The sequence below is a fragment of the Lissotriton helveticus genome (genome assembly GCF_964261635.1).
Source record: "Lissotriton helveticus chromosome 1_1 unlocalized genomic scaffold, aLisHel1.1 SUPER_1_unloc_30, whole genome shotgun sequence".
Taxonomy (NCBI): Eukaryota; Metazoa; Chordata; class Amphibia; order Caudata; family Salamandridae; genus Lissotriton; species Lissotriton helveticus.
Window position 1 is genome coordinate 428062 of NW_027611671.1, and position 72089 is coordinate 500150.

Consider the following 72089-nt stretch of genomic DNA (forward strand, 5'->3'; position numbering starts at 1 on the left):
TTCTCACAGGGATCAACTGCAGGGGGGTTCCCTCCAGTTCCTGTATCTAGGGAAGCTGCTTTTGCCCTCTCTAAGTGTAGGAAGGTGGCTACCTGACTATGGTTACCCCAGATTTTTTGCCTGTGTTTAGCTGGTTTTTTGACTTAGTTGACCTGGTTCCCTGCTAATCAGGGCCCCAGGCCATCTGCTCTCTCTGTAAAATGGATTCCATGTACCCTAGGTACATACCAATTGGAAATGGACTCCTTGTCAGCCCCTGTAGAATGCACTATAGGTGCACAGGGCACAGGAGCCACTAAGGCCTACCAGGGGCTGCAGCATATCTTTTGCCACCCCTGGCTGGTTCTTAAATTGACACAACTGGCTGATCACTCAGCTGGGGTAAGGTGGTGTACACACCCCTTGCTTAGATATAGTATACCTATGTCTAAACCTATATCTGGACACATGTAAACCTGTGAGCCACTCCTATAGACAGGCCTCACCAATCCTGGAGGCTGGGTGCATGGTTTTTATGTGAGATGGAGCTCTAGCATGAGCTGAGCCTGTCTGCAGCCGTCGGGAACAAATCCCTAAGCTGTTTCAGGATAATGCCATACCATATACTATTAAGTGCCTTATAATCCTCGCGGTTATTTAGCAACTCTGGTTTGGCTTTATCAAAACATGTCGTGTAAGGTGTCATACGCTTTGGAATACCATCCCCTCGCCAGTTCTGGCGACGGGGATGGCATTCCACCCCTCTAGAGGGGTAAGACATGTTACTTCACTTTAATGCGGTTGATTTCTCCAAAGGCCTTAAGATCCACAAAATGGATGCCTCTGCCACAGACAAATGTCTGGACCCCTGGAGCTGACCGAAACCCAGTCAAGGGGGTCCTGGACAAAGGGTTTCCTGTCACAGGAGGGTGTCACCGCCCTCCAGACAGGAGATAGTGTATTGTAGCAGGGAGGTTTGAAAGAAACCAGACACTGCCTGGGGCGCACAAGGCTGCCCCTTGCATAATCCGGCCAAACCGGTTCTGGGGCACTCCAGCCCTCGTGCCAGGGCGGCCTGGATCAAAGGAAGGGGGTGTATCCACCCACTTCCTGGGTCCCACCCATAGGAGGGGACCTAGCAGGTAATCACGCCCACCAGATTCGAATAAGAGTGGGAGCAGTGCCAATGCACATCAGATTTCCTGGAAGAAACATTTGAAACGATATTCTGGACCCTTCGCCCTCCATCTCAACGTGGAAGCCCGAAGAATCTCCCTTGTGGTCAAGGAGTGACCACCCTGCAGCAGCAGGCACCATCCAGCCCTCGACGTCTACTTAGTTGCAGTTCCCGCCGGAACTCGAGCGACTGAGATCGACGAGATCAAGCCTGCCCAGCTTCTAACAGCCCGATCCACAGTCCCTGCAAAGCTGAGACCCGTGGAGGCGACCGGAAGCGTGGGGCACGCCATCTTGAAGTGACCACGAGACGCTGACCGTGCAGCCCACGAGTGACCCTCGAAGCTGTACACCGGGGTTTGAGAAGCCCCCACCCTGAGCTACTCCTGAGCCGAAGTTCAGCCCTCCACACTCGACGAGTGCTGCGTGGGGCCCTTTGGCACGATTTGGCTCAACGCGTTGGCCCGGTCACTTGCCAGCTGGCTTGTGGTCCCTGTGCCGACGAACTACAAAAGAAGACTCGTGATTCTGGTTGCTCCAGATCCACACCAGCTCCCCTGAAAGGGAGCCCCGACTCTGACCTTCCTGGTCCGAGTGAGACGCCATCTTCCAATCCCGCGTGGATTGCTCTTACCAAGGCTTGTTTGCTCCAAACCGGAAGCCGACTGCACCGACGGTGAGAGCCTGCGTGGGACAGATCGTGACCTGCTCCTGGACGTCGCAGATGCCCCAGAGCCCACGTGACAGCGAAGAGAAGCGCCTCGACGACCACCTGATTGCGCCCGACATTGCCTGGTTCCATCCTGGTTCCACCCTGGTCACTGCTGAGTGACCCAGACTCTGTCCCCTCTGCTTTCAGGTACTCTACAACTTGAGTCCACCCTTGGACTCCACCGGACACTTCGTCTTCACCCTGCCTGCAGCCCTTTCAGCTTCAAGCACCAAGAGCCTGCGTGTCAAAACCCGACGCCACTTCGACCCTGTGCACCCACTTCCTGTGGGTGAGGTAACTTTGCTCCGCCGGTGTTCCCACACTGGTGCACACCTCTAGGGTCTGTGTGTTAAGTTTTGTTCCTCTAGGTTCAGCGGAAGTGTCCTTAAACTTTAACTATTTGACTTTTACGCACCATTGGTTAACATTGGTGCATGCGTGCGCTTTCCGCACATCTCCCGAATCCCGAGGGCCTTTCCCGACTTCAGCATTGCTTGTCCTGACTGCTCCCAGCGATTCCCTAGGCCCTAGGCCTAACCACTGTTCGAGTGGCCTCTCTTATACCACTTGTTTAGTATATGGTTTGAGTGGCCCCCTGCCCTCATCCATAATTGTGCAACTTTGTATGTTTAAACAGTGCTTTTGATTTAACGCTTGTGCCCCTTTATTCATAAAGAATACTGGGGATTGTTTTTAGTAATAAACACATATATTTTTATAATATATACTTGTGTGGTGTCCTTTCATTTGGTATTACAGGATTGTATGTGGTAAAACAGCTCGCTTAACACGACCTCTTAAGTTAAGCCTTTAGGCTGCTTAGTCCATGCTACCCCTAGGATAGCTTGTCTAATAAGGTTGACTTACAACCAGACACCATAAGGGGATTGTTTGGTCAGGTAGTAGGTGGTTCCAGAATTGGAAACATCCCCTACCAGGCCAACTTCTCACATTGGTGAGCAGCGGTGCGGATTTGAGCTTGCTGTTGTTTTACCATTGCAATCTTTATATCAAATTGAAAGATCACATCAAGTACCTCTAGGTACATATAAAATCAAAAGCTTAGCATATTAAGTTCTACTGAACTTAGTAGTTGTAGGTTGAAGGGAGTAGCACACCCCTGACTACAACTCACTAGCAAGGTCCAGTAGGAAAACACTTAGTGTAGGTAAGTGCACCACTTACACCTCACTAGTAACCATGTCCGACACAGGAAAGGCCTCAGGGTCTAGTCCTGTGACAGTTGACCCTACCCAGGCAACTTCTGGATATGACAAACTAACCCGCAGAGACTTGATTGTCTTGTGCAAAGCAAGAGGGTTAAAAAGGGGCAGAAGCCCCACCTGCCTAATCCTGATAGGACTCCTAGAACAGGATGACTTAGAGAGGGCAAAAGCAGCTTCCCTAGATACAGGAACTGGAGGGAACCCCCCTGCAGTTGATCCCCCTGAAGAGGAGGATGATGATGACTTGGATGAGGACTCAGAAGTTGAGGACTTAGAAGTACAGGATCAGGGTAGCCAGGTTCCAGTTGGTAGGCTTAGCCAGGCCAACTTGGACCTACTGGGGAATGGAGAGGGCCAGCACCTCCCCAGAACCCAACATATGATTCTCCCAGGCAACAGAAGAGTGAGATCTCCCTCAGGGGACTCTCATATTTCTAGTGCCTCCAGAGAATCACAGAGAAGCATGGGTGCTTCTCAAAAGCTAGAACATAGGGCCAGAATGAGGGCTGTCAAACTCCAGATAGAGAGGGAGGAGGTAGCCTTGGCTCAAGCTAAACTTGCCTTGGCAAGAGAGCAAAAATTGTGTGGCTTAGATGCCACTGGTGGCAGCAATATTCCTAAAGAGAAACCCAGGTCCTATGATAGTAGAAACCTGACAAAGATTGTGCCCCCCTTCAAGGAAGGGGATGACATCCACAAATGGATGACTGCTCTTGAGAGAGCCTGCATGGTACAGCAGGTTCCTGAGGAACAGTGGGCAGCAATCTTATGGTACTCCTTTTCAGAGAAAGGGAGAGATAAGCTCCTCACTGTTAGACATGAGGATGCAAACAATTACAAAGTCCTGAAGAGTGTTCTGATAGATGGGTTTGGCTTAACCACTGAACAGTACAGGTTGAAGTTCAGAGACACCCAGAAGACACAGACTCAGGACTGGACTGATTTTGTTGATTGTGCAACTAAGGCTCTGGAGGGTTGGCTACATGGCAGCAAAGTACATGACTTTACAGGATTGTATAATTTGATTATGAGGGAGCAGATCCTAAGTAATTGTCAGAACCAGCTCTTACACCAGCACCTGGTAGACTCTGATCTGACCTCTCCCCAAGAATTGGGAAAGAAGGCAGACAAATGGGTCAGAACCAGGATTAGGCCTAAGAATCAGGACAGTAACCAGAAGAAGGAGTCTACCAAGCCTCAAGATAAGGGTGGGGATAAAAGTAAAGAAAAGACTTCCCCAGGGCCCCAAAACTCCAAGGATGGGGGTGGGTCCCAAGACACTTCTTCAACTGAGAAAAAACCCTATTGTTATCCCTGTAAACAGGTGGGGCATTACAAAACAGACAGCTGTTGTCCCAAGAATAACAATAAAGAAAATATACCTCCAAAGCCAGCTTCAACACCTCCTGTTACTGTCAGCAGTAATCCCCCAGGAAGTGGAAGCACACCCAGGAATCTGGGTGGGTTTACTTTTGGAAATCAGGTGGACCCTGGCCTATCCAGGTCCCCATCACCCAATGATCTTGTTTATGAGGCTGGCATGGGGTTTGCCAACTTCTCTGCTTGCCCAAATACTTTGAGCAAGTATAGACAAGAACCCATCATCAATGGTTTAAGAGTTGAAGCTTTTAGAGACACAGGGGCTAGCATCACCATGGTGGCTGATGGCATAGTCCCCTCTAAGCAACTTTTACCTGGTGCCACATACCAGGTAATAAACATTGATGGCATCCAAACAAATCATCCCATGGCAGTAGTAAGTCTCAGCTGGGGAGGTGTCACTGGCCCAAAGAGAGTGGCAGTGTCCCCAAACTTGCCTGTAGACTGTCTACTGGGTAATGATTTAGAAATCTCAGCCTGGGCTGGGGTTGAACAGGAAATCCATTCTAGAATGGTAAATTCCAATGGAAAGGTTAGTGGGGCTGTAATGGCTACAGCCCCAATTCAAGATGTCCTTCCTGAAAAGGTTGGTAGGGCGGAGATACTCCCTGCCCCATCTTTAGCAAAAGCTCTTCCTGAACAGAATAGCAAAGCTGTTATGATAACAGCAGAAACCCAAACTGAGTCTCCTCCTGAAAAGGTTGGTGGGGCTGTGATGGCCACAGCCCAAACTCAAACTGACACGTGTGTTGTGAAACCTGAAATGATGGATAACTCCACACAAACTGAGAGCATGGAGGAGGAAGAGAAATCTCCCCCTCGCCAGACTTTAGAACAGGATCAGCCTCCTCAGGGAACTGATCTTACCCCTGATGAAGGAACTGCCCCAGAGGTTGTTAGGCCTGGCCTGACAGAGCCTCTGATGGCGGTGGACCCTTCTCAGGTGGGACCCAGTCTGGAGCAGGTAACCTGCCCCTCTCTACCTTGCCTTAGCCAGCCCAGGGCTGCAGAGGACAAGAAGGACAGTGAGACCCAGAGGGCCCCCTGTCAAATAAAGCACCCCCATCAAAAGATTAGGTGCACCAAAACTAGTAGCCCTAGTAAGGTGAAAACTTTAAAAACTCCTAAGGGAGCCCCCTTAAAAACAGTTAGGGACCTCCCACAGATGGATTCTGTTGGGCACAGCCAAACCTGGGACCCAAAGGGCCCAAACCTGAACTGTCCCTCCAGCAAGCCAAACAGAGGGACCCAGCCTCCAGCTTTAGGTAGCCAGAGGTTGACCCTGAGAGCACAGTGCAACTCAGTTAAAGAAAGAAAGGCACACATGGTGGAAGATAATTGGAGGAAGCTAAGCCCTAAATTAGTAGAGCCTCACTTCAATACTCCATATCCAAACCAGCCTTTAACTTTGCATAAACACACCCAAGGTAGTGATTCCCTATGGTGGAGACCCTCTAATACCCAAAGGGTGAGGGACTGCTTAGTGGACCATGAGACAGGGGGTACCCATGCTAGTGCAGGTACTTCCTTATATGGCCACTCAGGCAATATAGGCTTACCTGGCCAAGGATAGCCTTATCTCCTTTCGTTTGGGGGGGGGTTATGTAGGAAGGTGGCTACCTGACTATGGTTACCCCAGATTTTTTGCCTGTGTTTAGCTGGTTTTTTGACTTAGTTGACCTGGTTCCCTGCTAATCAGGGCCCCAGGCCATCTGCTCTCTCTGTAAAATGGATTCCATGTACCCTAGGTACATACCAATTGGAAATGGACTCCTTGTCAGCCCCTGTAGAATGCACTATAGGTGCACAGGGCACAGGAGCCACTAAGGCCTACCAGGGGCTGCAGCATATCTTTTGCCACCCCTGGCTGGTTCTTAAATTGACACAACTGGCTGATCACTCAGCTGGGGTAAGGTGGTGTACACACCCCTTGCTTAGATATAGTATACCTATGTCTAAACCTATATCTGGACACATGTAAACCTGTGAGCCACTCCTATAGACAGGCCTCACCAATCCTGGAGGCTGGGTGCATGGTTTTTATGTGAGATGGAGCTCTAGCATGAGCTGAGCCTGTCTGCAGCCGTCGGGAACAAATCCCTAAGCTGTTTCAGGATAATGCCATACCATATACTATTAAGTGCCTTATAATCCTCGCGGTTATTTAGCAACTCTGGTTTGGCTTTATCAAAACATGTCGTGTAAGGTGTCATACGCTTTGGAATACCATCCCCTCGCCAGTTCTGGCGACGGGGATGGCATTCCACCCCTCTAGAGGGGTAAGACATGTTACTTCACTTTAATGCGGTTGATTTCTCCAAAGGCCTTAAGATCCACAAAATGGATGCCTCTGCCACAGACAAATGTCTGGACCCCTGGAGCTGACCGAAACCCAGTCAAGGGGGTCCTGGACAAAGGGTTTCCTGTCACAGGAGGGTGTCACCGCCCTCCAGACAGGAGATAGTGTATTGTAGCAGGGAGGTTTGAAAGAAACCAGACACTGCCTGGGGCGCACAAGGCTGCCCCTTGCATAATCCGGCCAAACCGGTTCTGGGGCACTCCAGCCCTCGTGCCAGGGCGGCCTGGATCAAAGGAAGGGGGTGTATCCACCCACTTCCTGGGTCCCACCCATAGGAGGGGACCTAGCAGGTAATCACGCCCACCAGATTCGAATAAGAGTGGGAGCAGTGCCAATGCACATCAGATTTCCTGGAAGAAACATTTGAAACGATATTCTGGACCCTTCGCCCTCCATCTCAACGTGGAAGCCCGAAGAATCTCCCTTGTGGTCAAGGAGTGACCACCCTGCAGCAGCAGGCACCATCCAGCCCTCGACGTCTACTTAGTTGCAGTTCCCGCCGGAACTCGAGCGACTGAGATCGACGAGATCAAGCCTGCCCAGCTTCTAACAGCCCGATCCACAGTCCCTGCAAAGCTGAGACCCGTGGAGGCGACCGGAAGCGTGGGGCACGCCATCTTGAAGTGACCACGAGACGCTGACCGTGCAGCCCACGAGTGACCCTCGAAGCTGTACACCGGGGTTTGAGAAGCCCCCACCCTGAGCTACTCCTGAGCCGAAGTTCAGCCCTCCACACTCGACGAGTGCTGCGTGGGGCCCTTTGGCACGATTTGGCTCAACGCGTTGGCCCGGTCACTTGCCAGCTGGCTTGTGGTCCCTGTGCCGACGAACTACAAAAGAAGACTCGTGATTCTGGTTGCTCCAGATCCACACCAGCTCCCCTGAAAGGGAGCCCCGACTCTGACCTTCCTGGTCCGAGTGAGACGCCATCTTCCAATCCCGCGTGGATTGCTCTTACCAAGGCTTGTTTGCTCCAAACCTGAAGCCGACTGCACCGACGGTGAGAGCCTGCGTGGGACAGATCGTGACCTGCTCCTGGACGTCGCAGATGCCCCAGAGCCCACGTGACAGCGAAGAGAAGCGCCTCGACGACCACCTGATTGCGCCCGACATTGCCTGGTTCCATCCTGGTTCCACCCTGGTCACTGCTGAGTGACCCAGACTCTGTCCCCTCTGCTTTCAGGTACTCTACAACTTGAGTCCACCCTTGGACTCCACCGGACACTTCGTCTTCACCCTGCCTGCAGCCCTTTCAGCTTCAAGCACCAAGAGCCTGCGTGTCAAAACCCGACGCCACTTCGACCCTGTGCACCCACTTCCTGTGGGTGAGGTAACTTTGCTCCGCCGGTGTTCCCACACTGGTGCACACCTCTAGGGTCTGTGTGTTAAGTTTTGTTCCTCTAGGTTCAGCGGAAGTGTCCTTAAACTTTAACTATTTGACTTTTACGCACCATTGGTTAACATTGGTGCATGCGTGCGCTTTCCGCACATCTCCCGAATCCCGAGGGCCTTTCCCGACTTCAGCATTGCTTGTCCTGACTGCTCCCAGCGATTCCCTAGGCCCTAGGCCTAACCACTGTTCGAGTGGCCTCTCTTATACCACTTGTTTAGTATATGGTTTGAGTGGCCCCCTGCCCTCATCCATAATTGTGCAACTTTGTATGTTTAAACAGTGCTTTTGATTTAACGCTTGTGCCCCTTTATTCATAAAGAATACTGGGGATTGTTTTTAGTAATAAACACATATATTTTTATAATATATACTTGTGTGGTGTCCTTTCATTTGGTATTACAGGATTGTATGTGGTAAAACAGCTCGCTTAACACGACCTCTTAAGTTAAGCCTTTAGGCTGCTTAGTCCATGCTACCCCTAGGATAGCTTGTCTAATAAGGTTGACTTACAACCAGACACCATAAGGGGATTGTTTGGTCAGGTAGTAGGTGGTTCCAGAATTGGAAACATCCCCTACCAGGCCAACTTCTCACACTAAGTCATCCTGTTCTAGGAGTCCTATCAGGATTAGGCAGGTGGGGCTTCTGCCCCTTTTTAACCCTCTTGCTTTGCACAAGACAATCAAGTCTCTGCGGGTTAGTTTGTCATATCCAGAAGTTGCCTGGGTAGGGTCAACTGTCACAGGACTAGACCCTGAGGCCTTTCCTGTGTCGGACATGGTTACTAGTGAGGTGTAAGTGGTGCACTTACCTACACTAAGTGTTTTCCTACTGGACCTTGCTAGTGAGTTGTAGTCAGGGGTGTGCTACTCCCTTCAACCTACAACTACTAAGTTCAGTAGAACTTAATATGCTAAGCTTTTGATTTTATATGTACCTAGAGGTACTTGATGTGATCTTTCAATTTGATATAAAGATTGCAATGGTAAAACAACAGCAAGCTCAAATCCGCACCGCTGCTCACCAATGTGAGAAGTTGGCCTGGTAGGGGATGTTTCCAATTCTGGAACCACCTACTACCTGACCAAACAATCCCCTTATGGTGTCTGGTTGTAAGTCAACCTTATTAGACAAGCTATCCTAGGGGTAGCATGGACTAAGCAGCCTAAAGGCTTAACTTAAGAGGTCGTGTTAAGCGAGCTGTTTTACCACATACAATCCTGTAATACCAAATGAAAGGACACCACACAAGTATATATTATAAAAATATATGTGTTTATTACTAAAAACAATCCCCAGTATTCTTTATGAATAAAGGGGCACAAGCGTTAAATCAAAAGCACTGTTTAAACATACAAAGTTGCACAATTATGGATGAGGGCAGGGGGCCACTCAAACCATATACTAAACAAGTGGTATAAGAGAGGCCACTCGAACAGTGGTTAGGCCTAGGGCCTAGGGAATCGCTGGGAGCAGTCAGGACAAGCAATGCTGAAGTCGGGAAAGGCCCTCGGGATTCGGGAGATGTGCGGAAAGCGCACGCATGCACCAATGTTAACCAATGGTGCGTAAAAGTCAAATAGTTAAAGTTTAAGGACACTTCCGCTGAACCTAGAGGAACAAAACTTAACACACAGACCCTAGAGGTGTGCACCAGTGTGGGAACACCGGCGGAGCAAAGTTACCTCACCCACAGGAAGTGGGTGCACAGGGTCGAAGTGGCGTCGGGTTTTGACACGCAGGCTCTTGGTGCTTGAAGCTGAAAGGGCTGCAGGCAGGGTGAAGACGAAGTGTCCGGTGGAGTCCAAGGGTGGACTCAAGTTGTAGAGTACCTGAAAGCAGAGGGGACAGAGTCTGGGTCACTCAGCAGTGACCAGGGTGGAACCAGGATGGAACCAGGCAATGTCGGGCGCAATCAGGTGGTCGTCGAGGCGCTTCTCTTCGCTGTCACGTGGGCTCTGGGGCATCTGCGACGTCCAGGAGCAGGTCACGATCTGTCCCACGCAGGCTCTCACCGTCGGTGCAGTCGGCTTCCGGTTTGGAGCAAACAAGCCTTGGTAAGAGCAATCCACGCGGGATTGGAAGATGGCGTCTCACTCGGACCAGGAAGGTCAGAGTCGGGGCTCCCTTTCAGGGGAGCTGGTGTGGATCTGGAGCAACCAGAATCACGAGTCTTCTTTTGTAGTTCGTCGGCACAGGGACCACAAGCCAGCTGGCAAGTGACCGGGCCAACGCGTTGAGCCAAATCGTGCCAAAGGGCCCCACGCAGCACTCGTCGAGTGTGGAGGGCTGAACTTCGGCTCAGGAGTAGCTCAGGGTGGGGGCTTCTCAAACCCCGGTGTACAGCTTCGAGGGTCACTCGTGGGCTGCACGGTCAGCGTCTCGTGGTCACTTCAAGATGGCGTGCCCCACGCTTCCGGTCGCCTCCACGGGTCTCAGCTTTGCAGGGACTGTGGATCGGGCTGTTAGAAGCTGGGCAGGCTTGATCTCGTCGATCTCAGTCGCTCGAGTTCCGGCGGGAACTGCAACTAAGTAGACGTCGAGGGCTGGATGGTGCCTGCTGCTGCAGGGTGGTCACTCCTTGACCACAAGGGAGATTCTTCGGGCTTCCACGTTGAGATGGAGGGCGAAGGGTCCAGAATATCGTTTCAAATGTTTCTTCCAGGAAATCTGATGTGCATTGGCACTGCTCCCACTCTTATTCGAATCTGGTGGGCGTGATTACCTGCTAGGTCCCCTCCTATGGGTGGGACCCAGGAAGTGGGTGGATACACCCCCTTCCTTTGATCCAGGCCGCCCTGGCACGAGGGCTGGAGTGCCCCAGAACCGGTTTGGCCGGATTATGCAAGGGGCAGCCTTGTGCGCCCCAGGCAGTGTCTGGTTTCTTTCAAACCTCCCTGCTACAATACACTATCTCCTGTCTGGAGGGCGGTGACACCCTCCTGTGACAGGAAACCCTTTGTCCAGGACCCCCTTGACTGGGTTTCGGTCAGCTCCAGGGGTCCAGACATTTGTCTGTGGCAGAGGCATCCATTTTGGGGATCTTAAGGTCTTTGGAGAAATCAACCGCATTAAAGTAAAGTAACATGTCTTACCCCTCTAGAGGGGTGGAATGCCATCCCCGTCGCCAGAACTGGCGAGGGGATGGTATTCCAAAGCGTATGACACCTTACACGACATGTTTTGATAAAGCCAAACCAGAGTTGCTAAATAACCGCGAGGATTATAAGGCACTTAATAGTATATGGTATGGCATTATCCTGAAACAGCTTAGGGATTTGTTCCCGACGGCTGCAGACAGGCTCAGCTCATGCTAGAGCTCCATCTCACATAAAAACCAAGCACCCAGCCTCCAGGATTGGTGAGGCCTGTCTATAGGAGTGGCTCACAGGTTTACATGTGTCCAGATATAGGTTTAGACATAGGTATACTATATCTAAGCAAGGGGTGTGTACACCACCTTACCCCAGCTGAGTGATCAGCCAGTTGTGTCAATTTAAGAACCAGCCAGGGGTGGCAAAAGATATGCTGCAGCCCCTGGTAGGCCTTAGTGGCTCCTGTGCCCTGTGCACCTATAGTGCATTCTACAGGGGCTGACAAGGAGTCCATTTCCAATTGGTATGTGCCTATAGCACATGTGTCATTAATTTAGTGAGAGAACAGCAGGCTGGGGGTCTGATCAGCAGGCCCACAGCCTCAGTAGTCGAAAACCAGTGAAGCAAAAAGCAAAAATTTGGGGTGACCATAGGATAGCAGACCCTACTCTCCTACAACACTCTTCAGGACTTTGTAATTGTTTGCATCCTCATGTCTGACAGTGAGGAGCTTGTCCCTCCCTTTCTCTGAAAAGGAGTACCATAAGATTGCTGCCCACTGTTCCTCAGGAACCTGCTGTACCATGCAGGCTCTCTCAAGAGCAGTCATCCATTTGTGGATGTCATCCCCTTCTTTGAAGGGGGGCACAATCTTTGTCAGGTTTCTACTATCATAGGACCTGGGTTTCTCTTTAGGAATATTGCTGCCACCAGTGGCATCTAAGCCACACAATTTCTGCTCTCTTGCCAAGGCAAGTTTAGCTTGAGCCAAGGCTACCTCCTCCCTCTCTATCTGGAGTTTGACAGCCCTCATTCTGGCCCTATGCTCTAACTTTTGAGAAGCATTCATGCCTCTCTGTGATTCCCTGGAGGCACTAGAAAGATGAGAGTCTCCTGAGGGAGATCTCACTCTTCTGTTGCCTGGGGGAATCATATGTTGGGTTCTGGGGAGGTGCTGGCCCTCTCCATTCCCCAGTAGGTCCAAGTTGGCCTGGCTAAGCCTACCAACTGGAACCTGGCTACCCTGATCCTGTACTTCTAAGTCCTCAACTTCTGAGTCCTCATCCAAGTCATCATCATCCTCCTCTTCAGGGGGATCAACTGCAGGGGGGTTCCCTTCAGTTCCTGTATCTAGGGAAGCTGCTTTTGCCCTCTCTAAGTCATCCTGTTCTAGGAGTCCTATCAGGATTAGGCAGGTGGGGCTTCTGCCCCTTTTTAACCCTCTTGCTTTGCACAAGACAATCAAGTCTCTGCGGGTTAGTTTGTCATATCCAGAAGTTGCCTGGGTAGGGTCAACTGTCACAGGACTAGACCCTGAGGCCTTTCCTGTGTCGGACATGGTTACTAGTGAGGTGTAAGTGGTGCACTTACCTACACTAAGTGTTTTCCTACTGGACCTTGCTAGTGAGTTGTAGTCAGGGGTGTGCTACTCCCTTCAACCTACAACTACTAAGTTCAGTAGAACTTAATATGCTAAGCTTTTGATTTTATATGTACCTAGAGGTACTTGATGTGATCTTTCAATTTGATATAAAGATTGCAATGGTAAAACAACAGCAAGCTCAAATCCGCACCGCTGCTCACCAATGTGAGAAGTTGGCCTGGTAGGGGATGTTTCCAATTCTGGAACCACCTACTACCTGACCAAACAATCCCCTTATGGTGTCTGGTTGTAAGTCAACCTTATTAGACAAGCTATCCTAGTGGTAGCATGGACTAAGCAGCCTAAAGGCTTAACTTAAGAGGTCGTGTTAAGCGAGCTGTTTTACCACATACAATCCTGTAATACCAAATGAAAGGACACCACACAAGTATATATTATAAAAATATATGTGTTTATTACTAAAAACAATCCCCAGTATTCTTTATGAATAAAGGGGCACAAGCGTTAAATCAAAAGCACTGTTTAAACATACAAAGTTGCACAATTATGGATGAGGGCAGGGGGCCACTCAAACCATATACTAAACAAGTGGTATAAGAGAGGCCACTCGAACAGTGGTTAGGCCTAGGGCCTAGGGAATCGCTGGGAGCAGTCAGGACAAGCAATGCTGAAGTCGGGAATGGCCCTCGGGATTCGGGAGATGTGCGGAAAGCGCACGCATGCACCAATGTTAACCAATGGTGCGTAAAAGTCAAATAGTTAAAGTTTAAGGACACTTCCGCTGAACCTAGAGGAACAAAACTTAACACACAGACCCTAGAGGTGTGCACCAGTGTGGGAACACCGGCGGAGCAAAGTTACCTCACCCACAGGAAGTGGGTGCACAGGGTCGAAGTGGCGTCGGGTTTTGACACGCAGGCTCTTGGTGCTTGAAGCTGAAAGGGCTGCAGGCAGGGTGAAGACGAAGTGTCCGGTGGAGTCCAAGGGTGGACTCAAGTTGTAGAGTACCTGAAAGCAGAGGGGACAGAGTCTGGGTCACTCAGCAGTGACCAGGGTGGAACCAGGACGGAACCAGGCAATGTCGGGCGCAATCAGGTGGTCGTCGAGGCGCTTCTCTTCGCTGTCACGTGGGCTCTGGGGCATCTGCGACGTCCAGGAGCAGGTCACGATCTGTCCCACGCAGGCTCTCACCGTCGGTGCAGTCGGCTTCCGGTTTGGAGCAAACAAGCCTTGGTAAGAGCAATCCACGCGGGATTGGAAGATGGCGTCTCACTCGGACCAGGAAGGTCAGAGTCGGGGCTCCCTTTCAGGGGAGCTGGTGTGGATCTGGAGCAACCAGAATCACGAGTCTTCTTTTGTAGTTCGTCGGCACAGGGACCACAAGCCAGCTGGCAAGTGACCGGGCCAACGCGTTGAGCCAAATCGTGCCAAAGGGCCCCACGCAGCACTCGTCGAGTGTGGAGGGCTGAACTTCGGCTCAGGAGTAGCTCAGGGTGGGGGCTTCTCAAACCCCGGTGTACAGCTTCGAGGGTCACTCGTGGGCTGCACGGTCAGCGTCTCGTGGTCACTTCAAGATGGCGTGCCCCACGCTTCCGGTCGCCTCCACGGGTCTCAGCTTTGTAGGGACTGTGGATCGGGCTGTTAGAAGCTGGGCAGGCTTGATCTCGTCGATCTCAGTCGCTCGAGTTCCGGCGGGAACTGCAACCAAGTAGACGTCGAGGGCTGGATGGTGCCTGCTGCTGCAGGGTGGTCACTCCTTGACCACAAGGGAGATTCTTCGGGCTTCCACGTTGAGATGGAGGGCGAAGGGTCCAGAATATCGTTTCAAATGTTTCTTCCAGGAAATCTGATGTGCATTGGCACTGCTCCCACTCTTATTCGAATCTGGTGGGCGTGATTACCTGCTAGGTCCCCTCCTATGGGTGGGACCCAGGAAGTGGGTGGATACACCCCCTTCCTTTGATCCAGGCCGCCCTGGCACGAGGGCTGGAGTGCCCCAGAACCGGTTTGGCCGGATTATGCAAGGTGCAGCCTTGTGCGCCCCAGGCAGTGTCTGGTTTCTTTCAAACCTCCCTGCTACAATACACTATCTCCTGTCTGGAGGGCGGTGACACCCTCCTGTGACAGGAAACCCTTTGTCCAGGACCCCCTTGACTGGGTTTCGGTCAGCTCCAGGGGTCCAGACATTTGTCTGTGGCAGAGGCATCCATTTTGTGGATCTTAAGGCCTTTGGAGAAATCAACCGCATTAAAGTGAAGTACCATGTCTTACCCCTCTAGAGGGGTGGAATGCCATCCCCGTCGCCAGAACTGGCGAGGGGATGGTATTCCAAAGCGTATGACACCTTACACGACATGTTTTGATAAAGCCAAACCAGAGTTGCTAAATAACCGCGAGGATTATAAGGCACTTAATAGTATATGGTATGGCATTATCCTGAAACAGCTTAGGGATTTGTTCCCGACGGCTGCAGACAGGCTCAGCTCATGCTAGAGCTCCATCTCACATAAAAACCATGCACCCAGCCTCCAGGATTGGTGAGGCCTGTCTATAGGAGTGGCTCACAGGTTTACATGTGTCCAGATATAGGTTTAGACATAGGTATACTATATCTAAGCAAGGGGTGTGTACACCACCTTACCCCAGCTGAGTGATCAGCCAGTTGTGTCAATTTAAGAACCAGCCAGGGGTGGCAAAAGATATGCTGCAGCCCCTGGTAGGCCTTAGTGGCTCCTGTGCCCTGTGCACCTATAGTGCATTCTACAGGGGCTGACAAGGAGTCCATTTCCAATTGGTATGTACCTAGGGTACATGGAATCCATTTTACAGAGAGAGCAGATGGCCTGGGGCCCTGATTAGCAGGGAACCAGGTCAACTAAGTCAAAAAACCAGCTAAACACAGGCAAAAAATCTGGGGTAACCATAGTCAGGTAGCCACCTTCCTACACCGGGGGACCAAGCACAGCCTGGGGGACCAAGCACAGCCTGAGGGACCAAGAGCAACCAGGGGGACCAAGCAGAGCCTGGGGGACCAAGCAGAGCCTGGGGGACCAAGCACAGCCTGGGGTACCAAGCACAGCCTGGGGGACCAAGAGCAACCAGGGGGACCAAGCACAGCCTGGGGGACCAAGCACAGCCGGGGGTACCAAGAGCAACCAGGGGGACCAAGCACAGCCAGGGGTACCAAGCACAGCCAGGGGGACCAAGAGCAACCAGGGGGACCAAGCACAGCCTGGGGGACCAAGAGCAACCAGGGGGACCAAGCACAGCCTGGGGGACCAAGCACAGCCTGGGGGACCAAGCACAGCCTGGGGGACTGTAGGAGAGTAGGGTCTGCTATCCTATGGTCACCCCAAATTTTTGCTTTTTGCTTCACTGGTTTTCGACTACTGAGGCTGTGGGCCTGCTGATCAGACCCCCAGCCTGCTGTTCTCTCACTAAATTAATGACACATGTGCTATAGGCACATACCAATTGGAAATGGACTCCTTGTCAGCCCCTGTAGAATGCACTATAGGTGCACAGGGCACAGGAGCCACTAAGGCCTACCAGGGGCTGCAGCATATCTTTTGCCACCCCTGGCTGGTTCTTAAATTGACACAACTGGCTGATCACTCAGCTGGGGTAAGGTGGTGTACACACCCCTTGCTTAGATATAGTATACCTATGTCTAAACCTATATCTGGACACATGTAAACCTGTGAGCCACTCCTATAGACAGGCCTCACCAATCCTGGAGGCTGGGTGCATGGTTTTTATGTGAGATGGAGCTCTAGCATGAGCTGAGCCTGTCTGCAGCCGTCGGGAACAAATCCCTAAGCTGTTTCAGGATAATGCCATACCATATACTATTAAGTGCCTTATAATCCTCGCGGTTATTTAGCAACTCTGGTTTGGCTTTATCAAAACATGTCGTGTAAGGTGTCATACGCTTTGGAATACCATCCCCTCGCCAGTTCTGGCGACGGGGATGGCATTCCACCCCTCTAGAGGGGTAAGACATGTTACTTCACTTTAATGCGGTTGATTTCTCCAAAGGCCTTAAGATCCACAAAATGGATGCCTCTGCCACAGACAAATGTCTGGACCCCTGGAGCTGACCGAAACCCAGTCAAGGGGGTCCTGGACAAAGGGTTTCCTGTCACAGGAGGGTGTCACCGCCCTCCAGACAGGAGATAGTGTATTGTAGCAGGGAGGTTTGAAAGAAACCAGACACTGCCTGGGGCGCACAAGGCTGCCCCTTGCATAATCCGGCCAAACCGGTTCTGGGGCACTCCAGCCCTCGTGCCAGGGCGGCCTGGATCAAAGGAAGGGGGTGTATCCACCCACTTCCTGGGTCCCACCCATAGGAGGGGACCTAGCAGGTAATCACGCCCACCAGATTCGAATAAGAGTGGGAGCAGTGCCAATGCACATCAGATTTCCTGGAAGAAACATTTGAAACGATATTCTGGACCCTTCGCCCTCCATCTCAACGTGGAAGCCCGAAGAATCTCCCTTGTGGTCAAGGAGTGACCACCCTGCAGCAGCAGGCACCATCCAGCCCTCGACGTCTACTTAGTTGCAGTTCCCGCCGGAACTCGAGCGACTGAGATCGACGAGATCAAGCCTGCCCAGCTTCTAACAGCCCGATCCACAGTCCCTGCAAAGCTGAGACCCGTGGAGGCGACCGGAAGCGTGGGGCACGCCATCTTGGAGTGACCACGAGACGCTGACCGTGCAGCCCACGAGTGACCCTCGAAGCTGTACACCGGGGTTTGAGAAGCCCCCACCCTGAGCTACTCCTGAGCCGAAGTTCAGCCCTCCACACTCGACGAGTGCTGCGTGGGGCCCTTTGGCACGATTTGGCTCAACGCGTTGGCCCGGTCACTTGCCAGCTGGCTTGTGGTCCCTGTGCCGACGAACTACAAAAGAAGACTCGTGATTCTGGTTGCTCCAGATCCACACCAGCTCCCCTGAAAGGGAGCCCCGACTCTGACCTTCCTGGTCCGAGTGAGACGCCATCTTCCAATCCCGCGTGGATTGCTCTTACCAAGGCTTGTTTGCTCCAAACCGGAAGCCGACTGCACCGACGGTGAGAGCCTGCGTGGGACAGATCGTGACCTGCTCCTGGACGTCGCAGATGCCCCAGAGCCCACGTGACAGCGAAGAGAAGCGCCTCGACGACCACCTGATTGCGCCCGACATTGCCTGGTTCCGTCCTGGTTCCACCCTGGTCACTGCTGAGTGACCCAGACTCTGTCCCCTCTGCTTTCAGGTACTCTACAACTTGAGTCCACCCTTGGACTCCACCGGACACTTCGTCTTCACCCTGCCTGCAGCCCTTTCAGCTTCAAGCACCAAGAGCCTGCGTGTCAAAACCCGACGCCACTTCGACCCTGTGCACCCACTTCCTGTGGGTGAGGTAACTTTGCTCCGCCGGTGTTCCCACACTGGTGCACACCTCTAGGGTCTGTGTGTTAAGTTTTGTTCCTCTAGGTTCAGCGGAAGTGTCCTTAAACTTTAACTATTTGACTTTTACGCACCATTGGTTAACATTGGTGCATGCGTGCGCTTTCCGCACATCTCCCGAATCCCGAGGGCCATTCCCGACTTCAGCATTGCTTGTCCTGACTGCTCCCAGCGATTCCCTAGGCCCTAGGCCTAACCACTGTTCGAGTGGCCTCTCTTATACCACTTGTTTAGTATATGGTTTGAGTGGCCCCCTGCCCTCATCCATAATTGTGCAACTTTGTATGTTTAAACAGTGCTTTTGATTTAACGCTTGTGCCCCTTTATTCATAAAGAATACTGGGGATTGTTTTTAGTAATAAACACATATATTTTTATAATATATACTTGTGTGGTGTCCTTTCATTTGGTATTACAGGATTGTATGTGGTAAAACAGCTCGCTTAACACGACCTCTTAAGTTAAGCCTTTAGGCTGCTTAGTCCATGCTACCACTAGGATAGCTTGTCTAATAAGGTTGACTTACAACCAGACACCATAAGGGGATTGTTTGGTCAGGTAGTAGGTGGTTCCAGAATTGGAAACATCCCCTACCAGGCCAACTTCTCACATTGGTGAGCAGCGGTGCGGATTTGAGCTTGCTGTTGTTTTACCATTGCAATCTTTATATCAAATTGAAAGATCACATCAAGTACCTCTAGGTACATATAAAATCAAAAGCTTAGCATATTAAGTTCTACTGAACTTAGTAGTTGTAGGTTGAAGGGAGTAGCACACCCCTGACTACAACTCACTAGCAAGGTCCAGTAGGAAAACACTTAGTGTAGGTAAGTGCACCACTTACACCTCACTAGTAACCATGTCCGACACAGGAAAGGCCTCAGGGTCTAGTCCTGTGACAGTTGACCCTACCCAGGCAACTTCTGGATATGACAAACTAACCCGCAGAGACTTGATTGTCTTGTGCAAAGCAAGAGGGTTAAAAAGGGGCAGAAGCCCCACCTGCCTAATCCTGATAGGACTCCTAGAACAGGATGACTTAGAGAGGGCAAAAGCAGCTTCCCTAGATACAGGAACTGAAGGGAACCCCCCTGCAGTTGATCCCCCTGAAGAGGAGGATGATGATGACTTGGATGAGGACTCAGAAGCTGAGGACTTAGAAGTACAGGATCAGGGTAGCCAGGTTCCAGTTGGTAGGCTTAGCCAGGCCAACTTGGACCTACTGGGGAATGGAGAGGGCCAGCACCTCCCCAGAACCCAACATATGATTCCCCCCGGCAACAGAAGAGTGAGATCTCCCTCAGGGGACTCTCATCTTTCTAGTGCCTCCAGGGAATCACAGAGAGGCATGAATGCTTCTCAAAAGTTAGAGCATAGGGCCAGAATGAGGGCTGTCAAACTCCAGATAGAGAGGGAGGAGGTAGCCTTGGCTCAAGCTAGACTTGCCTTGGCAAGAGAGCAGAAATTAAGTGGCTTAGATGTCACTGGTGGCAGCAATTTTCCAAGAGAAAAAGACAGGGCCTATGATAATAGAAACCTGACCAAAATTGTGCCCCCCTTTAAAGAAGGGGATGACATCCACAAATGGATGACTGCTCTTGAGAGAGCCTGCATGGTACAGCAGGTTCCTGAGAATCAGTGGGCTGCAATTTTGTGGTACTCCTTTTCTGAGAAAGGGAGGGACAGGCTCCTCACAGTTAGACCTGAGGATGCCAAAAACTACTCTGTTTTGAAGAGTGCTCTCATTGAAGGGTATGGCCTAACCACTGAGCAATACAGGTTGTTGTTCAGAGACACCCAGAAAGCACAGACTCAAGACTGGACTGATTTTGTGGAGTGTGCCACTAAGGCTTTGGAGGGTTGGTTACAGGGAAGTAAAGTTTCAGACTATACAGGATTGTACAATCTTATGATGAGAGAACAGATCCTTAATAACTGTACAAACCAGCTGTTGCATCAATACCTTATTGACTCTGATCTGACCTCTCCCCAAGAATTGGGAAAGAAGGCAGACAAATGGGTCAGAACAAGGATTAAGCAGAAACCCCAGAACCAAGGTGGTGACCAGAAGAAAACAGACCAGAAGGGTGGTAATCAGAATCAGAAAGATAAAGAAAAAGACCAGAAGTCTTCAGGCCCCCAAACTAATAGTAAGGAGGGTGGTTCCCAAAATGGTAACAAGAAGAAGAAGAACAAAGGTCCAAAGACACCTTGGTGTAATACCTGCAAATCAGTTTCACACTGGGGCAGTGAGTGCACCAAGGCGAATCCAGTTCCCACCACTACAGCTCCTAAAGCAACTGCAACCCCAAGTACAGTAAGCAGTGGTGGAACACAGTCCAAGGGTGTAGCTGGGTTGACCCTGGGTATTGAAGTAGGATCTGGCCTAGTCAGAGTCCCTACACAGGCAGTTCTCCTGTATGATGTGGACATTGAGTTGCCCACTGCAGTAAGCCCCACTAACCTGGGCAAATACAGGCAGACTCCCTTAATAAATGAGAAACTGGCTCAAGCTTACAGGGACACATGTGCTAGTGTCACCATGGTGACCCCTGGCTTTGTGGACCCTGGACAGATTGTACTAGGAGAGAGCTACCTAGTAACCAATGCAAGCAACTCCACTACCTCCCATAGTGTGGCAGTTGTGAACTTCTCCTGGGGAGGGGTTGATGGCCTAAAGAAAGTTGTGGTGAGTGCAGACCTACCAGTAGACTGTCTGTTAGGCAATGACCTTGAAAGCTCAGCATGGTCAGAAGTGGAGTACAGGACTCATGCAGAAATGCTAGGGATTTCAGAGCATGTCCTTGCCATGACAAGGGCTCAGGCTAAGAAGTGCCTTCCTGAACCAGTGGTGGATCTTGAGACAATAGACCAGCCACAACCCAAGAGAAGGAGCAAGAGAGGAAAGGCCTCGCCTTCCACCTTGCCCCAGGTTGAGGATCAGGTTTCAGAGGAAACTGATTCTGCAGTCCAAGAGGAGACTGTCTCTGAGGAGCTTGAACCTGACCAGGTTGAGTTTCTGGGGACAGGGGGACCCTCAAGGGCAGACCTGAGGCAGGCTCAATTAGATTGCCCTTCCCTTGAACCCCTCAGACAGCAGGCTGCTGCTGAGGCTGCTGGGGATGCCCAAGGTACCCATACTGTGTATTGGGATGAGGGACTCCTTTACTCAGAGGCTAGAGCCCCCAAGCCTGGCATGACCAGGAGGTTGGTGATACCTCTGCAGTTTAGGGGATTCCTCCTTACCTTGGCCCATGATATTCCCCTTGCAGGACACTTAGGCCAGAACAAGACGTGGGACAGGCTTGTTCCACACTTTCACTGGCCTCACATGTCAGAGGATGTCAAGGAGTTTTGTCGCTCCTGTGTCACTTGCCAAGCCAGTGGTAAGTCAGGTGGCACAACAAAGGCCCCCCTAATACCACTACCTGTGGTGGGGGTCCCCTTTGAGAGAGTTGGAATTGATATTGTGGGTCCAATGGACCCCCAAACAGCATCTGGGAACAGATTCATACTGGTGGTAGTGGATCATGCCACCAGGTACCCAGAGGCTATTCCCCTAAGGACCACCACAGCACCTGTGGTGGCAAAAGCCCTCATTGCAGTTTTCTCAAGAGTGGGCTTTCCTAAGGAGGTACTATCAGATAGAGGGACAAATTTTATGTCCAGCTATCTAAAAGCAATGTGGAAGGAATGTGGAGTAAACTACAAGTTTACCACCCCATATCATCCACAATGCAATGGGCTTGTGGAGAGATTTAACAAGACCCTTAAAGGCATGATAAAAGGATTACCAGAGAAGCTCAGGCGGAAATGGGACATTCTTTTACCCTGCCTGCTCTTTGCTTACAGAGAGGTCCCACAGAAGGGGGTTGGCTACAGCCCTTTTGAACTTTTGTTTGGCCACCCTGTGAGAGGTCCATTGTGTTTGGTGAAGGAAGGATGGGAGTTACCTCTCAAAAAGCCCAAACTAGACATAGTGGACTATGTACTTGGTCTCCGCTCCAGGATGGCTGAGTACATGGAAAGAGCATCCAAAAACCTGGAGGCCAGCCAAGAATTGCTGTAGGAGAGTAGGGTCTGCTATCCTATGGTCACCCCAAATTTTTGCTTTTTTGCTTCACTGGTTTTCGACTACTGAGGCTGTGGGCCTGCTGATCAGACCCCCAGCCTGCTGTTCTCTCACTAAATTAATGACACATGTGCTATAGGCACATACCAATTGGAAATGGACTCCTTGTCAGCCCCTGTAGAATGCACTATAGGTGCACAGGGCACAGGAGCCACTAAGGCCTACCAGGGGCTGCAGCATATCTTTTGCCACCCCTGGCTGGTTCTTAAATTGACACAACTGGCTGATCACTCAGCTGGGGTAAGGTGGTGTACACACCCCTTGCTTAGATATAGTATACCTATGTCTAAACCTATATCTGGACACATGTAAACCTGTGAGCCACTCCTATAGACAGGCCTCACCAATCCTGGAGGCTGGGTGCATGGTTTTTATGTGAGATGGAGCTCTAGCATGAGCTGAGCCTGTCTGCAGCCGTCGGGAACAAATCCCTAAGCTGTTTCAGGATAATGCCATACCATATACTATTAAGTGCCTTATAATCCTCGCGGTTATTTAGCAACTCTGGTTTGGCTTTATCAAAACATGTCGTGTAAGGTGTCATACGCTTTGGAATACCATCCCCTCGCCAGTTCTGGCGACGGGGATGGCATTCCACCCCTCTAGAGGGGTAAGACATGTTACTTCACTTTAATGCGGTTGATTTCTCCAAAGGCCTTAAGATCCCCAAAATGGATGCCTCTGCCACAGACAAATGTCTGGACCCCTGGAGCTGACCGAAACCCAGTCAAGGGGGTCCTGGACAAAGGGTTTCCTGTCACAGGAGGGTGTCACCGCCCTCCAGACAGGAGATAGTGTATTGTAGCAGGGAGGTTTGAAAGAAACCAGACACTGCCTGGGGCGCACAAGGCTGCCCCTTGCATAATCCGGCCAAACCGGTTCTGGGGCACTCCAGCCCTCGTGCCAGGGCGGCCTGGATCAAAGGAAGGGGGTGTATCCACCCACTTCCTGGGTCCCACCCATAGGAGGGGACCTAGCAGGTAATCACGCCCACCAGATTCGAATAAGAGTGGGAGCAGTGCCAATGCACATCAGATTTCCTGGAAGAAACATTTTGAAACGATATTCTGGACCCTTCGCCCTCCATCTCAACGTGGAAGCCCGAAGAATCTCCCTTGTGGTCAAGGAGTGACCACCCTGCAGCAGCAGGCACCATCCAGCCCTCGACGTCTACTTAGTTGCAGTTCCCGCCGGAACTCGAGCGACTGAGATCGACGAGATCAAGCCTGCCCAGCTTCTAACAGCCCGATCCACAGTCCCTGCAAAGCTGAGACCCGTGGAGGCGACCGGAAGCGTGGGGCACGCCATCTTGAAGTGACCACGAGACGCTGACCGTGCAGCCCACGAGTGACCCTCGAAGCTGTACACCGGGGTTTGAGAAGCCCCCACCCTGAGCTACTCCTGAGCCGAAGTTCAGCCCTCCACACTCGACGAGTGCTGCGTGGGGCCCTTTGGCACGATTTGGCTCAACGCGTTGGCCCGGTCACTTGCCAGCTGGCTTGTGGTCCCTGTGCCGACGAACTACAAAGAAAGACTCGTGATTCTGGTTGCTCCAGATCCACACCAGCTCCCCTGAAAGGGAGCCCCGACTCTGACCTTCCTGGTCCGAGTGAGACGCCATCTTCCAATCCCGCGTGGATTGCTCTTACCAAGGCTTGTTTGCTCCAAACCGGAAGCCGACTGCACCGACGGTGAGAGCCTGCGTGGGACAGATCGTGACCTGCTCCTGGACGTCGCAGATGCCCCAGAGCCCACGTGACAGCGAAGAGAAGCGCCTCGACGACCACCTGATTGCGCCCGACATTGCCTGGTTCCGTCCTGGTTCCACCCTGGTCACTGCTGAGTGACCCAGACTCTGTCCCCTCTGCTTTCAGGTACTCTACAACTTGAGTCCACCCTTGGACTCCACCGGACACTTCGTCTTCACCCTGCCTGCAGCCCTTTCAGCTTCAAGCACCAAGAGCCTGCGTGTCAAAACCCGACGCCACTTCGACCCTGTGCACCCACTTCCTGTGGGTGAGGTAACTTTGCTCCGCCGGTGTTCCCACACTGGTGCACACCTCTAGGGTCTGTGTGTTAAGTTTTGTTCCTCTAGGTTCAGCGGAAGTGTCCTTAAACTTTAACTATTTGACTTTTACGCACCATTGGTTAACATTGGTGCATGCGTGCGCTTTCCGCACATCTCCCGAATCCCGAGGGCCATTCCCGACTTCAGCATTGCTTGTCCTGACTGCTCCCAGCGATTCCCTAGGCCCTAGGCCTAACCACTGCTCGAGTGGCCTTTCTTATACCACTTGTTTAGTATATGGTTTGAGTGGCCCCCTGCCCTCATCCATAATTGTGCAACTTTGTATGTTTAAACAGTGCTTTTGATTTAACGCTTGTGCCCCTTTATTCATAAAGAATACTGGGGATTGTTTTTAGTAATAAACACATATATTTTTATAATATATACTTGTGTGGTGTCCTTTCATTTGGTATTACAGGATTGTATGTGGTAAAACAGCTCGCTTAACACGACCTCTTAAGTTAAGCCTTTAGGCTGCTTAGTCCATGCTACCACTAGGATAGCTTGTCTAATAAGGTTGACTTACAACCAGACACCATAAGGGGATTGTTTGGTCAGGTAGTAGGTGGTTCCAGAATTGGAAACATCCCCTACCAGGCCAACTTCTCACATTGGTGAGCAGCGGTGCGGATTTGAGCTTGCTGTTGTTTTACCATTGCAATCTTTATATCAAATTGAAAGATCACATCAAGTACCTCTAGGTACATATAAAATCAAAAGCTTAGCATATTAAGTTCTACTGAACTTAGTAGTTGTAGGTTGAAGGGAGTAGCACACCCCTGACTACAACTCACTAGCAAGGTCCAGTAGGAAAACACTTAGTGTAGGTAAGTGCACCACTTACACCTCACTAGTAACCATGTCCGACACAGGAAAGGCCTCAGGGTCTAGTCCTGTGACAGTTGACCCTACCCAGGCAACTTCTGGATATGACAAACTAACCCGCAGAGACTTGATTGTCTTGTGCAAAGCAAGAGGGTTAAAAAGGGGCAGAAGCCCCACCTGCCTAATCCTGATAGGACTCCTAGAACAGGATGACTTAGAAAGGGCAAAAGCAGCTTCCCTAGATACAGGAACTGGAGGGAACCCCCCTGCAGTTGATCCCCCTGAAGAGGAGGATGATGATGACTTGGATGAGGACTCAGATGCTGGGGACTTAGAAGTACAGGATCAGGGTAGCCAGGTTCCAGTTGGTAGGCTTAGCCAGGCCAACTTGGACCTACTGGGAAATGGAGAGGGCCAGCACCTCCCCAGATCCCAACAAATGATTCTCCCAGGCAACAGAAGAGTGAGATCTCCCTCAGGAGACTCTCATCTTTCTAGTGCCTCCAGAGAATCACAGAGAGGCATGAGTGCTTCTCAAAAGTTAGAGCATAGGGCCAGAATGAGGGCTGTCAAACTCCAGATAGAGAGGGAGGAGGTAGCCTTGGCTCAAGCTAGACTTGCCTTGGCAAGAGAGCAGAAATTAAGTGGCTTAGATGTCACTGGTGGCAGCAATTTTCCAAGAGAAAAAGACAGGGCCTATGACAATAGAAACCTGACCAAGATTGTGCCCCCCTTCAAAGAAGGGGATGACATCCACAAATGGATGACTGCTCTTGAGAGAGCCTGCATGGTACAGCAGGTTCCTGAGAACCAGTGGGCTGCAATTTTGTGGTACTCCTTTTCTGAGAAAGGGAGAGACAGGCTCCTCACAGTTAGACCTGAGGATGCCAAAAACTACTCTGTTTTGAAGAGTGCTCTCATTGAAGGGTATGGCCTAACCACTGAGCAATACAGGTTGTTGTTCAGAGACACCCAGAAAGCACAGACTCAAGACTGGACTGATTTTGTGGAGTGTGCCACTAAGGCTTTGGAGGGTTGGTTACAGGGAAGTAAAGTTTCAGACTATACAGGATTGTACAATCTTATGATGAGAGAACAGATCCTTAATAACTGTACAAACCAGCTGTTGCATCAATACCTTATTGACTCTGATCTGACCTCTCCCCAAGAATTGGGAAAGAAGGCAGACAAATGGGTCAGAACAAGGATTAAGCAGAAACCCCAGAACCAAGGTGGTGACCAGAAGAAAACAGACCAGAAGGGTGGTAATCAGAATCAGAAAGATAAAGAAAAAGACCAGAAGTCTTCAGGCCCCCAAACTAATAGTAAGGAGGGTGGTTCCCAAAATGGTAACAAGAAGAAGAAGAACAAAGGTCCAAAGACACCTTGGTGTAATACCTGCAAATCAGTTTCACACTGGGGCAGTGAGTGCACCAAGGCAAATCCAGTTCCCACCACTACAGCTCCTAAAGCAACTGCAACCCCAAGTACAGTAAGCAGTGGTGGAACACAGTCCAAGGGTGTAGCTGGGTTGACCCTGGGTATTGAAGTAGGATCTGGCCTAGTCAGAGTCCCTACACAGGCAGTTCTCCTGTATGATGTGGACATTGAGTTGCCCACTGCAGTAAGCCCCACTAACCTGGGCAAATACAGGCAGACTCCCTTAATAAATGAGAAACTGGCTCAAGCCTACAGGGACACATGTGCTAGTGTCACCATGGTGACCCCTGGCTTTGTGGACCCTGGACAGATTGTACTAGGAGAGAGCTACCTAGTAACCAATGCAAGCAACTCCACTACCTCCCATAGTGTGGCAGTTGTGAACTTCTCCTGGGGAGGGGTTGATGGCCTAAAGAAAGTTGTGGTGAGTGCAGACCTACCAGTAGACTGTCTGTTAGGCAATGACCTTGAAAGCTCAGCATGGTCAGAAGTGGAGTACAGGACTCATGCAGAAATGCTAGGGATTTCAGAGCATGTCCTTGCCATGACAAGGGCTCAGGCTAAGAAGTGCCTTCCTGAACCAGTGGTGGATCTTGAGACAATAGACCAGCCACAACCCAAGAGAAGGAGCAAGAGAGGAAAGGCCTCGCCTTCCACCTTGCCCCAGGTTGAGGATCAGGTTTCAGAGGAAACTGATTCTGCAGTCCAAGAGGAGACTGTCTCTGAGGAGCTTGAACCTGACCAGGTTGAGTTTCTGGGGACAGGGGGACCCTCAAGGGCAGACCTGAGGCAGGCTCAATTAGATTGCCCTTCCCTTGAACCCCTCAGACAGCAGGCTGCTGCTGAGGCTGCTGGGGATGCCCAAGGTACCCATACTGTGTATTGGGATGAGGGACTCCTTTACTCAGAGGCTAGAGCCCCCAAGCCTGGCATGACCAGGAGGTTGGTGATACCTCTGCAGTTTAGGGGATTCCTCCTTACCTTGGCCCATGATATTCCCCTTGCAGGACACTTAGGCCAGAACAAGACGTGGGACAGGCTTGTTCCACACTTTCACTGGCCTCACATGTCAGAGGATGTCAAGGAGTTTTGTCGCTCCTGTGTCACTTGCCAAGCCAGTGGTAAGTCAGGTGGCACAACAAAGGCCCCCCTAATACCACTACCTGTGGTGGGGGTCCCCTTTGAGAGAGTTGGAATTGATATTGTGGGTCCAATGGACCCCCAAACAGCATCTGGGAACAGATTCATACTGGTGGTAGTGGATCATGCCACCAGGTACCCAGAGGCTATTCCCCTAAGGACCACCACAGCACCTGTGGTGGCAAAAGCCCTCATTGCAGTTTTCTCAAGAGTGGGCTTTCCTAAGGAGGTACTATCAGATAGAGGGACAAATTTTATGTCCAGCTATCTAAAAGCAATGTGGAAGGAATGTGGAGTAAACTACAAGTTTACCACCCCATATCATCCACAATGCAATGGGCTTGTGGAGAGATTTAACAAGACCCTTAAAGGCATGATAAAAGGATTACCAGAGAAGCTCAGGCGGAAATGGGACATTCTTTTACCCTGCCTGCTCTTTGCTTACAGAGAGGTCCCACAGAAGGGGGTTGGCTACAGCCCTTTTGAACTTTTGTTTGGCCACCCTGTGAGAGGTCCATTGTGTTTGGTGAAGGAAGGATGGGAGTTACCTCTCAAAAAGCCCAAACTAGACATAGTGGACTATGTACTTGGTCTCCGCTCCAGGATGGCTGAGTACATGGAAAGAGCATCCAAAAACCTGGAGGCCAGCCAAGAATTGCAGAAAGCTTGGCATGACCAAAAGGCTGTGCTGGTAGAGTTCCAACCAGGACAGAAGGTATGGGTACTGGAGCCAGTGGCTCCAGCAGCACTCCAAGACAAATGGAGTGGACCCTATCCTATTATTGAGAAGAAAGGGGAAGTCACCTACTTGGTAGACTTTGGAACACCCAGGAGCCCCCACAGGGTAATCCATGTGAATCGCTTGAAAGCATTTGTAGACAGGGAGGACATGAGCTTGCTCATGGCCACAGATGGGGAACAGGAGGAAGAGAGTGACCCTCTCCCAGACCTGCTTTCCCAGAACCCTGATGATGGTTCAGTTGATGGAGTAGCCTTGGCAGGCAGCCTCACTGACCAGCAACAGAGGGACTGCAGACAAGTTTTGCAGGCTCACAGGCAAATGTTTTCACTCACACCCAGCCAAACTGACTGGTGTACCCATGTTGTGGACACTGGTGACAGTCTGCCTGTCAAGAATAAGATCTACAGGCAACCTGATCATGTCAGGGATTGCATCAAGGCTGAGGTGCAAAAGATGTTGGAGCTTGGAGTGATTGAGCCATCAGAGAGCCCATGGGCCAGCCCAGTAGTCCTGGTGCCAAAACCTCATACCCAAGATGGTAAGAGAGAAATGAGGTTTTGCGTGGATTACAGGGGTCTCAATGCTGTCACTAGGACAGATGCTCACCCCATTCCAAGAGCAGATGAGCTCATTGACAGATTGGCTTCTGCCAAGTTTCTGAGCACATTTGATCTGACAGCTGGCTACTGGCAAATCAGACTAGCTGAGGAGTCAAAAGCCAAAACAGCATTCTCTACCCCTAGTGGACATTATCAGTTTGTGGTAATGCCCTTTGGTTTGAAGAATGCACCTGCCACTTTTCAAAGGTTGGTGAACCAAGTCCTTACTGGGTTGGATGACTTTTGTGCAGCTTATCTGGATGATATTGCTGTCTTTAGCTCCACCTGGGAGGATCACCTGATCCACCTGAAGAAAGTTTTGGAGGCCCTGCAAAAGGCAGGCCTAACTATCAAGGCCACAAAGTGCCAGATAGGGCAGAGTAAGGTTGTATACCTGGGCCACCTAGTAGGTGGAGGCCAGGTTCAGCCACTGGAAAGCAAAATCCAGGCCATACAGGACTGGGCTCCTCCAGTTACCCAGACACAAGTCAGAGCCTTCTTGGGCCTGACTGGGTATTACAGAAAGTTTGTGAAAAACTATGGGTCTATAGTGACACCATTAAATGACTTGACATCCAAGAAGATGCCAAAAAAGGTTCAGTGGACAGTTAGCTGTCAGAAGGCATTTGAAGACCTGAAGAAGGCCATGTGCTCTGCACCTATCCTAAAGAGTCCTGACTACTCCAAACAGTTCATTGTTCAGACAGATGCTTCTGAGTTGGGGGTGGGAGCTGTACTCTCACAACTTAATCAAGATGGTCAAGACCAGCCAATTGCTTTCATTAGCAGGAGGCTAACCCCAAGAGAAAAACGTTGGTCAGCCATTGAGAGGGAGGCCTTTGCTGTGGTTTGGGCATTAAAGAAGTTGAGGTCCTACTTGTTTGGAACTCACTTCCTGGTGCAAACAGACCATAAGCCCCTCTTATGGCTTAATCAGATGAAGGGTGAAAATCCCAAACTGCTCAGGTGGTCCATTTCCCTACAGGGGATGGACTTTACAGTGGAGCACCGCCCAGGGACTGACCATGGTAATGCAGATGGTCTCTCCAGGTACTTCCACTTAGAACATGAAGACTTATCTGGTCAAGGTTAGTTTAATGTCCCTGCGTTTGGGGGGGGGTTGTGTAGGAGAGTAGGGTCTGCTATCCTATGGTCACCCCAAATTTTTGCTTTTTTGCTTCACTGGTTTTCGACTACTGAGGCTGTGGGCCTGCTGATCAGACCCCCAGCCTGCTGTTCTCTCACTAAATTAATGACACATGTGCTATAGGCACATACCAATTGGAAATGGACTCCTTGTCAGCCCCTGTAGAATGCACTATAGGTGCACAGGGCACAGGAGCCACTAAGGCCTACCAGGGGCTGCAGCATATCTTTTGCCACCCCTGGCTGGTTCTTAAATTGACACAACTGGCTGATCACTCAGCTGGGGTAAGGTGGTGTACACACCCCTTGCTTAGATATAGTATACCTATGTCTAAACCTATATCTGGACACATGTAAACCTGTGAGCCACTCCTATAGACAGGCCTCACCAATCCTGGAGGCTGGGTGCATGGTTTTTATGTGAGATGGAGCTCTAGCATGAGCTGAGCCTGTCTGCAGCCGTCGGGAACAAATCCCTAAGCTGTTTCAGGATAATGCCATACCATATACTATTAAGTGCCTTATAATCCTCGCGGTTATTTAGCAACTCTGGTTTGGCTTTATCAAAACATGTCGTGTAAGGTGTCATACGCTTTGGAATACCATCCCCTCGCCAGTTCTGGCGACGGGGATGGCATTCCACCCCTCTAGAGGGGTAAGACATGTTACTTCACTTTAATGCGGTTGATTTCTCCAAAGGCCTTAAGATCCCCAAAATGGATGCCTCTGCCACAGACAAATGTCTGGACCCCTGGAGCTGACCGAAACCCAGTCAAGGGGGTCCTGGACAAAGGGTTTCCTGTCACAGGAGGGTGTCACCGCCCTCCAGACAGGAGATAGTGTATTGTAGCAGGGAGGTTTGAAAGAAACCAGACACTGCCTGGGGCGCACAAGGCTGCCCCTTGCATAATCCGGCCAAACCGGTTCTGGGGCACTCCAGCCCTCGTGCCAGGGCGGCCTGGATCAAAGGAAGGGGGTGTATCCACCCACTTCCTGGGTCCCACCCATAGGAGGGGACCTAGCAGGTAATCACGCCCACCAGATTCGAATAAGAGTGGGAGCAGTGCCAATGCACATCAGATTTCCTGGAAGAAACATTTTGAAACGATATTCTGGACCCTTCGCCCTCCATCTCAACGTGGAAGCCCGAAGAATCTCCCTTGTGGTCAAGGAGTGACCACCCTGCAGCAGCAGGCACCATCCAGCCCTCGACGTCTACTTAGTTGCAGTTCCCGCCGGAACTCGAGCGACTGAGATCGACGAGATCAAGCCTGCCCAGCTTCTAACAGCCCGATCCACAGTCCCTGCAAAGCTGAGACCCGTGGAGGCGACCGGAAGCGTGGGGCACGCCATCTTGAAGTGACCACGAGACGCTGACCGTGCAGCCCACGAGTGACCCTCGAAGCTGTACACCGGGGTTTGAGAAGCCCCCACCCTGAGCTACTCCTGAGCCGAAGTTCAGCCCTCCACACTCGACGAGTGCTGCGTGGGGCCCTTTGGCACGATTTGGCTCAACGCGTTGGCCCGGTCACTTGCCAGCTGGCTTGTGGTCCCTGTGCCGACGAACTACAAAGAAAGACTCGTGATTCTGGTTGCTCCAGATCCACACCAGCTCCCCTGAAAGGGAGCCCCGACTCTGACCTTCCTGGTCCGAGTGAGACGCCATCTTCCAATCCCGCGTGGATTGCTCTTACCAAGGCTTGTTTGCTCCAAACCGGAAGCCGACTGCACCGACGGTGAGAGCCTGCGTGGGACAGATCGTGACCTGCTCCTGGACGTCGCAGATGCCCCAGAGCCCACGTGACAGCGAAGAGAAGCGCCTCGACGACCACCTGATTGCGCCCGACATTGCCTGGTTCCGTCCTGGTTCCACCCTGGTCACTGCTGAGTGACCCAGACTCTGTCCCCTCTGCTTTCAGGTACTCTACAACTTGAGTCCACCCTTGGACTCCACCGGACACTTCGTCTTCACCCTGCCTGCAGCCCTTTCAGCTTCAAGCACCAAGAGCCTGCGTGTCAAAACCCGACGCCACTTCGACCCTGTGCACCCACTTCCTGTGGGTGAGGTAACTTTGCTCCGCCGGTGTTCCCACACTGGTGCACACCTCTAGGGTCTGTGTGTTAAGTTTTGTTCCTCTAGGTTCAGCGGAAGTGTCCTTAAACTTTAACTATTTGACTTTTACGCACCATTGGTTAACATTGGTGCATGCGTGCGCTTTCCGCACATCTCCCGAATCCCGAGGGCCATTCCCGACTTCAGCATTGCTTGTCCTGACTGCTCCCAGCGATTCCCTAGGCCCTAGGCCTAACCACTGCTCGAGTGGCCTTTCTTATACCACTTGTTTAGTATATGGTTTGAGTGGCCCCCTGCCCTCATCCATAATTGTGCAACTTTGTATGTTTAAACAGTGCTTTTGATTTAACGCTTGTGCCCCTTTATTCATAAAGAATACTGGGGATTGTTTTTAGTAATAAACACATATATTTTTATAATATATACTTGTGTGGTGTCCTTTCATTTGGTATTACAGGATTGTATGTGGTAAAACAGCTCGCTTAACACGACCTCTTAAGTTAAGCCTTTAGGCTGCTTAGTCCATGCTACCACTAGGATAGCTTGTCTAATAAGGTTGACTTACAACCAGACACCATAAGGGGATTGTTTGGTCAGGTAGTAGGTGGTTCCAGAATTGGAAACATCCCCTACCAGGCCAACTTCTCACAATTGCAGAAAGCTTGGCATGACCAAAAGGCTGTACTGGTAGAGTTCCAACCAGGACAGAAGGTATGGGTACTGGAGCCAGTGGCTCCAGCAGCACTCCAAGACAAATGGAGTGGACCCTATCCTATTATTGAGAAGAAAGGGGAAGTCACCTACTTGGTAGACTTTGGAACACCCAGGAGCCCTCACAGGGTAATCCATGTGAATCGCTTGAAAGCATTTGTAGACAGGGAGGACATGAGCTTGCTCATGGCCACAGATGGGGAACAGGAGGAAGAGAGTGACCCTCTCCCAGACCTGCTTTCCCAGAACCCTGATGATGGTTCAGTTGATGGAGTAGCCTTGGCAGGCAGCCTCACTGACCAGCAACAGAGGGACTGCAGACAAGTTTTGCAGGCTCACAGGCAAATGTTTTCACTCACACCCAGCCAAACTGACTGGTGTACCCATGTTGTGGACACTGGTGACAGTCTGCCTGTCAAGAATAAGATCTACAGGCAACCTGATCATGTCAGGGATTGCATCAAGGCTGAGGTGCAAAAGATGTTGGAGCTTGGAGTGATTGAGCCATCAGAGAGCCCATGGGCCAGCCCAGTAGTCCTGGTGCCAAAACCTCATACCCAAGATGGTAAGAGAGAAATGAGGTTTTGCGTGGATTACAGGGGTCTCAATGCTGTCACTAGGACAGATGCTCACCCCATTCCAAGAGCAGATGAGCTCATTGACAGATTGGCTTCTGCCAAGTTTCTGAGCACATTTGATCTGACAGCTGGCTACTGGCAAATCAGACTAGCTGAGGAGTCAAAAGCCAAAACAGCATTCTCTACCCCTAGTGGACATTATCAGTTTGTGGTAATGCCCTTTGGTTTGAAGAATGCACCTGCCACTTTTCAAAGGTTGGTGAACCAAGTCCTTACTGGGTTGGATGACTTTTGTGCAGCTTATCTGGATGATATTGCTGTCTTTAGCTCCACCTGGGAGGATCACCTGATCCACCTGAAGAAAGTTTTGGAGGCCCTGCAAAAGGCAGGCCTAACTATCAAGGCCACAAAGTGCCAGATAGGGCAGAGTAAGGTTGTATACCTGGGCCACCTAGTAGGTGGAGGCCAGGTTCAGCCACTGGAAAGCAAAATCCAGGCCATACAGGACTGGGCTCCTCCAGTTACCCAGACACAAGTCAGAGCCTTCTTGGGCCTGACTGGGTATTACAGAAAGTTTGTGAAAAACTATGGGTCTATAGTGACACCATTAAATGACTTGACATCCAAGAAGATGCCAAAAAAGGTTCAGTGGACAGTTAGCTGTCAGAAGGCATTTGAAGACCTGAAGAAGGCCATGTGCTCTGCACCTATCCTAAAGAGTCCTGACTACTCCAAACAGTTCATTGTTCAGACAGATGCTTCTGAGTTGGGGGTGGGAGCTGTACTCTCACAACTTAATCAAGATGGTCAAGACCAGCCAATTGCTTTCATTAGCAGGAGGCTAACCCCAAGAGAAAAACGTTGGTCAGCCATTGAGAGGGAGGCCTTTGCTGTGGTTTGGGCATTAAAGAAGTTGAGGTCCTACTTGTTTGGAACTCACTTCCTGGTGCAAACAGACCATAAGCCCCTCTTATGGCTTAATCAGATGAAGGGTGAAAATCCCAAACTGCTCAGGTGGTCCATTTCCCTACAGGGGATGGACTTTACAGTGGAGCACCGCCCAGGGACTGACCATGGTAATGCAGATGGTCTCTCCAGGTACTTCCACTTAGAACATGAAGACTTATCTGGTCAAGGTTAGTTTAATGTCCCTGCGTTTGGGGGGGGGTTGTGTAGGAGAGTAGGGTCTGCTATCCTATGGTCACCCCAAATTTTTGCTTTTTGCTTCACTGGTTTTCGACTACTGAGGCTGTGGGCCTGCTGATCAGACCCCCAGCCTGCTGTTCTCTCACTAAATTAATGACACATGTGCTATAGGCACATACCAATTGGAAATGGACTCCTTGTCAGCCCCTGTAGAATGCACTATAGGTGCACAGGGCACAGGAGCCACTAAGGCCTACCAGGGGCTGCAGCATATCTTTTGCCACCCCTGGCTGGTTCTTAAATTGACACAACTGGCTGATCACTCAGCTGGGGTAAGGTGGTGTACACACCCCTTGCTTAGATATAGTATACCTATGTCTAAACCTATATCTGGACACATGTAAACCTGTGAGCCACTCCTATAGACAGGCCTCACCAATCCTGGAGGCTGGGTGCATGGTTTTTATGTGAGATGGAGCTCTAGCATGAGCTGAGCCTGTCTGCAGCCGTCGGGAACAAATCCCTAAGCTGTTTCAGGATAATGCCATACCATATACTATTAAGTGCCTTATAATCCTCGCGGTTATTTAGCAACTCTGGTTTGGCTTTATCAAAACATGTCGTGTAAGGTGTCATACGCTTTGGAATACCATCCCCTCGCCAGTTCTGGCGACGGGGATGGCATTCCACCCCTCTAGAGGGGTAAGACATGTTACTTCACTTTAATGCGGTTGATTTCTCCAAAGGCCTTAAGATCCACAAAATGGATGCCTCTGCCACAGACAAATGTCTGGACCCCTGGAGCTGACCGAAACCCAGTCAAGGGGGTCCTGGACAAAGGGTTTCCTGTCACAGGAGGGTGTCACCGCCCTCCAGACAGGAGATAGTGTATTGTAGCAGGGAGGTTTGAAAGAAACCAGACACTGCCTGGGGCGCACAAGGCTGCCCCTTGCATAATCCGGCCAAACCGGTTCTGGGGCACTCCAGCCCTCGTGCCAGGGCGGCCTGGATCAAAGGAAGGGGGTGTATCCACCCACTTCCTGGGTCCCACCCATAGGAGGGGACCTAGCAGGTAATCACGCCCACCAGATTCGAATAAGAGTGGGAGCAGTGCCAATGCACATCAGATTTCCTGGAAGAAACATTTGAAACGATATTCTGGACCCTTCGCCCTCCATCTCAACGTGGAAGCCCGAAGAATCTCCCTTGTGGTCAAGGAGTGACCACCCTGCAGCAGCAGGCACCATCCAGCCCTCGACGTCTACTTAGTTGCAGTTCCCGCCGGAACTCGAGCGACTGAGATCGACGAGATCAAGCCTGCCCAGCTTCTAACAGCCCGATCCACAGTCCCTGCAAAGCTGAGACCCGTGGAGGCGACCGGAAGCGTGGGGCACGCCATCTTGGAGTGACCACGAGACGCTGACCGTGCAGCCCACGAGTGACCCTCGAAGCTGTACACCGGGGTTTGAGAAGCCCCCACCCTGAGCTACTCCTGAGCCGAAGTTCAGCCCTCCACACTCGACGAGTGCTGCGTGGGGCCCTTTGGCACGATTTGGCTCAACGCGTTGGCCCGGTCACTTGCCAGCTGGCTTGTGGTCCCTGTGCCGACGAACTACAAAAGAAGACTCGTGATTCTGGTTGCTCCAGATCCACACCAGCTCCCCTGAAAGGGAGCCCCGACTCTGACCTTCCTGGTCCGAGTGAGACGCCATCTTCCAATCCCGCGTGGATTGCTCTTACCAAGGCTTGTTTGCTCCAAACCGGAAGCCGACTGCACCGACGGTGAGAGCCTGCGTGGGACAGATCGTGACCTGCTCCTGGACGTCGCAGATGCCCCAGAGCCCACGTGACAGCGAAGAGAAGCGCCTCGACGACCACCTGATTGCGCCCGACATTGCCTGGTTCCGTCCTGGTTCCACCCTGGTCACTGCTGAGTGACCCAGACTCTGTCCCCTCTGCTTTCAGGTACTCTACAACTTGAGTCCACCCTTGGACTCCACCGGACACTTCGTCTTCACCCTGCCTGCAGCCCTTTCAGCTTCAAGCACCAAGAGCCTGCGTGTCAAAACCCGACGCCACTTCGACCCTGTGCACCCACTTCCTGTGGGTGAGGTAACTTTGCTCCGCCGGTGTTCCCACACTGGTGCACACCTCTAGGGTCTGTGTGTTAAGTTTTGTTCCTCTAGGTTCAGCGGAAGTGTCCTTAAACTTTAACTATTTGACTTTTACGCACCATTGGTTAACATTGGTGCATGCGTGCGCTTTCCGCACATCTCCCGAATCCCGAGGGCCATTCCCGACTTCAGCATTGCTTGTCCTGACTGCTCCCAGCGATTCCCTAGGCCCTAGGCCTAACCACTGTTCGAGTGGCCTCTCTTATACCACTTGTTTAGTGTAGGAAGGTGGCTACCTGACTATGGTTACCCCGGATTTTTTGCCTGTGTTTAGCTGGTTTTTGACTTAGTTGACCTGGTTCCCTGCTAATCAGGGCCCCAGGCCATCTGCTCTCTCTGTAAAATGGATTCCATGTACCCTAGGTACATACCACAAATTGGAAATGGACTCCTTGTCAGCCCCTGTATAATGCACTATAGGTGCCCAGGGCATAGGAGCCACCAAGGCCTACCAGGGGCTGAAGCATATCTTTTGCCACCCCTGGCTGGTTCTTAAATTGACACAACTGGCTGATCACTCAGCTGGGGTAAGGTGGTGTACACACCCCTTGCTTAGATATAGTATACCTATGTCTAAACCTATATCTGGACACATGTAAACCTGTGAGCCACTCCTATAGACAGGCCTCACCAATCCTGGAGGCTGGGTGCATGGTTTTTATGTGAGATGGAGCTCTAGCATGAGCTGAGCCTGTCTGCAGCCGTCGGGAACAAATCCCTAAGCTGTTTCAGGATAATGCCATACCATATACTATTAAGTGCCTTATAATCCTCGCGGTTATTTAGCAACTCTGGTTTGGCTTTATCAAAACATGTCGTGTAAGGTGTCATACGCTTTGGAATACCATCCCCTCGCCAGTTCTGGCGACGGGGATGGCATTCCACCCCTCTAGAGGGGTAAGACATGTTACTTTACTTTAATGCGGTTGATTTCTCCAAAGACCTTAAGATCCCCAAAATGGATGCCTCTGCCACAGACAAATGTCTGGACCCCTGGAGCTGACCGAAACCCAGTCAAGGGGGTCCTGGACAAAGGGTTTCCTGTCACAGGAGGGTGTCACCGCCCTCCAGACAGGAGATAGTGTATTGTAGCAGGGAGGTTTGAAAGAAACCAGACACTGCCTGGGGCGCACAAGGCTGCCCCTTGCATAATCCGGCCAAACCGGTTCTGGGGCACTCCAGCCCTCGTGCCAGGGCGGCCTGGATCAAAGGAAGGGGGTGTATCCACCCACTTCCTGGGTCCCACCCATAGGAGGGGACCTAGCAGGTAATCACGCCCACCAGATTCGAATAAGAGTGGGAGCAGTGCCAATGCACATCAGATTTTCTGGAAGAAACATTTGAAACGATATTCTGGACCCTTCGCCCTCCATCTCAACGTGGAAGCCCGAAGAATCTCCCTTGTGGTCAAGGAGTGACCACCCTGCAGCAGCAGGCACCATCCAGCCCTCGACGTCTACTTGGTTGCAGTTCCCGCCGGAACTCGAGCGACTGAGATCGACGAGATCAAGCCTGCCCAGCTTCTAACAGCCCGATCCACAGTCCCTGCAAAGCTGAGACCCGTGGAGGCGACCGGAAGCGTGGGGCACGCCATCTTGAAGTGACCACGAGACGCTGACCGTGCAGCCCACGAGTGACCCTCGAAGCTGTACACCGGGGTTTGAGAAGCCCCCACCCTGAGCTACTCCTGAGCCGAAGTTCAGCCCTCCACACTCGACGAGTGCTGCGTGGGGCCCTTTGGCACGATTTGGCTCAACGCGTTGGCCCGGTCACTTGCCAGCTGGCTTGTGGTCCCTGTGCCGACGAACTACAAAAGAAGACTCGTGATTCTGGTTGCTCCAGATCCACACCAGCTCCCCTGAAAGGGAGCCCCGACTCTGACCTTCCTGGTCCGAGTGAGACGCCATCTTCCAATCCCGCGTGGATTGCTCTTACCAAGGCTTGTTTGCTCCAAACCGGAAGCCGACTGCACCGACGGTGAGAGCCTGCGTGGGACAGATCGTGACCTGCTCCTGGACGTCGCAGATGCCCCAGAGCCCACGTGACAGCGAAGAGAAGCGCCTCGACGACCACCTGATTGCGCCCGACATTGCCTGGTTCCGTCCTGGTTCCACCCTGGTCACTGCTGAGTGACCCAGACTCTGTCCCCTCTGCTTTCAGGTACTCTACAACTTGAGTCCACCCTTGGACTCCACCGGACACTTCGTCTTCACCCTGCCTGCAGCCCTTTCAGCTTCAAGCACCAAGAGCCTGCGTGTCAAAACCCGACGCCACTTCGACCCTGTGCACCCACTTCCTGTGGGTGAGGTAACTTTGCTCCGCCGGTGTTCCCACACTGGTGCACACCTCTAGGGTCTGTGTGTTAAGTTTTGTTCCTCTAGGTTCAGCGGAAGTGTCCTTAAACTTTAACTATTTGACTTTTACGCACCATTGGTTAACATTGGTGCATGCGTGCGCTTTCCGCACATCTCCCGAATCCCGAGGGCCATTCCCGACTTCAGCATTGCTTGTCCTGACTGCTCCCAGCGATTCCCTAGGCCCTAGGCCTAACCACTGTTCGAGTGGCCTCTCTTATACCACTTGTTTAGTATATGGTTTGAGTGGCCCCCTGCCCTCATCCATAATTGTGCAACTTTGTATGTTTAAACAGTGCTTTTGATTTAACGCTTGTGCCCCTTTATTCATAAAGAATACTGGGGATTGTTTTTAGTAATAAACACATATATTTTTATAATATATACTTGTGTGGTGTCCTTTCATTTGGTATTACAGGATTGTATGTGGTAAAACAGCTCGCTTAACACGACCTCTTAAGTTAAGCCTTTAGGCTGCTTAGTCCATGCTACCACTAGGATAGCTTGTCTAATAAGGTTGACTTACAACCAGACACCATAAGGGGATTGTTTGGTCAGGTAGTAGGTGGTTCCAGAATTGGAAACATCCCCTACCAGGCCAACTTCTCACATTGGTGAGCAGCGGTGCGGATTTGAGCTTGCTGTTGTTTTACCATTGCAATCTTTATATCAAATTGAAAGATCACATCAAGTACCTCTAGGTACATATAAAATCAAAAGCTTAGCATATTAAGTTCTACTGAACTTAGTAGTTGTAGGTTGAAGGGAGTAGCACACCCCTGACTACAACTCACTAGCAAGGTCCAGTAGGAAAACACTTAGTGTAGGTAAGTGCACCACTTACACCTCACTAGTAACCATGTCCGACACAGGAAAGGCCTCAGGGTCTAGTCCTGTGACAGTTGACCCTACCCAGGCAACTTCTGGATATGACAAACTAACCCGCAGAGACTTGATTGTCTTGTGCAAAGCAAGAGGGTTAAAAAGGGGCAGAAGCCCCACCTGCCTAATCCTGATAGAACTCCTAGAACAGGATGACTTAGAGAAGGCAAAAGCAGCTTCCCTAGATACAGGAACTGGAGGGAACCCCCCTGCAGTTGATCCCCCTGAAGAGGAGGATGATGATGACTTGGATGAGGACTCAGAGGTTGAGGACTTAGAAGTACAGGATCAGGGTAGCCAGGTTCCAGTTGGTAGGCTTAGCCAGGCCAACTTGGACCTACTGGGGAATGGAGAGGGCCAGCACCTCCCCAGAACCCAACATATGATTCCCCCAGGCAACAGAAGAGTGAGATCTCCCTCAGGGGACTCTCATATTTCTAGTGCCTCCAGAGAATCACAGAGAAGCATGGGTGCTTCTCAAAAGCTAGAACATAGGGCCAGAATGAGGGCTGTCAAACTCCAGATAGAGAGGGAGGAGGTAGCCTTGGCTCAAGCTAAACTTGCCTTGGCAAGAGAGCAAAAATTGTGTGGCTTAGATGCCACTGGTGGCAGCAATATTCCTAAAGAGAAACCCAGGTCCTATGATAGTAGAAACCTGACAAAGATTGTGCCCCCCTACAAGGAAGGGGATGATATCCACAAATGGATAACTGCTCTTGAGAGAGCCTGCATGGTACAGCAGGTTCCTGAGGAACAGTGGGCAGCAATCTTATGGTACTCCTTTTCAGAGAAAGGGAGAGATAAGCTCCTCACTGTTAGACATGAGGATGCAAACAATTACAAAGTCCTGAAGAGTGTTCTGATAGATGGGTTTGGCTTAACCACTGAACAGTACAGGTTGAAGTTCAGAGACACCCAGAAGACACAGACTCAGGACTGGACTGATTTTGTTGATTGTGCAACTAAGGCTCTGGAGGGTTGGCTACATGGCAGCAAAGTACATGACTTTACAGGATTGTATAATTTGATTATGAGGGAGCAGATCCTAAGTAATTGTCAGAACCAGCTCTTACACCAGCACCTGGTAGACTCTGATCTGACCTCTCCCCAAGAATTGGGAAAGAAGGCAGACAAATGGGTCAGAACCAGGATTAGGCCTAAGAATCAGGACAGTAACCAGAAGAAGGAGTCTACCAAGCCTCAAGATAAGGGTGGGGATAAAAGTAAAGAAAAGACTTCCCCAGGGCCCCAAAACTCCAAGGATGGGGGTGGGTCCCAAGACACTTCTTCAACTGAGAAAAAGCCTTATTGTTATCCCTGTAAACAGGTGGGGCATTACAAAACAGACAACTGTTGTCCCAAGAATAACAATAAAGAAAATATACCTCCAAAGCCAGCTTCCACACCTCCTGTTACTGTCAGCAGTAATCCCCCAGGAAGTGGAAGCACACCCAGGAATCTGGGTGGGTTTACGGTTGGAGCTCAGGTGGACCCTGGCCTATCCAGGTCCCCATCACCCAATGATCTTGTTTATGAGACTGGCATGGGGTTTGCCAACTTCTCTGCTTGCCCAAATACTTTGAGCAAGTATAGACAAGAACCCATCATCAATGGTTTAAGAGTTGAAGCTTTTAGAGACACAGGGGCTAGCATCACCATGGTGGCTGATGGCATAGTCCCCTCTAAGCAACTTTTACCTGGTGCCACATACCAGGTAATAAACATTGATGGCATCCAAACAAATCATCCCATGGCAGTAGTAAGTCTCAGCTGGGGAGGTGTCACTGGCCCAAAGAGAGTGGCAGTGTCCCCAAACTTGCCTGTAGACTGTCTACTGGGGAATGATTTAGAAATCTCAGCCTGGGCTGAGGTTGAACAGGAAACCCATTCTAGAATGGTGAATTCCCATGGAAAGGTTAGTGAGGCTGTACTGGCTACAGCCCCAATCCAAGATGTCCTTCCTGAAAAGGTTGGTAGGGCTGAGAAACTCTCTGCCCCATCTTTAGCAAAAGCTCTTCCTGAACAGAATAGCAAAGCTGTTATGATAACAGCAGAAACCCAAACTGAGTCTCCTCCTGAAAAGGTTGGTGGGGCTGTGATGGCCACAGCCCAAACTCAAACTGACATGTGTGTTGTGAAACCTGAAATGATGGATAACTCCACACAAACTGAGAGCATGGAGGAGGAAGAGAAATCTCCCCCTCACCAGACTTTAGGACAGGATCAGCCTCCTCAGGGAACTGATCTTACCCCTGATGAAGGAGCTGCCCCAGAGGTGGTTGGGCCTAGCCTGACAGAACCTCTGATGTCAGTGGACCCTTCCCAGGTGGGACCCAGTCTGGAGCAGGTAACCTGCCCCTCTCTCCCTTGCCTTAGCCAGCCCAGGGCTGCAGAGGACAAGAAGGACAGTGAGACCCGGAGGGCCCCCTGTCAAATAAAGCACCCCCATCAAAAGATTAGGTGCACCAAAACTAGTAGCCCTAGTAAGGTGAAAACTTTAAAAACTCCTAAGGGAGCCCCCTTAAAAACAGTTAGGGACCTCCCACAGATGGATTCTGTTGGGCACAGCCAAACCTGGGACCCAAAGGGCCCAAACCTGAACTGTCCCTCCAGCAAGCCAAACAGAGGGACCCAGCCTCCAGCTTTAGGTAGCCAGAGGTTGACCCTGAGAGCACAGTGCAACTCAGTTAAAGAAAGAAAGGCACACATGGTGGAAGATAATTGGAGGAAGCCAAGCCCTAACTTAGTAGAGCCTCACTTCAAAACTCCATATCCAAACCAGCCTTTAACTTTGCATAAACACACCCAAGGTAGTGATTCCCTATGGTGGAGACCCTCTAATACCCAAAGGGTGAGGGACTGCTTAGTGGACCATGAGACAGGGGGTACCCATGCTAGTGCAGGTACTTCCTTATATGGCCACTCAGGCAATATAGGCTTACCTGGCCAAGGATAGCCTTATCTCCTTTCGTTTGGGGGGGGGTTATGTAGGAAGGTGGCTACCTGACTATGGTTACCCCGGATTTTTTGCCTGTGTTTAGCTGGTTTTTGACTTAGTTGACCTGGTTCCCTGCTAATCAGGGCCCCAGGCCATCTGCTCTCTCTGTAAAATGGATTCCATGTACCCTAGGTACATACCACAAATTGGAAATGGACTCCTTGTCAGCCCCTGTATAATGCACTATAGGTGCCCAGGGCATAGGAGCCACCAAGGCCTACCAGGGGCTGAAGCATATCTTTTGCCACCCCTGGCTGGTTCTTAAATTGACACAACTGGCTGATCACTCAGCTGGGGTAAGGTGGTGTACACACCCCTTGCTTAGATATAGTATACCTATGTCTAAACCTATATCTGGACACATGTAAACCTGTGAGCCACTCCTATAGACAGGCCTCACCAATCCTGGAGGCTGGGTGCATGGTTTTTATGTGAGATGGAGCTCTAGCATGAGCTGAGCCTGTCTGCAGCCGTCGGGAACAAATCCCTAAGCTGTTTCAGGATAATGCCATACCATATACTATTAAGTGCCTTATAATCCTCGCGGTTATTTAGCAACTCTGGTTTGGCTTTATCAAAACATGTCGTGTAAGGTGTCATACGCTTTGGAATACCATCCCCTCGCCAGTTCTGGCGACGGGGATGGCATTCCACCCCTCTAGAGGGGTAAGACATGTTACTTTACTTTAATGCGGTTGATTTCTCCAAAGACCTTAAGATCCCCAAAATGGATGCCTCTGCCACAGACAAATGTCTGGACCCCTGGAGCTGACCGAAACCCAGTCAAGGGGGTCCTGGACAAAGGGTTTCCTGTCACAGGAGGGTGTCACCGCCCTCCAGACAGGAGATAGTGTATTGTAGCAGGGAGGTTTGAAAGAAACCAGACACTGCCTGGGGCGCACAAGGCTGCCCCTTGCATAATCCGGCCAAACCGGTTCTGGGGCACTCCAGCCCTCGTGCCAGGGCGGCCTGGATCAAAGGAAGGGGGTGTATCCACCCACTTCCTGGGTCCCACCCATAGGAGGGGACCTAGCAGGTAATCACGCCCACCAGATTCGAATAAGAGTGGGAGCAGTGCCAATGCACATCAGATTTTCTGGAAGAAACATTTGAAACGATATTCTGGACCCTTCGCCCTCCATCTCAACGTGGAAGCCCGAAGAATCTCCCTTGTGGTCAAGGAGTGACCACCCTGCAGCAGCAGGCACCATCCAGCCCTCGACGTCTACTTGGTTGCAGTTCCCGCCGGAACTCGAGCGACTGAGATCGACGAGATCAAGCCTGCCCAGCTTCTAACAGCCCGATCCACAGTCCCTGCAAAGCTGAGACCCGTGGAGGCGACCGGAAGCGTGGGGCACGCCATCTTGAAGTGACCACGAGACGCTGACCGTGCAGCCCACGAGTGACCCTCGAAGCTGTACACCGGGGTTTGAGAAGCCCCCACCCTGAGCTACTCCTGAGCCGAAGTTCAGCCCTCCACACTCGACGAGTGCTGCGTGGGGCCCTTTGGCACGATTTGGCTCAACGCGTTGGCCCGGTCACTTGCCAGCTGGCTTGTGGTCCCTGTGCCGACGAACTACAAAAGAAGACTCGTGATTCTGGTTGCTCCAGATCCACACCAGCTCCCCTGAAAGGGAGCCCCGACTCTGACCTTCCTGGTCCGAGTGAGACGCCATCTTCCAATCCCGCGTGGATTGCTCTTACCAAGGCTTGTTTGCTCCAAACCGGAAGCCGACTGCACCGACGGTGAGAGCCTGCGTGGGACAGATCGTGACCTGCTCCTGGACGTCGCAGATGCCCCAGAGCCCACGTGACAGCGAAGAGAAGCGCCTCGACGACCACCTGATTGCGCCCGACATTGCCTGGTTCCGTCCTGGTTCCACCCTGGTCACTGCTGAGTGACCCAGACTCTGTCCCCTCTGCTTTCAGGTACTCTACAACTTGAGTCCACCCTTGGACTCCACCGGACACTTCGTCTTCACCCTGCCTGCAGCCCTTTCAGCTTCAAGCACCAAGAGCCTGCGTGTCAAAACCCGACGCCACTTCGACCCTGTGCACCCACTTCCTGTGGGTGAGGTAACTTTGCTCCGCCGGTGTTCCCACACTGGTGCACACCTCTAGGGTCTGTGTGTTAAGTTTTGTTCCTCTAGGTTCAGCGGAAGTGTCCTTAAACTTTAACTATTTGACTTTTACGCACCATTGGTTAACATTGGTGCATGCGTGCGCTTTCCGCACATCTCCCGAATCCCGAGGGCCATTCCCGACTTCAGCATTGCTTGTCCTGACTGCTCCCAGCGATTCCCTAGGCCCTAGGCCTAACCACTGTTCGAGTGGCCTCTCTTATACCACTTGTTTAGTATATGGTTTGAGTGGCCCCCTGCCCTCATCCATAATTGTGCAACTTTGTATGTTTAAACAGTGCTTTTGATTTAACGCTTGTGCCCCTTTATTCATAAAGAATACTGGGGATTGTTTTTAGTAATAAACACATATATTTTTATAATATATACTTGTGTGGTGTCCTTTCATTTGGTATTACAGGATTGTATGTGGTAAAACAGCTCGCTTAACACGACCTCTTAAGTTAAGCCTTTAGGCTGCTTAGTCCATGCTACCACTAGGATAGCTTGTCTAATAAGGTTGACTTACAACCAGACACCATAAGGGGATTGTTTGGTCAGGTAGTAGGTGGTTCCAGAATTGGAAACATCCCCTACCAGGCCAACTTCTCACATTTAGTATATGGTTTGAGTGGCCCCCTGCCCTCATCCATAATTGTGCAACTTTGTATGTTTAAACAGTGCTTTTGATTTAACGCTTGTGCCCCTTTATTCATAAAGAATACTGGGGATTGTTTTTAGTAATAAACACATATATTTTTATAATATATACTTGTGTGGTGTCCTTTCATTTGGTATTACAGGATTGTATGTGGTAAAACAGCTCGCTTAACACGACCTCTTAAGTTAAGCCTTTAGGCTGCTTAGTCCATGCTACCACTAGGATAGCTTGTCTAATAAGGTTGACTTACAACCAGACACCATAAGGGGATTGTTTGGTCAGGTAGTAGGTGGTTCCAGAATTGGAAACATCCCCTACCAGGCCAACTTCTCACAGGGACCAAGCACAGCCTGGGGGACCAAGAGCAACTGGAGGGACCAAGCACAGCCTGGGGGACCAAGCACAGCCTGGGGGACCAAGCACAGCCTGGGGGACCAAGAACAGCCTGGGGGACCAAGCACAGCCTGGGGGACCAAGAGCAACCAGGAGGACCAAGCACAGCCTGGGGTACCAAGCACAGCCTGGGGGACCAAGCACAGCCTGGGGGGGCAAGAGCAACCAGGGGGACCAAGCACAGCCTGGGGGACCAAGCACAGCCTGGGGGCCCAAGCACAGCATGGGGGACCAAGCACAGCCTGGGGGACCAAAAGCAACCAGGGGGACCAAGCACAGCCTGGGGGACCAAGCACAGCCAGGGGGACCAAGCACAGCCTGGGGGACCAAGAGCAACCAGGGGGACCAAGCACAGCCTGGGGGACCAAGCACAGCCTGGGGGACCAAGAGCAACCAGGGGGACCAAGCACAGCCTGGGGGACCAAGCACAGCCTGAAGGACCAAGAGCAACCAGGGGGACCAAGCAGAGCCTGGGGGACCAAGCAGAGCCTGGGGGTCCAAGCACAGCCTGGGGGACCTAGCACAGCCTGGGGGACCAAGAGCAACCAGGGGGACCAAGCACAGCCTGGGGGACCAAGCACAGCCTGGGGGACCAAGAGCAACCAGGGGGACCAAGCACAGCCAGGGGGACCAAGAGCAACCAGGGGGACCAAGCACAGCCTGGGGGACCAAGCACAGGCTGGGGGACCAAGAGCAACCAGGGGGACCAAGCACTGCCGGGGTACCAAGCACAGCCTGGGGGACCAAGAGCAACCAGTGGGACCAAGCACAGCCTGGGGGACCAAGCACAGCCTGGGGGACCAAGCACAGCCTGGGGGACCAAGAGCAACCAGGGGGACCAAGCACAGCCTGGGGGACCAAGAGCAACCAGGGGGACCAAGCACAGCCTGGGGGACCAAGCACAGCCCGGGGGACCAAGCACAGCCTGGGGGACCAAGCACAGCCTGAGGGACCAAGAGCAACCAGGGGGACCAAGCACAGCCAGGGGTACCATGCACAGCCAGGGGGACCAAGAGCAACCAGGGGGACCAAGCACAGCCTGGGGGACCAAGCACAGCCCGGGGGACCAAGCACAGCCTGGGGGACCAAGCACAGCCTGAGGGACCAAGAGCAACCAGGGGGACCAAGCAGAGCCTGGGGGACCAAGCAGAGCCTGGGGGACCAAGCACAGCCTGGGGTACCAAGCACAGCCTGGGGGACCAAGAGCAACCAGGGGGACCAAGCACAGCCTGGGGGACCAAGCACAGCCGGGGGTACCAAGAGCAACCAGGGGGACCAAGCACAGCCAGGGGTACCAAGCACAGCCAGGGGGACCAAGAGCAACCAGGGGGACCAAGCACAGCCTGGGGGACCAAGAGCAACCAGGGGGACCAAGCACAGCCTGGGGGACCAAGCACAGCCTGGGGGACCAAGCACAGCCTGGGGGACCAAGCACAGCCTGGGGGACCAAGAGCAACTGGAGGGACCAAGCACAGCCTGGGGGACCAAGCACAGCCTGGGGGACCAAGCACAGCCTGGGGGACCAAGAACAGCCTGGGGGACCAAGCACAGCCTGGGGGACCAAGAGCAACCAGGAGGACCAAGCACAGCCTGGGGTACCAAGCACAGCCTGGGGGACCAAGCACAGCCTGGGGGGGCAAGAGCAACCAGGGGGACCAAGCACAGCCTGGGGGACCAAGCACAGCCTGGGGGCCCAAGCACAGCATGGGGGACCAAGCACAGCCTGGGGGACCAAAAGCAACCAGGGGGACCAAGCACAGCCTGGGGGACCAAGCACAGCCAGGGGGACCAAGCACAGCCTGGGGGACCAAGAGCAACCAGGGGGACCAAGCACAGCCTGGGGGACCAAGCACAGCCTGGGGGACCAAGAGCAACCAGGGGGACCAAGCACAGCCTGGGGGACCAAGCACAGCCTGAAGGACCAAGAGCAACCAGGGGGACCAAGCAGAGCCTGGGGGACCAAGCAGAGCCTGGGGGTCCAAGCACAGCCTGGGGGACCTAGCACAGCCTGGGGGACCAAGAGCAACCAGGGGGACCAAGCACAGCCTGGGGGACCAAGCACAGCCTGGGGGACCAAGAGCAACCAGGGGGACCAAGCACAGCCAGGGGGACCAAGAGCAACCAGGGGGACCAAGCACAGCCTGGGGGACCAAGCACAGGCTGGGGGACCAAGAGCAACCAGGGGGACCAAGCACTGCCGGGGTACCAAGCACAGCCTGGGGGACCAAGAGCAACCAGTGGGACCAAGCACAGCCTGGGGGACCAAGCACAGCCTGGGGGACCAAGCACAGCCTGGGGGACCAAGAGCAACCAGGGGGACCAAGCACAGCCTGGGGGACCAAGCACAGCCTGGGGGACCAAGAGCAACCAGGGGGACCAAGCACAGCCAGGGGTATCACGCACAGCCAGGGGGACCAAGAGCAACCAGGGGGACCAAGCACAGCCTGGGGGACCAAGCACAGCCTGGGGGACCAAGAGCAACAAGGGGGACCAAGCACAGCCTGGGGGACCAAGCACAGTCTGGGGGACCAAGCACAGCCTGGGGGACCAAGAGCAACCAGGGGGACCAAGCAGAGCCTGGGGGACCAAGCACAGCCTGGGGTACCAAGCACAGCCTGGGGGACTAAGAGCAACTAGGGGGACCAAGCACAGCCTGGGGGACCAATCACAGCCTGGGGGACCAAGAGCAACCAGGGGGACCAAGCACAGCCAGGGGTACCAAGCACAGCCAGGGGGACCAAGAGCAACCAGGGGGACCAAGCACAGCCTGGGGACCAAGCACAGCCTGGGGGACCAAGCACAGCCTGGGGGACAAAACACAGCCTGGGGGACCAAGAGCAACCAGGGGGACCAAGCACAGCCTGGGGGACCAAGCACAAGCCTGGGGGACCAAGAGCAACCAGGGGGACCAAGCACAGCCTGGGGGACCAAGCACAAGCCTGGGGGACCAAGAGCAACCAGGGGGACCAAGCACAGCCTGGGGGACCAAGCACAGCCTGGGGGACCAAGCACAGCCTGGGGGACCAAGCACAGCCTGGGGGACCATGAGCAACCAGGGGGACCAAGCACAGCTGGGGGACCAAGCACAGCCTGGGGGACCAAGCACAGCCTGGGGGACCAGGAGCAACCATGGGGACCCAAGCACAGCCTGGGGGACCAAGAGCAACCAGGGGGACCAAGCACAGCCAGGGGTACCAAGCACAGCCTGGGGGACCAAAAGCAACCAGGGGGACCAAGCACAGCCTGGGGGACCAAGCACAGCCTGGGGGACCAAGCACAGCCTGGGGGACCAAGAGCAACCAGGGGGACCAAGCACAGCCTGGGGGACCAAGCACAGCCTGGTGGACCAAGAGCAACCAGGGGGACCAAGCACAGCCAGGGGTACCATGCACAGCCAGGGGGACCAAGAGCAACCAGGGGGACCAAGCACAGCCTGGGGGACTGTGAGAAGTTGGCCTGGTAGGGGATGGTTCCAATTCTGGAACCACCTACTACCTGACCAAACAATCCCCTTATGGTGTCTGGTTGTAAGTCAACCTTATTAGACAAGCTATCCTAGGGGTAGCATGGACTAAGCAGCCTAAAGGCTTAACTTAAGAGGTCGTGTTAAGCGAGCTGTTTTACCACATACAATCCTGTAATACCAAATGAAAGGACACCACACAAGTATATATTATAAAAATATATGTGTTTATTACTAAAAACAATCCCCAGTATTCTTTATGAATAAAGGGGCACAAGCGTTAAATCAAAAGCACTGTTTAAACATACAAAGTTGCACAATTATGGATGAGGGCAGGGGGCCACTCGAACCATATACTAAACAAGTGGTATAAGAGAGGCCACTCGAACAGTGGTTAGGCCTAGGGCCTAGGGAATCGCTGGGAGCAGTCAGGACAAGCAATGCTGAAGTCGGGAATGGCCCTCGGGATTCGGGAGATGTGCGGAAAGCGCACGCATGCACCAATGTTAACCAATGGTGCGTAAAAGTTGTAAAGTTAAAGTTAAAGGACACTTCCGCTGAACCTAGAGGAACAAAACTTAACACACAGACCCTAGAGGTGTGCACCAGTGTGGGAACACTGGCGGAGCAAAGTTACCTCACCCACAGGAAGTGGGTGCACAGGGTCGAAGTGACGTCGGGTTTTGACTCGCAGGCTCTTGGTGCTTGAAGCTGAAAGGGCTGCAGGCGGGTTGAAGATGAAGTGTCCGGTGGAGTCCAAGGGTGGACTCAAGTTGTAGAGTACCTGAAAGCAGAGGGGACAGAGTCTGGGTCACTCAGCAGTGACCAGGGTGGAACCAGGACGGATCCAGGCAATGTCGGGCGCAATCAGGTGGTCGTCGAGGAGCTTCTCTCCGCTGTCACGTGGGCTCTGGGGCATCTGCGACGTCCAGGAGCAGGTCACGATCTGTCCAACGCAGGCTCTCACCGTTGGTGCAGTTGGCTTCCGGTTTGGAGCAAACAAGCCTTGGTAAGAGCAATCCACGCGGGATCGGAAGATTGCTTCTCACTCGGACCAGGAAGGTCAGAGTCGGGGCTCCTCTTCAGGGGAGCTGGTGTGGATCTGGAGCAATCAGAATCACAAGTCTTCTTTGGTAGTTCGTCGGCACAGGGACCACCAGCCAGCTGGCAAGTGACCGGGCCAACGCGTTGAGCCAAATCGTGCCAAAGGGCCCCACGCAGCACTCGTCGAGTGTGGAGGGCTGAACTTCGGCTCAGGAGTAGCTCAGGGTGGGGGCTTCTCAAACCCCGATGCACAGCTTCGAGGGTCACTCGTGGGCTGCACGGTCAGCATCTTGTGGTCAATTCAAGATGGCGTGCCCCACGCTTCCGGTCGCCTCCACGGGTCTCAGCTTTGCAGGGACTGTGGATCGGGCTGTTAGAAGCTGGGCAGGCTTGATCTCGTCGATCTCAGTCGCTCGAGTTCCGGCGGGAACTGCAACTAAGTAGACGTCGAGGGCTGGATGGTGCCTGCTGCTGCAGGGTGGTCACTCCTTGACCACAAGGGAGATTCTTCGGGCTTCCAAGTTGAAATGGGAGTCCAAGGGTCCAGAGTTTCGTTTCTAATGTTTCTTCCAGGAAATCTGAAGTGCATTGGCACTGCTCCCACTCTTATTCGAATCTGGTGGGCGTGATTACCTGCTAGGTCCCCTCCTATGGGTGGGACCCAGGAAGTGGGTGGATACACCCCCTTCCTTTGATCCAGGCCGCCCTGGCACGAGGGCTGGAGTGCCCCAGAACCGGTTTGGCCGGATTATGCAAGGGGCAGCCTTGTGCGCCCCAAGCAGTGTCTGGTTTCTTTCAAACCTCCCTGCTACAATACACTATCTCCTGTCTGGAGGGCGGTGACACCCTCCTGTGACAGGAAACCCTTTGTCCAGGACCCCCTTGACTGAGTTTCGGTCAGCTCCAGGGGTCCAGACATTTGTCTGTGGCAGAGGCATCCATTTTGTGGATCTTAAGGTCTTTGGAGAAATCAACCGCATTAAAGTAAAGTAACATGTCTTACCCCTCTAGAGGGGTGGAATGCCATCCCCGTCGCCAGAACTGGCGAGGGGATGGTATTCCAAAGCGTATGACACCTTACACGACATGTTTTGATAAAGCCAAACCAAAGTTGCTAAATAACCGCGAGGATTATAAGGCACTTAATAGTATATGGTTTGGCATTATCCTGAAACAGCTTAGGGATTTGTTCCCGACGGCTGCAGACAGGCTCAGCTCATGCTAGAGCTCCATCTCACATAAAACCACGCACTCAGCCTCCAGGATTGATGAGGCCTGTAGGAAGGTGGCTACCTGACTATGGTTACCCCAGATTTTTTGCCTGTGTTTAGCTGGTTTTTTGACTTAGTTGACCTGGTTCCCTGCTAATCAGGGCCCCAGGCCATCTGCTCTCTCTGTAAAATGGATTCCATGTACCCTAGGTACATACCAATTGGAAATGGACTCCTTGTCAGCCCCTGTAGAATGCACTATAGGTGCACAGGGCACAGGAGCCACTAAGGCCTACCAGGGGCTGCAGCATATCTTTTGCCACCCCTGGCTGGTTCTTAAATTGACACAACTGGCTGATCACTCAGCTGGGGTAAGGTGGTGTACACACCCCTTGCTTAGATATAGTATACCTATGTCTAAACCTATATCTGGACACATGTAAACCTGTGAGCCACTCCTATAGACAGGCCTCACCAATCCTGGAGGCTGGGTGCATGGTTTTTATGTGAGATGGAGCTCTAGCATGAGCTGAGCCTGTCTGCAGCCGTCGGGAACAAATCCCTAAGCTGTTTCAGGATAATGCCATACCATATACTATTAAGTGCCTTATAATCCTCGCGGTTATTTAGCAACTCTGGTTTGGCTTTATCAAAACATGTCGTGTAAGGTGTCATACGCTTTGGAATACCATCCCCTCGCCAGTTCTGGCGACGGGGATGGCATTCCACCCCTCTAGAGGGGTAAGACATGTTACTTCACTTTAATGCGGTTGATTTCTCCAAAGGCCTTAAGATCCACAAAATGGATGCCTCTGCCACAGACAAATGTCTGGACCCCTGGAGCTGACCGAAACCCAGTCAAGGGGGTCCTGGACAAAGGGTTTCCTGTCACAGGAGGGTGTCACCGCCCTCCAGACAGGAGATAGTGTATTGTAGCAGGGAGGTTTGAAAGAAACCAGACACTGCCTGGGGCGCACAAGGCTGCCCCTTGCATAATCCGGCCAAACCGGTTCTGGGGCACTCCAGCCCTCGTGCCAGGGCGGCCTGGATCAAAGGAAGGGGGTGTACCCACCCACTTCCTGGGTCCCACCCATAGGAGGGGACCTAGCAGGTAATCACGCCCACCAGATTCGAATAAGAGTGGGAGCAGTGCCAATGCACATCAGATTTCCTGGAAGAAACATTTGAAACGATATTCTGGACCCTTCGCCCTCCATCTCAACGTGGAAGCCCGAAGAATCTCCCTTGTGGTCAAGGAGTGACCACCCTGCAGCAGCAGGCACCATCCAGCCCTCGACGTCTACTTAGTTGCAGTTCCCGCCGGAACTCGAGCGACTGAGATCGACGAGATCAAGCCTGCCCAGCTTCTAACAGCCCGATCCACAGTCCCTGCAAAGCTGAGACCCGTGGAGGCGACCGGAAGCGTGGGGCACGCCATCTTGAAGTGACCACGAGACGCTGACCGTGCAGCCCACGAGTGACCCTCGAAGCTGTACACCGGGGTTTGAGAAGCCCCCACCCTGAGCTACTCCTGAGCCGAAGTTCAGCCCTCCACACTCGACGAGTGCTGCGTGGGGCCCTTTGGCACGATTTGGCTCAACGCGTTGGCCCGGTCACTTGCCAGCTGGCTTGTGGTCCCTGTGCCGACGAACTACAAAAGAAGACTCGTGATTCTGGTTGCTCCAGATCCACACCAGCTCCCCTGAAAGGGAGCCCCGACTCTGACCTTCCTGGTCCGAGTAAGACGCCATCTTCCAATCCCGCGTGGATTGCTCTTACCAAGGCTTGTTTGCTCCAAACCGGAAGCCGACTGCACCGACGGTGAGAGCCTGCGTGGGACAGATCGTGACCTGCTCCTGGACGTCGCAGATGCCCCAGAGCCCACGTGACAGCGAAGAGAAGCGCCTCGACGACCGCCTGATTGCGCCCGACATTGCCTGGTTCCGTCCTGGTTCCACCCTGGTCACTGCTGAGTGACCCAGACTCTGTCCCCTCTGCTTTCAGGTACTCTACAACTTGAGTCCACCCTTGGACTCCACCGGACACTTCGTCTTCACCCTGCCTGCAGCCCTTTCAGCTTCAAGCACCAAGAGCCTGCGTGTCAAAACCCGACGCCACTTCGACCCTGTGCACCCACTTCCTGTGGGTGAGGTAACTTTGCTCCGCCGGTGTTCCCACACTGGTGCACACCTCTAGGATCTGTGTGTTAAGTTTTGTTCCTCTAGGTTCAGCGGAAGTGTCCTTAAACTTTAACTATTTGACTTTTACGCACCATTGGTTAACATTGGTGCATGCGTGCGCTTTCCGCACATCTCCCGAATCCCGAGGGCCATTCCCGACTTCAGCATTGCTTGTCCTGACTGCTCCCAGCGATTCCCTAGGCCCTAGGCCTAACCACTGTTCGAGTGGCCTCTCTTATACCACTTGTTTAGTATATGGTTTGAGTGGCCCCCTGCCCTCATCCATAATTGTGCAACTTTGTATGTTTAAACAGTGCTTTTGATTTAACGCTTGTGCCCCTTTATTCATAAAGAATACTGGGGATTGTTTTTAGTAATAAACACATATATTTTTATAATATATACTTGTGTGGTGTCCTTTCATTTGGTATTACAGGATTGTATGTGGTAAAACAGCTCGCTTAACACGACCTCTTAAGTTAAGCCTTTAGGCTGCTTAGTCCATGCTACCACTAGGATAGCTTGTCTAATAAGGTTGACTTACAACCAGACACCATAAGGGGATTGTTTGGTCAGGTAGTAGGTGGTTCCAGAATTGGAAACATCCCCTACCAGGCCAACTTCTCACATTGGTGAGCAGCGGTGCGGATTTGAGCTTGCTGTTGTTTTACCATTGCAATCTTTATATCAAATTGAAAGATCACATCAAGTACCTCTAGGTACATATAAAATCAAAAGCTTAGCATATTAAGTTCTACTGAACTTAGTAGTTGTAGGTTGAAGGGAGTAGCACACCCCTGACTACAACTCACTAGCAAGGTCCAGTAGGAAAACACTTAGTGTAGGTAAGTGCACCACTTACACCTCACTAGTAACCATGTCTGACACAGGAAAGGCCTCAGGGTCTAGTCCTGTGACAGTTGACCCTACCCAGGCAACTTTTGGATATGACAAACTAACCCGCAGAGACTTGATTGCCTTGTGCAAAGCAAGAGGGTTAAAAAGGGGCAGAAGCCCCACCTGCCTAACCCTGGTAGAAATCCTAGAACAGGATGACTTAGAGAAGGCTAAAGCAGCTTCCCTAGACACAGGAAATGGAGAGAACCCCCCTGTAGTTGATCCCCCTGAAGAGGAGGATGATGATGACTTGGATGAGGACTCAGATGTTGGGGACTTAGAAGTACAGGATCAGGGTAGCCAGGTTCCAGTTGGTAGGCTTAGCCAGGCCAACTTGGACCTACTGGGGAATGGAGAGGGCCAGCACCTCCCCAGAACCCAACATATGATTCTCCCAGGCAACAGAAGAGTGAGATCTCCCTCAGGGGACTCTCATCTTTCTAGTGCCTCCAGAGAATCAGAGAGAGGCATGAGTGCTTCTCAAAAAGCTGAGCATAGGGCTAGAATGAGGGCTGTCAGACTCCAGATAGAGAGAGAGGAGGTAGCCCTGAGTCAAGCTAAGCTTACCTTAGCTCAAGCTAAACTTGCCTTGGCAAGAGAGCAGAAATTGCGTGGCTTAGATGCCACTGGTGGCAGCAATATTCCTAAAGAGAAACCCAGGTCCTATGATAGTAGAAACCTGACAAAGATTGTGCCCCCCTTCAAAGAAGGGGATGACATCCACAAATGGATGACTGCTCTTGAGAGAGCCTGCATGGTACAGCAGGTTCCTGAGGAACAGTGGGCAGCAATCTTATGGTACTCCTTTTCAGAGAAAGGGAGGGACAAGCTCCTCACTGTCAGACATGAGGATGCAAACAATTACAAAGTCCTGAAGAGTGTTCTGATAGATGGGTTTGGCTTAACCACTGAACAGTACAGGTTCAAGTTCAGAGACACCCAGAAGACACAGACTCAGGACTGGACTGATTTTGTAGATTGTGCTACTAAGGCTCTGGAGGGTTGGCTACATGGCAGCAAAGTACATGACTTTACAGGATTGTATAATTTGATTATGAGGGAGCAGATCCTAAGTAATTGTCAGAACCAGCTCTTACACCAGCACCTGGTAGACTCTGATCTGACCTCTCCCCAAGAATTGGGAAAGAAGGCAGACAAATGGGTCAGAACCAGGATTAGGCCTAAGAATCAGGACAGTAACCAGAAGAAGGAGTCTACCAAGCCTCAAGATAAGGGTGGGGATAAAAGTAAAGAAAAGACTTCCCCAGGGCCCCAAAACTCCAAGGATGGGGGTGGGTCCCAAGACACTTCTTCAACTGAGAAAAAACCCTATTGTTATCCCTGTAAACAGGTGGGGCATTACAAAACAGACAGCTGTTGTCCCAAGAATAACAATAAAGAAAATATACCTCCAAAGCCAGCTTCAACACCTCTTGTTACTGTCAGCAGTAATCCCCCAGGAAGTGGAAGCACACCCAGGAATCTGGGTGGGTTTACTTTTGGAAATCAGGTGGACCCTGGCCTATCCAGGTCCCCATCACCCAATGATCTTGTTTATGAGGCTGGCATGGGGTTTGCCAACTTCTCTGCTTGCCCAAATACTTTGAGCAAGTATAGACAAGAACCCATCATCAATGGTTTAAGAGTTGAAGCTTTTAGAGACACAGGGGCTAGCATCACCATGGTGGCTGATGGCATAGTCCCCTCTAAGCAACTTTTACCTGGTGCCACATACCAGGTAATAAACATTGATGGCATCCAAACAAATCATCCCATGGCAGTAGTAAGTCTCAGCTGGGGAGGTGTCACTGGCCCAAAGAGAGTGGCAGTGTCCCCAAACTTGCCTGTAGACTGTCTACTGGGTAATGATTTAGAAATCTCAGCCTGGGCTGGGGTTGAACAGGAAATCCATTCTAGAATGGTAAATTCCAACGGAAAGGTTAGTGGGGCTGTAATGGCTACAGCCCCAATTCAAGATGTCCTTCCTGAAAAGGTTGGTAGGGCGGAGATACTCCCTGCCCCATCTTTAGCAAAAGCTCTTCCTGAACAGAATAGCAAAGCTGTTATGATAACAGCAGAAACCCAAACTGAGTCTCCTCCTGAAAAGGTTGGTGGGGCTGTGATGGCCACAGCCCAAACTCAAACTGACACGTGTGTTGTGAAACCTGAAATGATGGATAACTCCACACAAACTGAGAGCATGGAGGAGGAAGAGAAATCTCCCCCTCACCAGACTTTAGGACAGGATCAGCCTCCTCAGGGAACTGATCTTACCCCTGATGAAGGAACTGCCCCAGAGGTGGTTGGGCCTAGCCTGACAGAACCTCTGATGTCAGTGGACCCTTCTCAGGTGGGACCCAGTCTGGAGCAGGTAACCTGCCCCTCTCTCCCTTGCCTTAGCCAGCCCAGGGCTGCAGAGGACAAGAAGGACAGTGAGACCCAGAGGGCCCCCTGTCAAATAAAGCACCCCCATCAAAAGATTAGGTGCACCAAAACTAGTAGCCCTAGTAAGGTGAAAACTTTAAAAACTCCTGAGGGAGCCCCCTTAAAAACAGTTAGGGACCTCCCCCAGATGGATTCTGTTGGGCACAGCCAAACCTGGGACCCAAAGGGCCCAAACCTGAACTGTCCCTCCAGCAAGCCAAACAGAGGGACCCAGCCTCCAGCTTTAGGTAGCCAGAGGTTGACCCTGAGAGCACAGTGCAACTCAGTTAAAGAAAGAAAGGCACACATGGTGGAAGATAATTGGAGGAAGCTAAGCCCTAAATTAGTAGAGCCTCACTTCAATACTCCATATCCAAACCAGCCTTTAACTTTGCATAAACACACCCAAGGTAGTGATTCCCTATGGTGGAGACCCTCTAATACCCAAAGGGTGAGGGACTGCTTAGTGGACCATGAGACAGGGGGTACCCATGCTAGTGCAGGTACTTCCTTATATGGCCACTCAGGCAATATAGGCTTACCTGGCCAAGGATAGCCTTATCTCCTTTCGTTTGGGGGGGGTTATGTAGGAAGGTGGCTACCTGACTATGGTTACCCCAGATTTTTTGCCTGTGTTTAGCTGGTTTTTTGACTTAGTTGACCTGGTTCCCTGCTAATCAGGGCCCCAGGCCATCTGCTCTCTCTGTAAAATGGATTCCATGTACCCTAGGTACATACCAATTGGAAATGGACTCCTTGTCAGCCCCTGTAGAATGCACTATAGGTGCACAGGGCACAGGAGCCACTAAGGCCTACCAGGGGCTGCAGCATATCTTTTGCCACCCCTGGCTGGTTCTTAAATTGACACAACTGGCTGATCACTCAGCTGGGGTAAGGTGGTGTACACACCCCTTGCTTAGATATAGTATACCTATGTCTAAACCTATATCTGGACACATGTAAACCTGTGAGCCACTCCTATAGACAGGCCTCACCAATCCTGGAGGCTGGGTGCATGGTTTTTATGTGAGATGGAGCTCTAGCATGAGCTGAGCCTGTCTGCAGCCGTCGGGAACAAATCCCTAAGCTGTTTCAGGATAATGCCATACCATATACTATTAAGTGCCTTATAATCCTCGCGGTTATTTAGCAACTCTGGTTTGGCTTTATCAAAACATGTCGTGTAAGGTGTCATACGCTTTGGAATACCATCCCCTCGCCAGTTCTGGCGACGGGGATGGCATTCCACCCCTCTAGAGGGGTAAGACATGTTACTTCACTTTAATGCGGTTGATTTCTCCAAAGGCCTTAAGATCCACAAAATGGATGCCTCTGCCACAGACAAATGTCTGGACCCCTGGAGCTGACCGAAACCCAGTCAAGGGGGTCCTGGACAAAGGGTTTCCTGTCACAGGAGGGTGTCACCGCCCTCCAGACAGGAGATAGTGTATTGTAGCAGGGAGGTTTGAAAGAAACCAGACACTGCCTGGGGCGCACAAGGCTGCCCCTTGCATAATCCGGCCAAACCGGTTCTGGGGCACTCCAGCCCTCGTGCCAGGGCGGCCTGGATCAAAGGAAGGGGGTGTACCCACCCACTTCCTGGGTCCCACCCATAGGAGGGGACCTAGCAGGTAATCACGCCCACCAGATTCGAATAAGAGTGGGAGCAGTGCCAATGCACATCAGATTTCCTGGAAGAAACATTTGAAACGATATTCTGGACCCTTCGCCCTCCATCTCAACGTGGAAGCCCGAAGAATCTCCCTTGTGGTCAAGGAGTGACCACCCTGCAGCAGCAGGCACCATCCAGCCCTCGACGTCTACTTAGTTGCAGTTCCCGCCGGAACTCGAGCGACTGAGATCGACGAGATCAAGCCTGCCCAGCTTCTAACAGCCCGATCCACAGTCCCTGCAAAGCTGAGACCCGTGGAGGCGACCGGAAGCGTGGGGCACGCCATCTTGAAGTGACCACGAGACGCTGACCGTGCAGCCCACGAGTGACCCTCGAAGCTGTACACCGGGGTTTGAGAAGCCCCCACCCTGAGCTACTCCTGAGCCGAAGTTCAGCCCTCCACACTCGACGAGTGCTGCGTGGGGCCCTTTGGCACGATTTGGCTCAACGCGTTGGCCCGGTCACTTGCCAGCTGGCTTGTGGTCCCTGTGCCGACGAACTACAAAAGAAGACTCGTGATTCTGGTTGCTCCAGATCCACACCAGCTGCCCTGAAAGGGAGCCCCGACTCTGACCTTCCTGGTCCGAGTAAGACGCCATCTTCCAATCCCGCGTGGATTGCTCTTACCAAGGCTTGTTTGCTCCAAACCGGAAGCCGACTGCACCGACGGTGAGAGCCTGCGTGGGACAGATCGTGACCTGCTCCTGGACGTCGCAGATGCCCCAGAGCCCACGTGACAGCGAAGAGAAGCGCCTCGACGACCGCCTGATTGCGCCCGACATTGCCTGGTTCCGTCCTGGTTCCACCCTGGTCACTGCTGAGTGACCCAGACTCTGTCCCCTCTGCTTTCAGGTACTCTACAACTTGAGTCCACCCTTGGACTCCACCGGACACTTCGTCTTCACCCTGCCTGCAGCCCTTTCAGCTTCAAGCACCAAGAGCCTGCGTGTCAAAACCCGACGCCACTTCGACCCTGTGCACCCACTTCCTGTGGGTGAGGTAACTTTGCTCCGCCGGTGTTCCCACACTGGTGCACACCTCTAGGATCTGTGTGTTAAGTTTTGTTCCTCTAGGTTCAGCGGAAGTGTCCTTAAACTTTAACTATTTGACTTTTACGCACCATTGGTTAACATTGGTGCATGCGTGCGCTTTCCGCACATCTCCCGAATCCCGAGGGCCATTCCCGACTTCAGCATTGCTTGTCCTGACTGCTCCCAGCGATTCCCTAGGCCCTAGGCCTAACCACTGTTCGAGTGGCCTCTCTTATACCACTTGTTTAGTATATGGTTTGAGTGGCCCCCTGCCCTCATCCATAATTGTGCAACTTTGTATGTTTAAACAGTGCTTTTGATTTAACGCTTGTGCCCCTTTATTCATAAAGAATACTGGGGATTGTTTTTAGTAATAAACACATATATTTTTATAATATATACTTGTGTGGTGTCCTTTCATTTGGTATTACAGGATTGTATGTGGTAAAACAGCTCGCTTAACACGACCTCTTAAGTTAAGCCTTTAGGCTGCTTAGTCCATGCTACCACTAGGATAGCTTGTCTAATAAGGTTGACTTACAACCAGACACCATAAGGGGATTGTTTGGTCAGGTAGTAGGTGGTTCCAGAATTGGAAACATCCCCTACCAGGCCAACTTCTCACAAGGCCTTTCTATAGGAGTGGCTCACAGGTTTACATGTGTCCAGATATAGGTTTAGACATAGGTATACTATATCTAAGCAAGGGGTGTGTACACCACCTTACCCCAGCTGAGTGATCAGCCAGTTGTGTCAATTTAAGAACCAGCCAGGGGTGGCAAAAGATATGCTGCAGCCCCTGGTAGGCCTCAGTGGCTCCTGTGCCCTGTGCACCTATAGTGCATTCTGCAGGGGCTGACAAGGAATCCATTTCCAATTGGTATGTGCCTATAGCACATGGAATCCATTTTACAGAGAGAGCAGATGGCCTGGGGCCCTGATTAGCAGGGAACCAGGTCAACTAAGTCAAAAAACCAGCTAAACACAGGCAAAAAATCTGGGGTAACCATAGTCAGGTAGCCACCTTCCTACATAACCCCCCCCCCAAACGAAAGGAGATAAGGCTATCCTTGGCCAGGTAAGCCTATATTGCCTGAGTGGCCATATAAGGAAGTACCTGCACTAGCATGGGTACCCCCTGTCTCATGGTCCACTAAGCAGTCCCTCACCCTTTGGGTATTAGAGGGTCTCCACCATAGGGAATCACTACCTTGGGTGTGTTTATGCAAAGTTAAAGGCTGGTTTGGATATGGAGTATTGAAGCGAGGCTCTACTAATTTAGGGCTTAGCTTCCTCCAATTATCTTCCACCATGTGTGCCTTTCTCTCTTTAACTGAGTTGCACTGTGCTCTCAGGGTCAACCTCTGGCTACCTAAAGCTGGAGGCTGGGTCCCTCTGTTTGGCTTGCTGGAGGGACAGTTCAGGTTTGGGCCCCTTGGGTCCCAGGTTTGGCTGTGCCCAACAGAATCCATCTGTGGGAGGTCCCTAACTGTTTTTAAGGGGGCTCCCTCAGGAGTTTTTAAAGTTTTCACCTTACTAGGGCTACTGGTTTTGGTGCACCTAATCTTTTGATGGGGGTGCTTTATTTGACAGGGGGCCCTCTGGGTCTCTGTGAGAAGTTGGCCTGGTAGGGGATGTTTCCAATTCTGGAACCACCTACTACCTGACCAAACAATCCCCTTATGGTGTCTGGTTGTAAGTCAACCTTATTAGACAAGGTATCCTAGGGGTAGCATGGACTAAGCAGCCTAAAGGCTTAACTTAAGAGGTCGTGTTAAGCGAGCTGTTTTACCACATACAATCCTGTAATACCAAATGAAAGGACACCACACAAGTATATATTATAAAAATATATGTGTTTATTACTAAAAACAATCCCCAGTATTCTTTATGAATAAAGGGGCACAAGCGTTAAATCAAAAGCACTGTTTAAACATACAAGTTGCACAATTATGGATGAGGGCGGGGGGCCACTCAAACCATATACTAAACAAGTGGTATAAGAGAGGCCACTCGAACAGTGGTTAGGCCTAGGGCCTAGGGAATCGCTGGGAGCAGTCAGGACAAGCAATGCTGAAGTCGGGAATGGCCCTCGGGATTCGGGAGATGTGCGGAAAGCGCACGCATGCACCAATGTTAACCAATGGTGCGTAAAAGTCAAATAGTTAAAGTTTAAGGACACTTCCGCTGAACCTAGAGGAACAAAACTTAACACACAGACCCTAGAGGTGTGCACCAGTGTGGGAACACCGGCGGAGCAAAGTTACCTCACCCACAGGAAGTGGGTGCACAGGGTCGAAGTGGCGTCGGGTTTTGACACGCAGGCTCTTGGTGCTTGAAGCTGAAAGGGCTGCAGGCAGGGTGAAGACGAAGTGTCCGGTGGAGTCCAAGGGTGGACTCAAGTTGTAGAGTACCTGAAAGCAGAGGGGACAGAGTCTGGGTCACTCAGCAGTGACCAGGGTGGAACCAGGACGGAACCAGGCAATGTCGGGCGCAATCAGGTGGTCGTCGAGGCGCTTCTCTTCGCTGTCACGTGGGCTCTGGGGCATCTGCGATGTCCAGGAGCAGGTCACGATCTGTCCCACGCAGGCTCTCACCGTCGGTGCAGTCGGCTTCCGGTTTGGAGCAAACAAGCCTTGGTAAGAGCAATCCACGCGGGATTGGAAGATGGCGTCTCACTCGGACCAGGAAGGTCAGAGTCGGGGCTCCCTTTCAGGGGAGCTGGTGTGGATCTGGAGCAACCAGAAGCACGAGTCTTCTTTTGTAGTTCGTCGGCACAGGGACCACAAGCCAGCTGGCAAGTGACCGGGCCAACGCGTTGAGCCAAATCGTGCCAAAGGGCCCCACGCAGCACTCGTCGAGTGTGGAGGGCTGAACTTCGGCTCAGGAGTAGCTCAGGGTGGGGGCTTCTCAAACCCCGGTGTACAGCTTCGAGGGTCACTCGTGGGCTGCACGGTCAGCGTCTCGTGGTCACTTCAAGATGGCGTGCCCCACGCTTCCGGTCGCCTCCACGGGTCTCAGCTTTGCAGGGACTGTGGATCGGGCTGTTAGAAGCTGGGCAGGCTTGATCTCGTCGATCTCAGTCGCTCGAGTTCCGGCGGGAACTGCAACTAAGTAGACGTCGAGGGCTGGATGGTGCCTGCTGCTGCAGGGTGGTCACTCCTTGACCACAAGGGAGATTCTTCGGGCTTCCACGTTGAGATGGAGGGCGAAGGGTCCAGAATATCGTTTCAAATGTTTCTTCCAGGAAATCTGATGTGCATTGGCACTGCTCCCACTCTTATTCGAATCTGGTGGGCGTGATTACCTGCTAGGTCCCCTCCTATGGGTGGGACCCAGGAAGTGGGTGGATACACCCCCTTCCTTTGATCCAGGCCGCCCTGGCACGAGGGCTGGAGTGCCCCAGAACCGGTTTGGCCGGATTATGCAAGGGGCAGCCTTGTGCGCCCCAGGCAGTGTCTGGTTTCTTTCAAACCTCCCTGCTACAATACACTATCTCCTGTCTGGAGGGCGGTGACACCCTCCTGTGACAGGAAACCCTTTGTCCAGGACCCCCTTGACTGGGTTTCGGTCAGCTCCAGGGGTCCAGACATTTGTCTGTGGCAGAGGCATCCATTTTGTGGATCTTAAGGCCTTTGGAGAAATCAACCGCATTAAAGTGAAGTAACATGTCTTACCCCTCTAGAGGGGTGGAATGCCATCCCCGTCGCCAGAACTGGCGAGGGGATGGTATTCCAAAGCGTATGACACCTTACACGACATGTTTTGATAAAGCCAAACCAAAGTTGCTAAATAACCGCGAGGATTATAAGGCACTTAATAGTATATGGTATGGCATTATCCTGAAACAGCTTAGGGATTTGTTCCCGACGGCTGCAGACAGGCTCAGCTCATGCTAGAGCTCCATCTCACATAAAAACCATGCACCCAGCCTCCAGGATTGGTGAGGCCTGTCTATAGGAGTGGCTCACAGGTTTACATGTGTCCAGATATAGGTTTAGACATAGGTATACTATATCTAAGCAAGGGGTGTGTACACCACCTTACCCCAGCTGAGTGATCAGCCAGTTGTGTCAATTTAAGAACCAGCCAGGGGTGGCAAAAGATATGCTGCAGCCCCTGGTAGGCCTTAGTGGCTCCTGTGCCCTGTGCACCTATAGTGCATTCTACAGGGGCTGACAAGGAGTCCATTTCCAATTGGTATGTACCTAGGGTACATGGAATCCATTTTACAGAGAGAGCAGATGGCCTGGGGCCCTGATTAGCAGGGAACCAGGTCAACTAAGTCAAAAAACCAGCTAAACACAGGCAAAAAATCTGGGGTAACCATAGTCAGGTAGCCACCTTCCTACATAACCCCCCCCCAAACGAAAGGAGATAAGGCTATCCTTGGCCAGGTAAGCCTATATTGCCTGAGTGGCCATATAAGGAAGTACCTGCACTAGCATGGGTACCCCCTGTCTCATGGTCCACTAAGCAGTCCCTCACCCTTTGGGTATTAGAGGGTCTCCACCATAGGGAATCACTACCTTGGGTGTGTTTATGCAAAGTTAAAGGCTGGTTTGGATATGGAGTATTGAAGTGAGGCTCTACTAATTTAGGGCTTAGCTTCCTCCAATTATCTTCCACCATGTGTGCCTTTCTTTCTTTAACTGAGTTGCACTGTGCTCTCAGGGTCAACCTCTGGCTACCTAAAGCTGGAGGCTGGGTCCCTCTGTTTGGCTTGCTGGAGGGACAGTTCAGGTTTGGGCCCTTTGGGTCCCAGGTTTGGCTGTGCCCAACAGAATCCATCTGTGGGAGGTCCCTAACTGTTTTTAAGGGGGCTCCCTTAGGAGTTTTTAAAGTTTTCACCTTACTAGGGCTACTAGTTTTGGTGCACCTAATCTTTTGATGGGGGTGCTTTATTTGACAGGGGGCCCTCTGGGTCTCACTGTCCTTCTTGTCCTCTGCAGCCCTGGGCTGGCTAAGGCAAGGTAGAGAGGGGCAGGTTACCTGCTCCAGACTGGGCCCCACCTGAGAAGGGTCCACTGACATCAGAGGTTCTGTCAGGCTAGGCCCAACCACCTCTGGGGCAGTTCCTTCATCAGGGGTAAGATCAGTTCCCTGAGGAGGCTGATCCTGTCCTAAAGTCTGGTGAGGGGGAGATTTCTCTTCCTCCTCCATGCTCTCAGTTTGTGGGGAGTTATCCATCATTTCAGGTTTCACAACACACGTGTCAGTTTGAGTTTGGGCTGTGGCCATCACAGCCCCACCAACCTTTTCAGGAGGAGACTCAGTTTGGGTTTCTGCTGTTACCATAACAGCTTTGCTATTCTGTTCAGGAAGAGCTTTTGCTAAAGATGGGGCAGAGAGTTTCTCAGCCCTCCCAACCTTTTCAGGAAGGACATCTTGAATTGGGGCTGTAGCCATTACAGCCCCACTAACCTTTCCATTGGAATTCACCATTCTAGAATGGGTTTCCTGTTCAACCTCAGCCCAGGCTGAGATCTCCAAATCATTACCAAGTAGGCAGTCTACAGGCAAGTTTGGTGACACTGCCACTCTCTTTGGGCCAATGACACCTCCCCAGCTGAGACTTACTACTGCCATGGGATGATTTGTTTGGATTCCATCAATGTTTGTAACCTGGTATGTGGCACCAGGTAAAAGTTGCTTAGAGGGGACTAGGCCATCAGCCACCATGGTGATGCTAGCCCCTGTGTCTCTAAAAGCCTCAACTTTCAAACCATTGATGATGGGTTCTTGTCTATACTTGCTCAAAGTATTTGGGCAAGCAGAGAAGTTGGCAAACCCCATGCCAACCTCATAAACAAGATCATTGGGTGATGGGGACCTGGATAGGCCAGGGTCCACCTGATTTCCAAAAGTAAACCCACCCAGATTCCTGGGTGTGCTTCCACTTCCTGGGGGATTACTGCTGACAGTAACAGGAGGTGTTGAAGCTGGTTTTGGAGGTATATTTTCTTTATTGCTATTCTTGGGACAACAGTTGTCTGTTTTGTAATGCCCCACCTGTTTACAGGCATAACAATAAGGCTTTTTCTCTGTTGAAGAAGTGTCTTGGGACCCACCCCCATTCTTGGAGTTTTGGGGCCCTGGGGAAGTCTTTTCTTTATTTTTATCCCCACCCTTATCTTGAGGCTTGGTAGACTCCTTCTTCTGGTTACTGTCCTGATTCTTAGGCCTAATCCTGGTTCTGACCCATTTGTCTGCCTTCTTTCCCAATTCTTGGGGAGAGGTCAGATCAGAGTCCACCAGGTGCTGGTGTAAGAGCTGGTTCTGACAATTACTTAGGATCTGCTCCCTCATAATCAAATTATACAATCCTGTAAAGTCATGTACTTTGCTGCCATGTAGCCAACCCTCCAGAGCCTTAGTTGCACAATCAACAAAATCAGTCCAGTCCTGAGTCTGTGTCTTCTGGGTGTCTCTGAACTTCAACCTGTACTGTTCAGTGGTTAAGCCAAACCCATCTATCAGAACACTCTTCAGGACTTTGTAATTGTTTGCATCCTCATGTCTAACAGTGAGGAGCTTATCTCTCCCTTTCTCTGAAAAGGAGTACCATAAGATTGCTGCCCACTGTTCCTCAGGAACCTGCTGTACCATGCAGGCTCTCTCAAGAGCAGTCATCCATTTGTGGATGTCATCCCCTTCTTTGAAGGGGGGCACAATCTTTGTCAGGTTTCTACTATCATAGGACCTGGGTTTCTCTTTAGGAATATTGCTGCCACCAGTGGCATCTAAGCCACACAATTTCTGTTCTCTTGCCAAGGCAAGTTTAGCTTGAGCTAAGGTAAGCTTAGCTTGACTCAGGGCTACCTCCTCTCTCTCTATCTGGAGTCTGACAGCCCTCATTCTAGCCCTATGCTCAGCTTTCTGAGAAGCACTCATGCCTCTTTCTGATTCTCTGGAGGCACTAGAAAGATGAGAGTCCCCTGAGGGAGATCTCACTCTTCTGTTGCCTGGGAGAATCACATGTTGGGTTCTGGGGAGGTGCTGGCCCTCCCCATTCCCCAGTAGGTCCAAGTTGGCCTGGCTAAGCCTACCAACTGGAACCTGGCTACCCTGATCCTGTACTTCTAAGTCCCCAACATCTGAGTCCTCATCCAAGTCATCATCATCCTCCTCTTCAGGGGGATCAACTACAGGGGGGTTCTCTCCATTTCCTGTGTCTAGGGAAGCTGCTTTAGCCTTCTCTAAGTCATCCTGTTCTAGGATTTCTACCAGGGTTAGGCAGGTGGGGCTTCTGCCCCTTTTTAACCCTCTTGCTTTGCACAAGGCAATCAAGTCTCTGCGGGTTAGTTTGTCATATCCAAAAGTTGCCTGGGTAGGGTCAACTGTCACAGGACTAGACCCTGAGGCCTTTCCTGTGTCAGACATGGTTACTAGTGAGGTGTAAGTGGTGCACTTACCTACACTAAGTGTTTTCCTACTGTACCTTGCTAGTTAGTTGTAGTCAGGGTGTGCTAATCCCTTCAACCTACAACTACTAAGTTCAGTAGAACTTAATATGCTAAGCTTTTGATTTTATATGTACCTAGAGGTACTTGATGTGATCTTTCAATTTGATATAAAGATTGCAATGGTAAAACAACAGCAAGCTCAAATCCGCACCGCTGCTCACCAATGTGAGAAGTTGGCCTGGTAGGGGATGTTTCCAATTCTGGAACCACCTACTACCTGACCAAACAATCCCCTTATGGTGTCTGGTTGTAAGTCAACCTTATTAGACAAGCTATCCTAGGGGTAGCATGGACTAAGCAGCCTAAAGGCTTAACTTAAGAGGTCGTGTTAAGCGAGCTGTTTTACCACATACAATCCTGTAATACCAAATGAAAGGACACCACACAAGTATATATTATAAAAATATATGTGTTTATTACTAAAAACAATCCCCAGTATTCTTTATGAATAAAGGGGCACAAGCGTTAAATCAAAAGCACTGTTTAAACATACAAGTTGCACAATTATGGATGAGGGCGGGGGGCCACTCAAACCATATACTAAACAAGTGGTATAAGAGAGGCCACTCGAACAGTGGTTAGGCCTAGGGCCTAGGGAATCGCTGGGAGCAGTCAGGACAAGCAATGCTGAAGTCGGGAATGGCCCTCGGGATTCGGGAGATGTGCGGAAAGCGCACGCATGCACCAATGTTAACCAATGGTGCGTAAAAGTCAAATAGTTAAAGTTTAAGGACACTTCCGCTGAACCTAGAGGAACAAAACTTAACACACAGACCCTAGAGGTGTGCACCAGTGTGGGAACACCGGCGGAGCAAAGTTACCTCACCCACAGGAAGTGGGTGCACAGGGTCGAAGTGGCGTCGGGTTTTGACACGCAGGCTCTTGGTGCTTGAAGCTGAAAGGGCTGCAGGCAGGGTGAAGACGAAGTGTCCGGTGGAGTCCAAGGGTGGACTCAAGTTGTAGAGTACCTGAAAGCAGAGGGGACAGAGTCTGGGTCACTCAGCAGTGACCAGGGTGGAACCAGGACGGAACCAGGCAATGTCGGGCGCAATCAGGTGGTCGTCGAGGCGCTTCTCTTCGCTGTCACGTGGGCTCTGGGGCATCTGCGATGTCCAGGAGCAGGTCACGATCTGTCCCACGCAGGCTCTCACCGTCGGTGCAGTCGGCTTCCGGTTTGGAGCAAACAAGCCTTGGTAAGAGCAATCCACGCGGGATTGGAAGATGGCGTCTCACTCGGACCAGGAAGGTCAGAGTCGGGGCTCCCTTTCAGGGGAGCTGGTGTGGATCTGGAGCAACCAGAAGCACGAGTCTTCTTTTGTAGTTCGTCGGCACAGGGACCACAAGCCAGCTGGCAAGTGACCGGGCCAACGCGTTGAGCCAAATCGTGCCAAAGGGCCCCACGCAGCACTCGTCGAGTGTGGAGGGCTGAACTTCGGCTCAGGAGTAGCTCAGGGTGGGGGCTTCTCAAACCCCGGTGTACAGCTTCGAGGGTCACTCGTGGGCTGCACGGTCAGCGTCTCGTGGTCACTTCAAGATGGCGTGCCCCACGCTTCCGGTCGCCTCCACGGGTCTCAGCTTTGCAGGGACTGTGGATCGGGCTGTTAGAAGCTGGGCAGGCTTGATCTCGTCGATCTCAGTCGCTCGAGTTCCGGCGGGAACTGCAACTAAGTAGACGTCGAGGGCTGGATGGTGCCTGCTGCTGCAGGGTGGTCACTCCTTGACCACAAGGGAGATTCTTCGGGCTTCCACGTTGAGATGGAGGGCGAAGGGTCCAGAATATCGTTTCAAATGTTTCTTCCAGGAAATCTGATGTGCATTGGCACTGCTCCCACTCTTATTCGAATCTGGTGGGCGTGATTACCTGCTAGGTCCCCTCCTATGGGTGGGACCCAGGAAGTGGGTGGATACACCCCCTTCCTTTGATCCAGGCCGCCCTGGCACGAGGGCTGGAGTGCCCCAGAACCGGTTTGGCCGGATTATGCAAGGGGCAGCCTTGTGCGCCCCAGGCAGTGTCTGGTTTCTTTCAAACCTCCCTGCTACAATACACTATCTCCTGTCTGGAGGGCGGTGACACCCTCCTGTGACAGGAAACCCTTTGTCCAGGACCCCCTTGACTGGGTTTCGGTCAGCTCCAGGGGTCCAGACATTTGTCTGTGGCAGAGGCATCCATTTTGTGGATCTTAAGGCCTTTGGAGAAATCAACCGCATTAAAGTGAAGTAACATGTCTTACCCCTCTAGAGGGGTGGAATGCCATCCCCGTCGCCAGAACTGGCGAGGGGATGGTATTCCAAAGCGTATGACACCTTACACGACATGTTTTGATAAAGCCAAACCAAAGTTGCTAAATAACCGCGAGGATTATAAGGCACTTAATAGTATATGGTATGGCATTATCCTGAAACAGCTTAGGGATTTGTTCCCGACGGCTGCAGACAGGCTCAGCTCATGCTAGAGCTCCATCTCACATAAAAACCATGCACCCAGCCTCCAGGATTGGTGAGGCCTGTCTATAGGAGTGGCTCACAGGTTTACATGTGTCCAGATATAGGTTTAGACATAGGTATACTATATCTAAGCAAGGGGTGTGTACACCACCTTACCCCAGCTGAGTGATCAGCCAGTTGTGTCAATTTAAGAACCAGCCAGGGGTGGCAAAAGATATGCTGCAGCCCCTGGTAGGCCTTAGTGGCTCCTGTGCCCTGTGCACCTATAGTGCATTCTACAGGGGCTGACAAGGAGTCCATTTCCAATTGGTATGTACCTAGGGTACATGGAATCCATTTTACAGAGAGAGCAGATGGCCTGGGGCCCTGATTAGCAGGGAACCAGGTCAACTAAGTCAAAAAAACCAGCTAAACACAGGCAAAAAATCTGGGGTAACCATAGTCAGGTAGCCACCTTCCTACAGTCTCACTGTCCTTCTTGTCCTCTGCAGCCCTGGGCTGGCTAAGGCAAGGTAGAGAGGGGCAGGTTACCTGCTCCAGACTGGGTCCCACCTGAGAAGGGTCCACCGCCATCAGAGGCTCTGTCAGGCCAGGCCTAACAACCTCTGGGGCAGTTCCTTCATCAGGGGTAAGATCAGTTCCCTGAGGAGGCTGATCCTGTCCTAAAGTCTGGTGAGGGGGAGATTTCTCTTCCTCCTCCATGCTCTCAGTTTGTGTGGAGTTATCCATCATTTCAGGTTTCACAACACACGTGTCAGTTTGAGTTTGGGCTGTGGCCATCACAGCCCCACCAACCTTTTCAGGAGGAGACTCAGTTTGGGTTTCTGCTGTTATCATAACAGCTTTGCTATTCTGTTCAGGAAGAGCTTTTGCTAAAGATGGGGCAGAGAGTTTCTCAGCCCTACCAACCTTTTCAGGAAGGACATCTTGAATTGGGGCTGTAGCCATTACAGCCCCACTAACCTTTCCATTGGAATTCACCATTCTAGAATGGGTTTCCTGTTCAACCTCAGCCCAGGCTGAGATCTCCAAATCATTACCAAGTAGGCAGTCTACAGGCAAGTTTGGTGACACTGCCACTCTCTTTGGGCCAATGACACCTCCCCAGCTGAGACTTACTACTGCCATGGGATGATTTGTTTGGATGCCATCAATGTTTATTACCTGGTATGTGGCACCAGGTAAAAGTTGCTTAGAGGGGACTATGCCATCAGCCACCATGGTGATGCTAGCCCCTGTGTCTCTAAAAGCTTCAACTCTTAAACCATTGATGATGGGTTCTTGTCTATACTTGCTCAAAGTATTTGGGCAAGCAGAGAAGTTGGCAAACCCCATGCCAGCCTCATAAACAAGATCATTGGGTGATGGGGACCTGGATAGGCCAGGGTCCACCTGATTTCCAAAAGTAAACCCACCCAGATTCCTGGGTGTGCTTCCACTTCCTGGGGGATTACTGCTGACAGTAACAGGAGGTGTTGAAGCTGGCTTTGGAGGTATATTTTCTTTATTGTTATTCTTGGGACAACAGCTGTCTGTTTTGTAATGCCCCACCTGTTTACAGGGATAACAATAGGGTTTTTTTCTCAGTTGAAGAAGTGTCTTGGGACCCACCCCCATCCTTGGAGTTTTGGGGCCCTGGGGAAGTCTTTTCTTTATTTTTATCCCCCCCCCCCTTATCTTGAGGCTTGGTAGACTCCTT